The sequence below is a fragment of the Nicotiana sylvestris genome, chromosome 5 (genome assembly GCF_000393655.2).
Source record: "Nicotiana sylvestris chromosome 5, ASM39365v2, whole genome shotgun sequence".
NCBI lineage: Eukaryota > Viridiplantae > Streptophyta > Magnoliopsida > Solanales > Solanaceae > Nicotiana > Nicotiana sylvestris.
In genome coordinates this window covers 144,152,082-144,213,029 of record NC_091061.1, presented here as the reverse complement: position 1 = coordinate 144,213,029, position 60,948 = coordinate 144,152,082, and the positions used below count along the sequence as shown (strand labels likewise).

The 60,948-nt window shown below is 39.1% G+C and overlaps 2 protein-coding genes and 1 long non-coding RNA gene across 3 annotated transcripts; 2 read left to right on the top strand and 1 right to left on the bottom strand.

The window, feature by feature from the left end:
- The first annotated feature begins 444 nt into the window (after positions 1-444).
- LOC104218030 (uncharacterized) lies at positions 445-2,582 on the top strand. The gene is made up of 2 exons (XM_009768424.1): positions 445-781; positions 2,203-2,582. The coding sequence occupies exons 1-2, from the start codon at positions 445-447 to the stop codon at positions 2,580-2,582; spliced, it is 717 nt and encodes a 238-aa protein (XP_009766726.1).
- A 26,437-nt stretch (positions 2,583-29,019) lies between these two features.
- Positions 29,020-30,142, bottom strand: LOC104237434 (uncharacterized). The gene is made up of 2 exons (XR_011407441.1): positions 29,819-30,142; positions 29,020-29,435 (listed from the first exon to the last, which is right to left on the bottom strand). It is a non-coding gene; the product is annotated as an uncharacterized lncRNA (long non-coding RNA).
- Positions 30,143-57,608: 27,466 nt separating this feature from the next.
- Positions 57,609-60,042, top strand: LOC138869432 (serine/threonine-protein phosphatase 7 long form homolog). Its single transcript, XM_070147050.1, has 3 exons — positions 57,609-58,169; positions 58,259-58,444; positions 59,911-60,042. Exons 1-3 carry the CDS (start codon positions 57,609-57,611, stop codon positions 60,040-60,042), a joined length of 879 nt encoding a protein of 292 aa, XP_070003151.1.
- Positions 60,043-60,948: the final 906 nt, after the last annotated feature.

The window sequence follows — 60,948 nt, the reverse complement described above, 5'->3', positions numbered from 1 at the left end:
TTTTTAGTCATAAATGTTTCCGTTACAGTTGAACTTGGTAACAGACAATCAATGCAATTAATACCATTAGTGAGCCCAAATTAAGTAAGGGAACCGTTATAATTGTATGCTCATATTCCTATATAAGGACTGAAATCTCATTTGTAATGGCAAGTAACAATTATTATTGAAATCCATACAGTTATTCTTCGCTTTACTCTCAAAGCTCTAAGTCGTAATTTTGGGAGTGATTATTAGTTCATTTCTTATTCTCTTTGTCAATTATTTTCATTCCTTGATCTATTCTTCCAAATTATTGTGAAAATAAAGTAAATCTTATTTATCAGTAATCTGATTTTTTCTAGATATTAACTTTGACCAAAAAATCTATTTTTAGATTAAACAAATGGTTCTGTTACCGGGAATCTGATAGTCTGTTCACTTTCCAATCTTTAGCGATCAAATATGTCAACCGTTAACGATAACAACCAGCTGAACCAACAAGGTCCAACTCCACCACACCACACACCTACAGGATCCCCTCATCAGTCCCGTGGAAGTTCGCCTGAAAGTTCCACTTCACGCGTTGATGATCTAAACGACCAAACCGTGGAGCAAGACGCTCTAAAGCAATTGATTGCGGAACGCGTGAATAGTGCGCTACAAGCTTTTGTTAGAGGATTAATCAATACGGCGCAAACTCCTCCACCAGTTAATACAACGACTTTGGAGAACCCACATTCGGTGCTTGATAATTCTAGAAGTGGAGAAAATCCTAATGAATCTCGTGATGGAGGGTCGGGTACTCTAAATAATTCTAATTTACAAAGTTTAGTGCTAACTTTACAGAAATAGTTGAAGGAACAGAATGATCGTATAGAGTAGATACCAGGCGTACCACCCATAATCAAAGGGGTGGATATTGACAAGTATTCACAATATCCCTAGAAGCCAAGTGTGATGCCTTTACCAATTCCTAAAAAGTTTAAAATGCCTGATATTCCCAAATATAATGGAACAACTAACCCTCGAGATCACGTAACTGTGTTCACTACTGGCGTGAAAGGCAATGACTTAACCAAACAGGAAATCAAATCGATTTTGGTTGAAAAGTTTTGTGAAACACTCACAAAGGGAGCGTTAGCGTGGTATTCTCTTTTACCCAAAAAATATATAGATTCTTTTACTGAGCTTGCAGAGTCATTTATAAAAGTACATTCGGGAGCTCAAAAAGTTGATAAAAGGATGAAAGACATCTTTAAAGTTAAACAAGGGAGTATAGAATTGCTTAGGGAATTCGTAGATAGATTCCAGTAGGAGAGAATGATGTTACCTCGAGCACCTGATAACTGGGCGGCTATGGCATTCGCGAGCAACTTGAACGAGAAAAGTCCAAAAGCCACGAGGAGGCTGAAATATGTACAACACGTACAATATGAAATTGTGAATAGAAGAAGATACGGTCGCACAACCAAGGGCCGGTGAGAGGCCAGGATCGAGACGTTCAAAATTAGAAAAAAGGTCCAATTAAAATAGGTACGAGCTATACATGGGACCCGCAGGGCGAGACTCTCGATCTAAACAGGAAAGTACACGATTTGATTTAAGACCAAGGCAAAAAGACACGAGCTCTTCATCTTGGTTTAAAAAGGAACGAGATGCCCGAATCAATGCTTCCAATACGCAAGCAAGGATATGAGATTATAGCTTTAACATCAGCACCTCCGGGTTAGTGGCAGTTTTAAGAGGTATGAGGGATAAGGTACGGTGGCCTAAAGAAATGAGAGCAGATCCAAGCAAAAGAAATCCAGATTTCTGGTGCAAAATTCATAACGTTCATGGCCATAGAACAACAGATTGTAGGCTTCTACAAGGAGAGGTCGAGCATTTGTTGAAGCAAGGTTATCTTACTGATCTGTTCAGTGAGAAAGGAAGACAATCATATATGAAGAACAGACAAGAGCCCCCAAAACCTCCATCACCAAAAAGAACAGTCAATGTATAACTGGGGAAGATGAGGTCAATGGAGTAACATATACAACCGCAAAAAAGACATCAAAATCATAGTCGCTCACGGAAAGTGAGTTCGCCAAGTCCTGGATGACGATAGTATAACATTCGATGATGAGGATGCGAACGACTTGATAATTCATCACAACGATGCACTGGTAATATCTTTACTTGTACATGATAGTAACGTAAAATGAGTTTTAATTGATCCAGGTAGCTCAGTAAACATCATTTTCCTGAGGGTGGTGAATGAAAGGCAAGCTAATGATAAGGTCATACCAAAAGTCCGGTCCTTGTCTGGCTTTGATAATTCAAGCGTTATTACAAAAGGGGAAGTTCTACTTACCATATTTGCAGAACATGTTGTCAAGGATACAAATTTCCACGTGATAGAGGTGAATATGACCTATAATATATTTTTGGGAAGACTGTGGATTCATGATATGGATGTTGTCCCTTCCACATTGCATCAACTTATCAAATTTCCTTCACAGTGGGGAATCCATCAAATCCGTGGAGATCAACAAGCTTCAAGAAGTATCAACTCAGTGGTGATCGCAAGCACGGTAGCCAATGATGCAGATGCGAAATAGCAATTACAAAATTTGGTTGAGGACACTGTTACGAAAACCTCAACTAAAGACACGCAAGGATGTCAGACTGATGTCGATTCGAGACCCGATGTTATTCAAGAGCCAGAAGAAAATAAAAATATTAAAACAACTACCGAGGAGCTCGAAGCTGTAATATTATTTGTCCACTAGCCAGACAGAAAAGTTTACATCGGAGCAAATTTAAGCCCAGAAATGAAAGGTAAGTTAATTGAATTTTTACGAGCTAACGCAGATTGTTTTGCTTGGTCGCACTTAGATATGACATGTATACCACCAGAGGTGATGACTCATAAGCTGAATGAGGATCCGTCACACCCACCTGTTAAGCAGAAGGAAAGGAAGCATGAGTCCTTCAAAAATCAAGTGATCCAGGATGAGGTACAAAAGCTTTTAAAAATTGGTTTAATATGAGAGGTAAAGTACTTTGACTAATTAGCTAATACAGTTGTGGTTCCAAAAAGGAATGAAAAATGGCGAGTTTGCGTAGACTATACCGATTTAAGTAAGGCTTGTCCTAAAGATTCATTTTCTTTACCACATATAGATCAGTTAATTGACTCTACTGCAGGTCATGAACTGTTAAGTTTTTTAGACGTATATTCAGGTTATAACCAAATAAAAGTGGACCCTCTAGATGAAGAAAAAGCTTCGTTTATCACAGACAGAGGGATTTATTGTTACAAAGTCATGCCATCTGGTTTGAAAAATGCTGGAGGTACATATCAAAGGTTAGTAACTAAAATGTTCCAAGAACAACTAGGAAAAACTACAGAAGTCTACATAGACGACATGTTGGTCAAATCGACATAAGGAGGGGATCATTTTCAACACTTGTCAAACACATTTGAGATTCTCTGCAGTACAACATGAAGTTAAACCCGGAAAAGTGTGCTTTTGGCATGACTTCAGGTAAGTTTTTAGGTTTTCTTGTTTCTAACAGAGGTATTAAAGTGAATCCCGCACAGATCAAAGTTATTGAGGAGATTCCAGATATACACACAAGCAAGAAAGAAGTACAGAGATTAACATACAGGATATCAGCTTTGGGGAGATTTATATCAAAGTCATCAGAAAAAAGTTTTATATTCTTTTCTGTGTTGAAAAAGCAAAATCAGTTTGAATGGACCAACGACTACTAGCAAGCTCTCAAGGAACTTAAATCGTATCTATCAAACCCGCCTTTATTGGTCAAACCAAAAGAAAGTAAAAGATTACTCATTTACCTTGCTATTTCAGAAGTAGCGGTAAGTGCGGTGTTGGTACGAGAAGATCTAAGGTAAATAATCCCCAATTTATTATGTTAGTAAGTCTTTACTAGATGTTAAGACATGGTATCCACACCTAGAAAAGCTTGTGGTAGCATTAATTATGGCATCTAGGAAGTTACGACCTTACTTTCGATGTCATTCTATTTCTGTTATAACTGCTTTCCCCTTAAGAAACATACTGCATAAACAAGAATTATCAAGAAGACTAGCTAAATGGACAATATAACTCAGTGAGTATGATATCATATATCAGCCTAGAATTGCAATAAAATCGCAGGTGTTAGCAGATTTTGTAGCGAATTTTAGCACGAATTTAGTTCCCGAGGCACAGAAAGAACTACAGGTGGTTACCGGAGCTAATCCGGGGCTTGGACCCTGTTTATTAACGGTTCCTCAAATGTTAAAGGAGAGGGTATAGGAATTGTTCTAATTCCACCTTCAGGCAAAGTCATAAAACAAGCAATAAAATATTAGCCAATCACTAACAATGAGGCAGAGTACGAAGCTGCGATTGCAGGCTTGGAATTAGCATGAGAACTTGGTATCAAACAAATTGTGATCAAAAGTACTCGCAACTGGTGGTAAACCAAATGCAAGGGACTTACGTGGCATGAGAGACGCGAACGCAACAATACCTAAAAAAGGTACGAGAATTGATTAGACAATTCCAGACATGGAAAGCCGTGCAAATACCCAGAGAAGAAAATGCAAAAGCAGACGCGTTGGCAAATCTCGTGTCTGTTGCGGATGTAACAAGTGCAGAAAATGCCATTGTGATACATTTGTTTCATTTGGAACTCGATCAAACCAAGAGTGAGGTAAATTTTAATAATTTAACTTGGGATTGGAGAAATAAATTTGTGAACTTTTTGCAGTATGGTATCTTGCCTGAAAATAAGAAGAAGCCACAATTGCTAAGGCATAAAGCTGCTTGGTACTGCTTAATTCGTGAAAATTTGTATCACAAGATGTTTGGTGGACATTTAGCATGGTGCCTCGGTCCATTGTGGTTATCACGCTGGGGGAAGATCGTTGGTGAAAACGTTAATAAGAGCAGGATATTATTGGCCAAAATGGAAGAAGAAGAAGCATAAAATATTGTAGCTAGGTGCGATAAATGTCAATGATATGCCAATAACATGCACCGACCGACAGAGCTGTTGCATTCAGTTATTTCACCATGACCCTTCATGAAATGGGGCATGGACATCGTAGGGTCGTTGCCTCAAGCTAAAGGAATGGTACGATTTCTGTTAGTTTTAACAAATTATTTTTCAAAATGGGTAGAAGCAGATTCTTTCAAACAGGTGTGGGAAAAAGAAGTCAGGGATTTCATTTGGCGAAACATTATATGTTGATTTGGAGTTCTAACAGAAATTGTTTGTGACAATGGCCCACAGTTCATAGGCGCAAAAATTACAGAATTCTTTCAAAGTTGGCGGAGCAAACGAATTACATTCGCACCTTACCACCCTACGGCCAACGGACAAGCTGAATCGACAAATAAAGTTATTATCAATAACTTAAAGAATAGATTAGAAGAATCAAAAGGTAAATGGCAAGTATTACCAGGGGTGCTATAGGCTTATCGAACAACTGCAAAAACTAATACAAGAGAGGCTCTATTTTCACTTATGTACTGTGCAGAGGCTTTAATTCCGGTGGAGATAGGTGAACCAAGTACGAGGTACACGCATGCCACTGAAGAGGCAAATAAGGAAGAATTACGGGTAAATTTAGATTTATTTGAAGGATAGAAGCAGCATTCATTCGAATGGTGGCTCAAAAACAGATGATTGAACGATATTACAATAAGAAAGCTAATTTGAGGTACTTCAAGATTGGGGAGTTCATCCTCAAAAAAGGTGTTCCGGTTAACAAAAATGGCCAATGCAGGAAAAGTGAGTCCAAATTGGGAAGGCCCATATAGGGTTTGAGGCATCGCTGGAAAAGGAGCATACGAGTTAAAAACCATGAATGACAAGGTACTACAGTCGAACTGGAATGCGGTCCATTTGAAGAAGTATTACTTCTAGATGAGGAAAATACCCACGGTCAGGTATCGTGCAAGTTCGATTTTATTTTGTTCTTTTGAATTTTACTAACCATTTTAGATGATAGGCAAAAAGTTGGCCAGTACCAAATGATGATATTAAATCCGAAAGACATGCGGAATACTGAATTATTCTCGGTCTAGGTTACAACTTTTCTAATGGGAAAAGGATTATGCAGTTATCATCTAAGAAATTATCTCCAAGTCCCGTTTGTATTGTCCTTTTCAAGGAATGGACCAAAAGAAAGGAGTGATCCAGTGTTCGAGATTTCATACTTTAAAGCTCCAACACTGGAGGGACTATGCATATAAAAGGAAGGAAAAGGAACCAAGGGCATAGATCAGCCTAAATCAAAATCTTGAAGAAATCTTGAAATTTTTTCAAAGGAGTTCGAACTCGCAAAAAGGATGCAAGATATTCCCATGAGTTTTTAGGTTGAGGCCATAAATTTAGTCACGGGATAATAAATCCGAATTTGTAAACCTGCTACAATGAAAACAGTTATGAATGTGTTGTATTAGCAGTTATGAAAATGATGTACGAAATTTATTTGAAAGTTCAAAGCATAAAACTACCTCAAATTATTTCTATTTTCATGTCTGATAACTAGGGATTCTAGTTCATTTTACACTCCGTTTTACTTGAGTTTTGGTTAAAAATATATACAAATAGTCCCAAAGGCTTACATGTTGTGCTTGTTTGCAGGGTTTGGTCGAAAAGGTGACAAGTAGTCAAAACCAGCTCAAAAAGGAGTGAAACATGCACAAGTACCAAGAACAAGTCAAAGCACAACTGCAATAGACCCACCGCGACCGCAATCCGATTTGTGCGGTCCGCGGTGAGGAGACTCAGAGAGGTGCAAATTTGGAGCTTAAAGCAGTGCGGTCCGCAGAGGTTCTCTCGCGACCGCAATCCATTTTATGCGGTCTGGTTTCAGAGAGTTGGAAATATGGACAATTGAAGCCAGTGCGGTCCGCGGAGCATTTTATGCGAACAGCAATGAGGCCACCGCGGTGCATTTTGTGCGGCCCACGGTGGCTAGATTTAGAGAGTGAATATTCAATCTAAAAAGCCTCACCGCGGCCGCGGTGCATTTTCTGCGGTTCGTGGTACCTCCATAGGGGTATTTTTGTCTAAAAAATTTGGCCTCGTATAAATACTACTTTTTTAGATTTTTAGGGTATCTAACTTTTAGCTGAACACGTGAAGGCCGTTTTGGACCTATTTTGAGTAATTTCATAGCTAGTTCATCATTGAATCTTTGATTCTTAGCTTGTAAACATATTATATAGGTTACTCTTCATCTAATTATCAATTTTCTTCCATTATTATGAGTAACTAGACCCATTAGCAAGGGTTGTGGCTCAACCCTAGTGTGAGTATTTGATGGGTCTTGAGTATTAAGGCTTAAATGTTTATGGGTGTTTGACATTTGGATTAATTTGTGTTTTTCATGTTGAAATAGTGGTTGCAAACACTAATTTGTGCCTTTTTGACTTAGGCTCTTCTTGAGAAAGAGAGTTTGAGTCTAGGAAAATTAGTCCAACAAGGAATTGGAGCATGTTCAAGAGATTGATAGCCCCAATTAAAGGGTTAAACCTAGATATAGGAATACCCGACTTGAACCTACATTGCTTGCACAATTTCGATACCCAATTGGTTTTGAGAAAGTCAATTAGTGCAAAATCACTCAAACTACCGAGAGGTACAGAGTGAGTAGTTTCGTGCATTGGTTATATCATAATCCCCTACATAACAATTTTGCCTTAGGCTTGAGAATCCATCGAGTATTCACCTAGGAGAGAGTCACTTCCCTAGTGCCTCTTTAACCATTTAGAAAACCTTACAAGCATTTCACTCTTAGTTTAATTTAGCATACTATTAGTTTAAAAATTAGAAGTAACAAATAACTAAAGATGATTGGAAGTGTAAGAGCACTATGCACTACTAGTTTAGATAGGAATCCAATTCCCAATTCTAGCTCCATGTGGATTCGATCCTGACCATCTCGGTTAAAAGCTGCTTCGACCGCTCTCGCCACTTTGTAGTGGTGTAGGGTTGGCACCGATCACTTTTTGGCGCTGTTGCTGGGGAGCTAACGGTTTTGGCTATCTATCTAAATAGTTTTGTGTATTGTTTTTCTTTCCTTCCGTGTTACTAATTTGTGTGTGTCGCAAATTCAGGTACAAAATGGCAGCAAACAATGCACCTCTTTGAGATCTTCCGCTAGGGGAGGAGGTAGATGACAATATTGATGATGAGGTACCTATTGTACCTCAAGGACAAAGGAGATACCACCAGGCCAATGATAATGTTCCAGACCCTCCCCACCACCTCCAAGAGTGGCTCCTCGAGTGCTTCCTAACAAAGGATATGCTAATGCAATTGTGCCACCCCGGATTCGGGTGGCAATTTTCAAATTACAAATGTGATGCTGACATTGTTGGAGCAGTGAGGGTATTTCACGGGTGTTCCCCATCAGAATGCTTACAAACATCTTAAGGGTTTCGTGGATACCTGTTGGGGGAGCAAGCAAACTAATATGTTAGAGGATGAACTTCGGTCGAGATTATTCCCTTTCTCACTTAGAGAGGAAGGCATTGGATTGGCTTGAATGGCTCCCCAACCACTCCATCACTACTTGGGATGAGTTGGCGGATAAATTCATTGCTAAGTTTTTCTCGCCGGGACATATGACATCATTGAGGGATGAGATCTTAGCTTTCAAGCAGGAGCCCAATGAATCATTGCATGAGATATGGGAGAGATACCGAACCATGGTAAAGGAATGTCCCAATAATGATATGACTGAGGCAATGATACAACAAACATTCTACCGGGGCATTAACACAACAAATCAGTGTATAGTAAACTAACTTTCCGGGGGTAATTTCATGAAGCTGTTTTATGATGAGGCCTGTGACATTCTTGATGAGATGGCTGACACGTCCTCCTCTTGGCAAAGTAGAGCCAATGTGCCACAGGGAGACCCCACGGTCATCCACTTGCACAAAGAGCTCCATGATCATGGGCAGGCAATAGCAGAAATGATAACAATAATGAACCAGCTAGCAAAGGCACAATTACAACATGTTCAAAATCCAAGACAGGTAAATACTATGAAGGGTGTCAACATGTTAGTGAACAAAAGAAGATAAAGAGGTTAACAGAATCAAGAGAGTTCGGATCAATATGACAATGATAGTGGTGGATTCCAAGATGATGGTTATGATGGGTAGAATGAAGAAGTGCAATATGTGAACAATTATCAGGGCCAAAGGGGCAATTCTACCAACCAACAACAATGGAGACCCCAAGGCAATTAGGGCAATCAACAACAACAAGGGAATAGTAATTGGGGGAACAACAACCAAAATTCCAATTCGGGCAATCAGAACAATCAGAGTAATTGGAGTGGCAACAACAACAACTGGGGTGGAAACAACAATCAGGGTGGTTAGAACCATGGCAACCAAGGAAATCGGGGGCAAGGCTTTCAAAGACCCCCAATGTATCAACAATCGAACAATCCACCCTAAGTTACTAGTTCTTCTAACAATAAAATGGGGAGAATTGAAATGATGTTTGAACAGATGATGAAAAAGAATGCGGACTCTGATGCTCAGTTGGTATCCCACAATACTTTAATTAGAAACTTAGAGGTTCAATTAGGCCAAATCTCACAATCCTTGAATACTCACCCTAAAGGGGCTCTACCAAGTGATACGATAGTAAACCTGAAGGGTGGAAACAATCACGGCATGTAATGGCAGTAACTACAAGAAGTGGACGAGGCGGTGATGTGAATGCCTCCAAACAAAAAGAAATTTTGAGTGGTGAAGTTGAGTTGCAAGAGGACGAGATCCCTTTGGTGGTTGAAAATGTGATTGATGAGAACATGAATGAGGAAGTGAGTATTGATATCCAAGATGCCGAGGTGGAAACTCAGAATGACGTGAACCCGTCTAGAGAACATGTAATAGACATGCCGGAAACGGTGGTGCCTAAAGCCAAGGCTCTTTTACCAAGGTCACCTCCACCTTATCCTCAAAGGCTAGCAAAGCAGAGAAATGAGAACCAGTTTAAGAAGTTCATTGATATGATGAAGAACTTATCCATTAATGTGCCTTTGGTGGAAGCTCTAGAGCAAATGTCGGGTTATGCTAAATTTATGAAAGATTTGATGACAAAGAAAAGATCCATAGATTGTGAAACTATCAAGATGACCCATCAAGTTAGTGCAATAGTGCACTCAATGGCTTCGAAACTAGAATATCCCAGTGCTTTCACCATTCCTTGCACCATTGGGAGTGCAGAAACTCTCTTTGAGTGCACTATTGCACTAACTTGATGAAACCACTGGGATCTTCTAGCTCTCTTTGGCCTCTTATGAGCCTCAGAAACTCTCTTTGGATCTTGAGAATAGGAAAACTCCACCAACAAAGCCTTCAATTGAGGAGCCTCCGGTGTTGGAGTTGAAGCCGTTACCTCTACACCTCAGGTATGAATTCTTAGGCCCTAGTTTAACTTTGCCAGTTATTCTTTCCTCTTGTCTTACTAACATGCAGGTTGATGCCACATTGGCGGTGCTCCAAAAGTGGAAGAAGGCAATTGGATGGACCTTAGCTGATATTCGAGGGATAAGTCCCACATTCTGTATGCATAAGATTATTCTGGAAGATGATGAAAAGCCCTCCTTGGAACATCAAAGGAGGTTGAACGAGGCAATGTAGGAAGTTGTGAAAAAGGAGGTGATCAAGTGGTTAGATGCCGGGGTTGTGTACCCCATCTTTGATAGGTCTTGGACTTTGTCGATGCAATGTGTGCCGAAGAAGGGTGGCATGACCGTGGTTACCAATGCACAAAATGAGTTGATTCCTACCAGGATTGTCACCGGGTGGAGGGTGTGCATGGACTACCGCAAGTTGAATAAAGTGACCCGCAATGATCACTTTCTATTGCCTTTTCTTGATTAGATGCTAGACAGACTTGCTGGGCATGCCTTCTACTGTTTCTTGGATGGGTATCTGGGTAAAACCAAATCTTGATTGCTCCGAAAGATTAGGAGAAAACCACCTTCACCTATCCATATGGTACCTTTGCCTTTTCTAGGATGCCGTTTGGATTGTGAAATGCACCGGCTAAATTTCAGCGGTGTATGATGGCCATATTTACTGACATGGTGGAGGACATTTTGAAGGTGTTCATGGATGACTTTAGTGTTGTGGGTGACTCGTTTGATGAATGTTTGAAAAATCTTGATAGAGTGTTGGCCCGTTGTGAAGAAACCGATCTTGTTCTTAATTGGGAGAAATGCCACTTCATGGTTGAGGAGGGCATAGTTCTTGGGCATAAAATTTCAAAGCATGGTATAGAGGTGGACAAAACAAAAATTGATGTGATTTCAAGACTCCCTCTCCCTACTTCTATCAAGGGAGTTAGAAGTTTTCTTGGGCATGCGGGGTTCTACCAGAGATTTATCAAAGACTTTTCGAAGGTAGTGAATCCCTTGTGCAAGTTATTGGAAAAAAATGCCAAGTTCGTGTTCAATGAGGGATGTATGCAAGCCTTTGAACTTCTCAAACACAAGTTGACCTCCACTCCTAATATAACCACACCCAATTGGAGCTTACCTTTTGAGCTCATGTGTGATGCGAGTGATGTTGCGGTTGGGGCGGTCTTGGGTCAAAGAGTGAACAAAATGTTTCATCCGGTGTACTACGCAAGCAAGACAATGAATGATTCTCAAGTGAACTACACAGTGACTGAGAAATAGCTTTTGGCTATTGTGTTCGCAATGGAGAAATTTCGGCTGTATCTCATGGGTGCTAAGGTCATAGTTCATACTGATCATGCTGCACTCCGGTACTTGATAACGAAGAAGGATTCCAAAGCTAGGCTGATGCGATGGGTCTTGTTACTTCAAGAGTTTGATTTGGATATTGTGGAACGGAAGGGTAGTGAAAACCAAGTGGCGGACCACTTGGAGGAGGAGGGGAGGCCTCGTGATGGCCTAGAGATCAATGATTCATTTCCCGATGAGCAACTCCTTTCTGTGTCGGTTAATACTATGCCATGGTTTATGGACGTTGCTAATTTTTTTGTGACTGGTATAATCCCGTGCGAGCTCTCTTCTAACCAAAGGAAGAAGCTCAAACAGGATAGTTTGGACTTCTATTGGGATGAGTCATACTTGTTCAAAATCTGCACGGATGGTGTGATCCGAAAGTGTATCCCGGAGGAAGAGCAATTGAGTATGTTAGAGGCTTGTCATTCCTCTCCCTATGGTGGCCATCATGGCGGGGCGATGATGGATACGAAGGTTCTTAGATGTGGGTTTTATTGGCCAACTTTGTACAAAGATGCTAGTGAACTTGTGAAGAGATGTGACGAATGTCAAAGAGCGGGTGGAATTTAGAAGAAAGATGAGATGCCTCTCAATACCATTCTTGAAGTTGATATTTTTGATGTGTGGGGCATTGATTTCATGGGTCCATTTGTTACCTCGTGTGGGAACACATACATTCTAGTGGCAGCTGACTATGTTTCAAAGTGGGTTGAAGCCGTGGCTTTGCCCAACAATAAGGCTCGGAGTGTTGTTGCATTTCTCAAGAAGAGCATTTTTACTAGGTTTGGCACTCCTCGAGCAATCATAATTGATAGGGGGTCTTATATTTATAATCGAGCTTTTGACACTTTGCTTGCAAAGTATGGTGTCAATCACAAAGTTTCTACTCCTTATCATCCTCAGGCGAGTGGCCAAGTTGAAGTCTCAAAGAGGGAAATCAAGAGTATATTGTCAAAAACGGTCAATGCAAATAGGACTGATTAGTCAAAGAAGTTGGATGATGCTCTATGGCCTTATAGGACTTCTTACAAGACCCCGATTGGTATGTCTCCATACCGATTGGTGTTTTGGAAAGCCTGTCATGTACCGGTTGAGTTAGAGCACAAGGCTATGCGTGCTTTGAGAAAGCTGAATCTTGAATAAGATGTGGCAGCAAATCTTCGTGTGGAGAAGCTTAATGAACTTGATGAATTCTAATTTAATGCCTACTCCAGTTCGTCCTTGTACAAGGACAAGATGAAGTACCTTCATGATAAATATGCTCGGGGCAAGGAGTTCAAAGTGGGTGATTTGGTTCTCTTGTTCAATTCTCGGTTACGTCTGTTTCCGGGAAAGCTTAAGTCGAAATGGAGTGGACCTTTTAAAGTGGTGTTTGTGACTCCGTTTGGTGCACTTGACTTGAAAAATAAAAATGGAGAGGTCTTCAGAGTTAATGGGCACAGAGTCAAGCACTACCTTGGGAAGATTGATGACAACCACGTGGTGGCCCTGATCCATCTAAAGTGATTTGATGGTAACCTGCATCGTGCTACGATGTTAAATTAGGCGCTTCTTGGGAGGCAACCCATGTGTCTTTCTTTTTTTTTTCATTGATTTTCTTTTTAATATATGATTTGCTTTTGGACTAACTGGTTGTGAGATGTGTGTAGGATTGTTTTGATGCAGTGCAGGACCAAGTTGGAAAAATGTCACTCTCTGAAGTTTGCACTGCGGCCGCATTGCATTTCTTGCGGCCGCAAAGGCCTTAGTGCGGGGGAAAAATTTCAATGTGGTTCGCAGTAGTGAATGATTAAAAATAGGGTTTTCTGAAGTTGTCACCGCAGCCGCATTGCATTTTGTACGGTCCGCGGTGCCCATATGCCCAATGCTTCATATGTTCAAGCATCGCAGACTGCGGTGCACTTCTTGCGGTCCGCGGTGGGTAGGTACAGTGGGTCCTAGGGTCCTTTTCTATAAATAGGACCTTAGGCCTTCATTTAAAACTTTTCGCTCATTCTCACTCTCAATAGTAATAAGTACTGTTCATCCAAGTCCTAGCTGCACAAATTCAAAACCTGTTTTTAAATCATCTATGTTGCATCTCACTACTGGTAATTTTAATCTTTTCTTAGTTTTTTAACCTTGTTTTATTTTCTTTTAATTAGTTAGTTGTACTTCTTTTTCTTCCCTTTTCTTTAAATTGTAGCGTAGGTTTACATAATGATGTTAAATTAGGGTTAATTGGTTAAGAATAATGATTGAGCACCTAGTGGGTTAATGATATAAGATTTTAGGCTAAAAATGAGACAAAAATTGAAACCATAGATTGGTACTGCTGCTTATGGCTTACCGCGGTCCGCGGTGGATTTTATGTGGTCTGCGGTGCCTCTCTGTGGTCCGTGATGCCATTTTGTGCGGACCGCGGTGGTGAAACTTCAGAAAGTTGAATGTTGAGGAACGTGAACGCGGTCGATTTTTTACGGTCCGCAGTGCATTACTGCGGCCACAGACCATTTCTTGCGGTCCGTGGTGCCTGGAATCAGAGAGTGGGTATTCTGACTCCCACCTCAATGCGGACCGCGGTGCCATTTTGTGCGGTCCGCGATGGTCTCTTTGCGGCCGCACTGCATTTTATGTGGTCCGTAGTCTGCTGTTCGCAACTATTTTCTTCATTGTCTGCAATCATAATTTTCACTGCTTCTTTTGGTTTGATACTAACAAGCTTTAACTGAATTTCACTTGCAGATAATGGTTCAATCACGATGCGGTGGTAGAAAACAACAGGGAAAAGGAGAGTCCTCCCGGGGTAGGGGAAAAGGTATGATCAAATTGACCCCCCAAGTCCAGCAGGCAATCAAGGACACTAGAAAGTCAATAACGGCTACAAATAGAGCTGCTTCCCATTCGAGAAGTGAGTATTTACCCTCCCGGGAGGCATCCAACTCCGAGTCAGTGCCGGAGTATGTTCCTGACTGGCCGGAAAGGCGAAGATTGAGAGATACACCTCCGGCACTCCTACTGCTCAAGCTTCAGTGGCAATTTCTTCTGAGTCATTTGAGGGGTCAGCCGAGAGCGGTGATGATGTTTCTTCTACCTCCCTACAGCTTCAACACCCGGTGGGATACCATAAAAAAAAGGAGGGGGTGTGCCTCAAGTAGGGGGTGGAGAGAACTAGAAAGCTAGAGGCTTGGCATGATAGATTTGTCAGTGAGCTTGCTTACCATAAATTCCGAGAATGGTGGCCCAAGAGGAAGTTGATACTTGAACGGAGATTCATTGACAAGGATCTTCTACTTCACAACCCAAATGTGCAAATGCAATTCAGAGAGAGGCCAGGCTGGGATTATTTCATAGGCAACGTTGAGGATGCAAATGAGCACTTGGTGAAGGAGTTTTACACTAATGTTGCCCACATCAAAAAGGGCGCTACAGTGACTAAGGTGTGAAATCTGAAAGTAAAGTTTGATGGGAAAATAATCAATGACTACCTGGGCTTTCCGGAGGAGGATGAAACTTTATACTTAGAAAAGGTAGCATTGGGGGAGGATGCCCGTCCGTGGTTGACAACAGGGGTTCAAATTTTGAGGAGAACCCTGAATTTCGAGGCGAAAGGTTGGGAGACCTTTGTGTGCAGCAGGCTAGACCCCACCACTCACGAAAACTCTCTTCCTATCTCCCGGGCTATATTGGTGGCGTCTATCACGGCGGGGTACCCGATCAACATCGGGAATGTTATGTCCAAGGTGATTACACGGGTAGTGAATGAAGGTGATAGATTCTACGCCTTCCCACATTTTCTGACCATGTATTTTGAGGATCAAAATGTGGAGAAAATAAAGTTTGATGTAAAGGTGAAGCCAAAAGCATCCTTCTCCTGGTACAGCCTTAAGGGTGATGACAACCCTAAAGATATGAAAGGTAAAGCCACTGCTTCTACTGGCCAGTCTGAAGAGCCAGTAGTAGCAGGAGCCTCTTCTCAGCCTCCCTCAGCTACACCAGACATTTCCCCAGGACCCTCTACTTCCACAGTTCCAGATATCCCCTCATCCTTAGCTTACCCGTTGACTGCCCACCGTTTGAGCTAAACCCTTGCCAGCATCAACAACTAGATGCAGACAGCTACTTCTAAGCTGTCTGTGCTTTCTAGCTCGGTGGCAGCCCAGTCTGTACCCCCTCAGCCACAGGTTCCACAGTCAGTGGAGGATACTCTCAAGGAGCTTCTGGAAAACCAAAAGAAGCTCCTGGAGAACCATCAATTAATTTTGGAGGCTGTAGGTTCTCATGGCAAAACATTAAAGGAGCTGACAAAGGAAACAAAGAAGTTGAGAAAGACTCAGGCATCAAAGGAGTCAGTGAAAGAGTTGAGGGTAAAAGTAGAGAAATTGAAGGCTGATCACTTGCCCTTGGAGCTATTATTGCATGACCCGACTCTAGCAGCCCAGCCTGAGTCGGAGCAGGAGGTGGAGAGGCCAGCAAAGAGGAAGAGGGTGATTCCCCGTGCTGATGATGCTGTGATAAAGTTGGAGGACCCGCAGGAGGGTCCTCTAGCCAGCCTCAGGCCCCAGTGCAGGCCCAGGACCTAGTACAGGCCCAGGTCCCAGTGCAGACACAAGTTACAGGGATCCAGTCACAGGTTCCCGAGCAGTCCGAGGACCTAGGGACCCAGACTCATGATCCTATGCAGACGGAGGGCCAATAGGGAGTTTTCTTTACTCTCTATTTTATTTTGAGCTATTTTTGGTTAGTTAGCATTAAGGACAATGCTAGCTTTCATTTGAGGGGGTAGCCCTATTTGGATAATTTGGTGTTGTAAATATGATACTATTTTCTTTTTATTATGCTTTAATTTTCACTTTTGGTATGTACATAATTTTACCATTTTATTTCACTTTTCGTACTTTGCAACTTTGGTCTGTATATAAAGTTACTTTCTGATATATATATTTATTCCCCCTTATGTATATCGTCTAAATCCCCTATTGTAAATATTCATTCTACTTTCCGCATTTTTCTTTCATAGCTTCTTATTTCATTTTGGTAGCTTCTTATTTTGAGTTTTTGCGTTCAATAAGCCTTTGGTTTTCTTAATGCCACGGTTCTTTCCAAAGGTGGAATTTGTGTGAACCGGGTGGCTCTTCCCGATGATGGATGGCATGACAACATTCTTAAGGGGTTGAGTCTGTTTTCTTTTTGCTTTTTGTGTAAATAGTAGCTAGTGAGTAATGGTGCCTCAAGCAAAGCTTCACTTGGTCCTAACACATTTGCCTTTGATCTTATGGTCAAAAACAAATTGTTGTGTATAGGATGGTGAAAGTTATGACCTTGAGACTCTTGTGTTGGCTGATAATCATCAAGTGGTCTTTCGGGACCATTGTGTTGCTCAGATCTTAGCTAAGGTTGTTGTGGGCCCCCGACTCTGTCTCTTTAGCAATCCTACAGCTTGTGTGGTGAGAATTTGAATTGCAAGTCCAAGTCCCGTGCCATTAGTCTAGAACTTGTCCTGAATATTTGTCTAGGAGAAATTCTAAGTGTAGTTTGACTTGAGAAGTGATTATAGGCTCTCCTTAATCCGAATGTCATTTTGAAAACATCCATAGCCTACCAATGATAATATCCATAGTCAACCCTTTTGAGCCATAGACCTTTTTCTTTCAAAGACCATGATACAAGCCTTTACCTATTCTAAAAAGACCCTCTCTTGGTACCCGATTTTTTCTTAGCACAAGGCAAAAGCATAAGTTTGAGGGGAGAGACGAGGAATGCACCAAAGTGGTAAAAGATACAAAATGAAGAAAAGGAAAGGCAATGAAAAAGAAAGAAAATCAAAAAGTCAAAAAGAATGAACAATGTAAAATAAATGAAGGGATTCAATAAAAGAAAAGATATGGAAGGTGTGAAAAGTTTAGAAAGGAGAAAAAGGTTTGAAAAGAATAAGAAAGAGTGACAGTGTGTCTCTCTAACCTCTAATAAAGGAGTAAATGACTCAAATAGTCAAGAGAATGCGTGCCAAAATGAAGAAATGAAGTGCTTAAGGGAAGATGGAACCTACTTAGACCAAATATTTCCTACCCTGAACCAAAACCTTCACTACATCTCCACAAAAAGCCCTATATGATCTTGAGTTGAATGAAGCTTACATTAGTGGTGACTCACATAAGGGACAAGCTTATGGTACTTACCGCCGGACTTGTGACCTTTCTTTGAGAGAGATGAGTGTATTCCCACTATCCTAGTTATGAGTGATTCAATCTAAAAGTGAGGTTTGCTTAGGGAGAGTTGAGGACGTATGAGTTTGGGTTCCACAATGACCAAAGTAGTAGAAAGAGTTTCCCTGATGAGTTGAATCAACTCTTGATGCTCTTGTGTCGCACTCAAACCATGGTGCTTAAAAGGTTGGATGTTGTTAATGATTCATTTGAATCGAGGGCAATTGTTAGTCCCAATTGATGCTAGATGAGGTCACTTTAGGTCACATGAATTTTCTTGGTTTTGTTCTTAAAGAGGTGGGACTTATTTTGTTTGCTTGAGGACAAGCAAAAGCTTAAGTTTGGGGGAGTTGATAACTAGGGATTTTAGTTCATTTTACACTCCGTTTTACTTGAGTTTTGGTTAAAATTGTATACAAATAGTCCCAAAGGCTTACATGTTGTGCTTGTTTGTAAGGTTTGGTAAAAAAGGTGACAAGTAGTCAAAACCAGCTCAAAAAGGAGTGAAACATGCACAAGTACCAAGAATAAGTCAAAGCACAGTTGCAACAGACCCACCGGGGCCGCAATCCATTTTGTGCGGTCCGCGGTGAGGAGATTCAGAGAGGTGCAAATTTGGAGCTTAAAGCAATGCGGTATGCAAAGGTTCTCTCGCGGCTGCAGAAGCCTCTTCGCGGCCTTCTGCGGCCGCAATCCATTTTATGCGGTCCGCAAAGAGGGGTTTTTAGAGAGTTGGAAATTTGGACAATTGAAGCCAGTGCGGTCCACTGAGCATTTTATGCGAACCACAATGAAGCCACCGCGGCCGCGGTGCATTTTGTGTGGCCCGCGATGGCCAGATTTAGAGAGTGACAATTCAAGCCAAAAAGCCTCACCACGGCCACAGTGCATTTTCCGTGGTCCGCGGTACCTCCGCAGGGGTATTTTTGTCCAGAAAATTCGGCTTTGTATAAATACTACTTTTTCAGATTTTTAGGGAATCTAACTTTTAGCTGAACACGTGAAGGCCGTTTTGGACCTATTTTGAGTAATTTCATAGCTAGTTCATCATTGAATCTTTGATTCTTAGCTTGTAAACATATTATATGGGTTACTCTTCATCTAATTATCAATTTTCTTCCATTATTATGAGTAGCTAGACCCATTAGCAAGGGTTGTGGCTCAACCCTAGTATGGGTATTTGATGGGTCTTGAGTTTTAAGGCTTAAATGTTTATGGATGTTTGATATTTGGACTAATTTGTGTTTTTTCATGTTGAATTAGTGGTTGCAAACACTAATTTGTGCCTTTTTGACTTAGGCTCTTCTTGAGAAAGAGAGTTTGAGTCTAGGAAAATTAGTCTAAAATGGAATTGGGTCATGTTCAAGAGATTGATAGCCCCAATTAAAGGGTTAAACCTAGATATAGGAATACCCGACTTGAACCTACATTGCTTGCACAATTTCGATACCCAATTGGTTTTGAGAAAGTCAATTAGTGCAAAATCACTCAAACTATCGAGAGGTACAGAGTGAGTAGTTTCGTGCATTGGTTATATCATAATCCCCTACATAACAATTTTGCCTTAGGCTTGAGAATCCGTCGAGTATTCACCTAGGAGAGAGTCACTTCCCTAGTGCCTCTTTAACCATTTAGAAAACCTTACAAGCATTTCACTCTTAGTTTAATTTAGCATACTATTAGTTTAAAAATTAGAAGTAACAAATAACTAAAGATGATTGGAAGTGTAAGAGCACTATGCACTACTAGTTTATATAGGAATCCAATTCCCAATTTTAGCTCCATGTGGATTTGATCCTGACCATCTCGGTTAAAAGCTGCTTCGACCGCTCTCGCCACTTTGTAGTGGTGTAGGGTTGGCACCGATCAATGTCTACTTTATGTTTCATATATTTGCATAAATATGAAGATGAGACGTCATCTTCATCAGTGTCGTTAATATAAAAGGATCCTCTTTTATAAAAATCCATGTATATCAAAGTCACGGTCTATTAAAGAATTTTTAAGTGCAAGAGAAAGCTCAAATATTAAAAGGGAAAAAAGATTAAAGAATTTTTAAGTGCAAGAGAAAGCTCAAATATTAAAAGGAAAAAAGCATAATATGCGGCAAAAGAAATAAAGACATTTATATATCATAACCCTAAAGAATAAGGGCGGTATTTCTGTCATCCAATCCCAAAAAGACAGAGGCAGCAAAAACAAACCTTCTAAAAAGTTGTCAAAATAAGAAAAAAGCAACATAAGGGAGTTCCAAGCAAAAATCAACAAACAAATACTTTCAATAAAAAGTATGGAAAAGAGGAAAAGCTAAGGAGCATCATCAACGGAAGAAGAGGGATCAACTTGGGGAGAAGAGGCTTGAACATCACCTCCGCCAGGAACAAGTCCATCTCCATCACCCTTAGAACCTTCGTCTTTAGGTGTGGAATATCTTTAACGTTGTTGAGTTTGTTCAATTGCTTTTCTAACCTTAGCAATCTCAGCGTTAAGGTCAAAACCTTCCTGGCTGTCTTCAGTTAAAGTCTCGAGGTGAGTGTTCAGAAAAGTCCAGCTAACACTCAGCGATAACTTATCCTCGAGGTCATCATATTCCTTCTCCCACTGATCAATTTAGGCTCTCAGTTCTTCTATTTCTATTTCTGAGGCTTCATAAGATGTCTTCAAAGGAGAAAGAGAACTTTTCAAGAACTGAATTTTATCTGTAGAGGTGTGGAGATCTTTCTGAGCTTGGGTAGGCGTTTGAACCAATTCACCCGCGTAAACCTCTTTTTGATTAAGGAGTTGTTTCAAACCCCTTATATCTTCAATAGCCTTGAAAAGTTGTTCAACAAAAGAGGATTCCAGTCTATCCTTATCCTTATCAACATGACTAGAGGAAGCATTTAGAACCGTTAACTCAGCGAATACCATTCTCATCTGTTGTGCCAAAGCTTCTTTCTCTTCTACAAGAGCATCCTTTTCCAACTGAAGACCTTCAAATTGTTCTCACCAGTTATCAACCTCAGTACACAAGTCGATTGGTTGCTGATCAGTCTGAGAGATCCTTTTTATAAACTCTGTGCCTATCAAATTAATATAAAAAAAGAAAGTGAGTTACGAATGAGGAAAAAGAAGGAAGGAAATGTAAGTAAATTTATACCTTAAGAGAAGAATGAACAATGTCATTCATTAAGGTCAAGGAGCGGTGACCCTTTAACTTCTTCTTCTCCACGGGTCCTAGCAATGGCTTCAACCACACGTCAGCTTGTCCAGACTTCCTCAATAAATTTTCACCCCGGGGGACTTTAATCACAACCTTTTTCATTTTTCACCTGCTACTAGAAGGCTCAGCTTCTATATGAGAAGCAACAGCGGGAGCAACCATTGGAGTAACACCAGAAAAAGACATAGGGGGTTAACAGTAGATAAAACTTGAAGGGAAGCAAGTGGAAATTCTTCAAAAACAGGCCCGAGGCCTTCTTCACCCTCAAAGCCATGGGTGAATCACCTTTCAATAGGACTTGACGGGGGATTAGTTGTGTTATCAGCGTCTTCATCAGAAATTTCTAAAGGAGTATTCTCTAGCTCATCAATGAGTCTGAAAGGAATTGAACTCGATGGGGGATTATGAGAGACAGGGGTTCATCATCAGAAATCATGCGTCTCTTGACACACGATTTTCTCACCAAAGAATCTTCTTCTACCTCCTCTTCATCATCAGACCCACGAGCTTCGGCAGTTTTCCTCTTGGAGGAATAAACTCTCAGAATCCATTCTTGAGCAAGACTTATAGAAAGCCTGGTTGGAATAGATGCAGGGCTAATACCACGAATAGCAAACCCTAATAAAAAGGGGAATGATGAAAAACTTATGAATTAACAAGTAAAGGAGGATAGGAACTGCAAAGATAAAGAGTATCATGAGTCTTCACTTTCTAACCGAATTTCTGTGAAAGAAATTTTCAACATCTTTTGCTACCCAAGAACGGAAGCTAGGAATTTCTTCGAAGACTTCCATGGTTGCTAAAAAAGTGGATATGTGGCTATATGAAGGAATTCAAGGCATCAAAGAAAAAAAAACTTACGTGCAAAGTTTTCATTTTTTTGGAAAAGACATATTTTCTTCACCCGCTAACCCACTAGCGGGGGCATCAACAAAGTGGGTATACCAGCCGCGATCACGGTTATCCTCGGAGCTAACTAAAACCCTTTTACTTCTAGCCACGAGGGAAAAGACCTCTTCACGAAACAACTTGGGGGAGGAGTAAAGGTGAAGTAAGTGACGGAAGGTAAAAGGAGAGGAAACCAAATCCGACTAATAGCGAAGGCATGCCACAACCCTCCACACGATGGGACCGATCTGGACAAGGCAAACAATAAAATAGACACAAAACTCGATGATTACTGGATCAATGGGAGGCTTAAACCCTAAAGTGAAAGGGTAGGTATACACGAAAGAAAAGCCAACATGGTAAGAAGTGATTCTTTGATTGGTACCAGGGATTAAAACTTGGAAATCCGGTCTCCAATGACATTCTTGTCGAACTAAAGAAAAAAGGCCAGGAGTGATTAACCTTGGGTAAAGTTCAGCAGGGTTAAGGGAAGCTATAGAAGAAACTTGATTCTTCATGGTCTCACGATCTGACACAAAATAAAATTCTTGAGGAATAATCTCAGAAACTGTAGGCTCACGTATAGGTTCATTCAGGTTCCTATTTCTAGAAGAAGATCTAGAGGTCAAAGGAGCCCTAGGTCTAGAAGAAAACCACGAGAAGTAGAACCACGAGTAGATAGAAAACCAAGCTACCAAGTCTACCACCTCTCCTACTCCTAGTAGAGGCAATACAAGGAGCAAGCTTGTCGACGATTACAACTTTGTGAGGGTCTGGTGTTGACGAAGACATGTTTAACAAAGGAAATACAGAGAAAAGGTACAGAAACACGAAGAATCGTTAAGATGATGGATACAGAAGGAAGAAGGTTTCAAGAAATCAAAAAGAATGAAGTATTTATAAAGAGATACATCCGTCATTAAAATCGGTCATTATAGAGTTTCATAATGGAACCGTCACTTCGTGATTGACGCAGCCGCAGAAAAAAACCTAAAAAAGCGCTGAGAAACTGCAAAACCAATCATAAGAAGTCACGTGGCATGGGAATTAAATGAATGTGACGTACATCGCATCGATTCTGAAGAAGACATAATGATACTCGAGAAATAGTGACAAAGAATTCCCGTCATAAAAACTTACCACTTTCCGAATATTCACTTGAGAATATTTAGAAAGTGGGGGACTATCTGTATTGGTGGAATAAGACATGACACGTAGGCTATCAACAAGCTGAGGGGGCATGATACGTGGAACATCGACGTAAGGACAAGCGTCGTTCTTAATTAGACGAGTTAAAGAATGCGAAAAAGGCACGGGAGAAACACTCACGGGGTTATACTGAGGAAAAAATCGGACCTGACAACTGTAAAAGGAGAAACAGGAACGAAATAAATAAAGGCTGTAAAGAAGGGGAGATACATGACCTGTCATACATAAGGAAGGGAAATCAGTGCAGTTACAAGGAATCTTTAGTCATAAATATTTCCGTTACGATTGAACATGGTAACGGGGAATCAATGCAATTAATATATATCATCAGTGAGCCCTAATTAAGTAAGGAACCGTATGCTCCTATATAAGGACTGAAATCTCATTTGTAATGCCAAGTAACAATTATTATTGAAATTCATATAGTTATTCTTTGCTTTACTTTCAATGCTCTAAGCCGTAATTTTGGGAGTGATTATTAGTTCATTTCTTATTCTCTTTGTCAATTATTTTCATTCCTTGATCTATTCTTTCAAATTGTTGTGAAAGTGAAGTAAATCTTGGTTATTAGTAACCCGATTTCTTCTAGATATTGACTTTGACCGAGAAATCTATTTTTGGGTTAAACACATAGCCCAAATTCCATGTGCCTCATTGACTAGATTCACAGTTCAAAGAGTACGAATGAAAACTCAAATTAAACGGATTTCAGCAATGTATGCAGGTACTTATGTTTGATCTTTTGTTTATCTCAAATAGTTAACCTAAGAATAGTGAAAATTCAATTAAGCAGTAGTAATCAAAAAATTAATGAGATTTGAACTCTTAAGAATGTAAGAGAAGGTTCCATCAGTACATGAAGCTATGAACTATATATCCACATCCTCCCTCTGTTGATTAATGCTATATGTATTAGTCAATAAGAATTCAAAGTTTCGAACTGGTTTGTTATGAGTAAGTGTTATTTAGAATAAGGTAGTTACAAGTTAATTTCTATTATAAACATTAATTAATCTGTTATCACAGGTTAAGCTACACTGATAATATAAGTAAAATATCTTTACACAATTAGTATACATATAATTAGCTTAAATCCATTTTCTATTACTACATTAAAGGTGAAAGAAAACATGCAAAATCAGAGTTTATTTTCTTTTCTAACTTATTCAAGTCAACCTCATGATAAAGTTAAGAGGATGATTCATTTCCTTAATACATCATATTGTAGTTGAACATAAAAGCTTAAGAAAAAGTTTTATGCTATTTTCTGAAAAGCTTAATCCCTCTCCAACGAGACTCCATACGATCAGACTCCAACCCTTCTTTTCCCACCGATGTGGGACAAAAGGTTTTGCCAAATTCAACAAATCTCCACCTTGGCAAAATTCCACATATTCAATTTTCTCTCAATAACAAATTTTGATTGTGTCTTCATCTTCAATCTTCAGTTTTCAACAATGTTGATCAAATCCAAACAATGTTGAAATTTGACCGCAGTCACCACCTTTGTCAGCATATCAGCAGGATTCTCCGTAGTATGAATTTTCTTCACTGTGACTCCACCTTCTTCTATGATTTCTCGTATGAAATGATACCGAACATCAATGTGCTTCGTCCTTGCATGGTAAACTTGATTCTTCGCTAATTGAATAGCACTTTGACTATCACAAAAAATTGTGATACCTTTTTGTTCAACACCAAGCTCCTTTAGCAATCCTTGAAGCCAAATTGCCTCTTTCACAGCCTCTATAATAGCTATGTACTCTGCCTCTGTTGTAGACAAAGCAATTGTTGACTGCAAAGTAGACTTCCAACTAACTGGTGCCTTTGCAAAAGTAAACACATAACCAGTAGTTGATCTTCGTTTGTCCAGATCACCCGCAAAATCTGAGTCACAATATCCAACTACAGACTGATTGTCTTCCTGCTCAAAAACTAACCCGACATCTACAGTATTATGAATATACCGTAGAATCCACTTCACAGCTTGCCAATGCTCCTTCCCTGGATTGTGCATATATCTGCTAATAACTCCAACAGCTTGTGAAATGTCAGGCCTTGTGCAAACCATTGCATACATCAAGCTACCAACAGCATTTGCGTATGGTACCTTTGACATATACTCTCGTTCAGCTTCATCCATTGGCGACATAATAGTACTTAGCTTAAAATGGGAAGCAAGTGGAGTACTAACTGGCTTAGTCTTGTCATCTATGCCAAAACGTTGAAGTACTCTCTTCAAATATTCCTTTTGAGATAAACAGAGTTTCTTTGAACGTCTATCTCTAATTATCTCCATGCCAAGAATTTTCTTTGCCTCACCCAAATCCTTCATCTCGAACTCCTTCTTCAGTTGAATCTTCAACTTATCAATTTCTTCCGAATTCTTGGAAGCTATCAACATATCATCAACATATAGGAGAAGATATACAAAGGAACCATCTTTAAGCTTGTGCAAATACACACAATGATCGTATTTGCTTCTCTTGTACCCTTGCCGCAACATAAACTCGTCAAATCGCTTGTACCATTGTCTAGAAGATTGTTTCAATCCGTACAACGATTTTTCAAGTTTGCACACCATATTTTCTTTTCCAACAACTTTGAATCCTTCTGGCTGAGTCATGTAGATTTCCTCCTCCAAGTTTCCATGTAAAAACACAGTTTTTACATCCATCTGAACTAGTTCCAAATCCAATTGTGCTACCAAAGCCAACATAATTCTAATGGAGGAATGTTTTACAACTGGAGAAAACACTTCATTGTAATCAATTCCCTCCTTTTGAGCATATCCTTTGGCCACCAATCTTGCTTTGTAGCGAACATCTAATTGGTTAGGAAATCCTTCTTTCTTTGCAAATACCCATTTGCACCCAATTGCTTTCTTTCCCTTCGGGAGATTGGCCAATCTCCATGTATGATTCTGATGAAGGGACTGTATTTCATCATTCATGGCAATCCTCCACTTATCTTCTTCTGAACTTTGGACAGCGTCTTTATAAGTGGTAGGAACATCATCAGCTACAATTGAGGTTGCACAAGCAACCGTCTCTATGAGACGAACAGGTTTCGTTATTGTTCTTTTTGGCCTGCTGGTTGCTATTGATTCAAGTTGTTGTTGAGGTTCCTGAGTTGGAATCTCCTCTACTGGCTCTCCTTCCAGAGGGTAATCTTCATTTGTTTCCTCCTCTGCTTCTTGTGTAGGAAAAATAAATTTTCCCTCAAACTCCACCTGCTTAGAAGCACCTTTATTTTGTTTGGTATCTTCTGTTACCTTATTTACCATAGCAGATTCATCAAAGGTAACATCCCTGCTGAATATTACTTTCTTTGTCATAGGACACCATAAGCGATATCCTTTGACTCCAGAAGTAATTCCCATAAAAATAGCCTTCTTTGCCCTTGGATCCAATTTTGACTCTGTCACATGATAATATGCAGTTGAGCCAAACACGTGCAAAGAGTCATAATCTATAGCAGGCTTTCCATACCATTTTTCAAATGGTGTCTTGCCATCAATAGCAGCAGATGGTAAGCGATTAATGAGGTGGCATGCATATGTAACTGCCTCAGCCCAAAATTCTTTGCCCAAGCCAGCATTGGACAACATACACCGTACCTTCTCCAGCAAGGTCCGGTTCATACGTTCTGCCACTCCATTCTGTTGTGGTGTATGTCTAACAGTGAAGTGTCGGACGATGCCATCATTTTCACAGACCTTATTGAAATGATCATTTTTGTATTCACCTCCATTGTCTGTGCGAATACACTTGATCCTCTTGCCTGTTTGATTCTCCACCATCGTCTTCCATTTGAGAAAAATTCCCAACACTTCATCTTTGCTCTTCATTGTATACACCCATACTCTTCGGGAAAAATCATCAACAAAGGTTACAAAATAGTGCTTCCCACCCAATGAAGGTGTTTTGGAAGGACCCCAAACATCAGAGTGTACATAATCCAAAATGCCTTTAGTATTATGGATCGATGTACCAAATTTAACCCTTGTCTGTTTCCCTTTAACACAATGCTCACAAAACTCCAAGTTGCAAGCCTTTACTCCTTTTAACAATCCTTGATCTGATAGAGTTTTCAAGGATTTTCCTCCAGCATGTCCCAAGCGCATGTGCCATAGCTTGGTTGCTTCTGCCTCTTTGTCGTCACTGGATGTTACTGTCGCTGTCCCAATAACTGTACTGCCACGATAGCGGTACATATTATTATTCTTCCGATTAGCCTTCATTACCACTAGTGCACCGGAGCATACTCTCATCACTCCATTTTCTGCAATGATTTTGAACCCTTTTGATTCTAGGGCTCCCACAGAGATGAGATTCTTCTTCAAATCCGGTACATATCGAACATCTGTTAATGTTCTGATCATTCCATCGTGGTTCCTTAATCGTATTGAACCAATTTCATATGAGGTAAGAGGGCTGTTATCCGCTGTGTGGATGACTCCATATTCTCCTTCTTGAAATTCCACGAACCAGTCCCTATTGGGACACATATGATAGCTACAAGCCGAGTCCATCAACCATATGTCTGATGATGTTGATGACTCTGTTGTAACTAATGAGAAGTCTGAATCATCACAATCAGCTACATTTGAATCCATAATGGCCTTTCCATTATTATATTTGGCCTTATTCTTCAACTTCGGACAGTCTTTCTTCCAGTGCCCTTTTTCTCGACAAAAGGCACATTCATCTTTGCTGGGTCTGGATCTTGACTTGGATCTTCCCTTCTTTGTCCTCGTTTGATTTTGAGGACGACCCCTCACAAATAGTGCTTCTCCTTCTCCGCCCTTCTGTTTTTCTCGCTTTCTTTGTTCATAGCTGTACAAAGCCGAACAAACTTCTCTGAGAGAAACTTCGTCATTTCCATGGAGTAGAGTAGTTTCAAGGTGCTCGTACTCATCAGGAAGTGACGCCAACAACATCAAGGCCAAGTCACCATCATCATAAGTTGTATCCATATTTTGCAAATCTGTGACCAACTTATTGAAACTGGTGATATGTTCATTCATCGTGGTACCAGGAACATAGGTGAAGTGAAACAGTCTCTTCTTCATGTACAATTTATTTTGACTGTTTTTCTTCAAAAATTTATCCTCCAGTGCTTTCCATAATTTACTTGCAGAAGTTTCCTTTGTGTATGGATATTTCTGCTCTCTAGCAAGGTAGGATCGAATGGTACCACAAGCAACACGGTTGATAATTCTCCAATCTTCTTCTCCAATAACATCTGGTTTCTTTTCTTCAATGGCCAAATCTAGCCCTTGTTGAAAAAGGACATCTAGAACCTCGCCTTGCCACATCCCAAAATGCCCGGACCCGTCAAAAATTTCTACCGCAAATTTCGCATTTGACACAATTCTTGTCATAAGCGAAGATGCCAATGATGACGTATTGTTGACACTTGATGTAGATTCTTCTTGTTTATTGTCTCCCATATTTGACACAAATATTATTTAATAGCTGACGACACAAATCAAGATTATTTCCTTTCTGATGTAGAAGATCAGACTAAGCTGCAACCACAGAGCATACTCAGACAGAACCTTGACTCAGTTACCAAGATAAATCTTTTCTGATGTGGAAGATCAGACTATGCTGCAACCACAGAGCATACTTAGACAGTACCTTGGCTCTGATACCAATTGTTGCGGAAGCCAAATGTATATAGTGTGAATAAGTCACAACTACTATACCAAAAATTATGACAGCCACCAAATAATAAATAAGACAATAAAGCAACAATAAAGGGAACACCAGAATTTACGAGGTTCGACTAATTTTGCCTACTCCTCGGACACAACCAATATTTTATTTCACTCCAAAAATACAAGTGAAATAATACTAAAGAGAGAAGATACAAATGCCTTAAACAGATGAGAAGGCAAATGAGAGGTACGTTTAAATCCTAAATATTAAGCCTTCTTTTATAGGGGGAAAATCCCCCCAACCCTTCTTTTCCCACCGATGTGGGACAAAAGGTTTTGCCAAATTCAACAAGGTTCAATTGCATTAGTGAGGTCCCCGTTGTAAACTCTTAGCATTAAGGTTGTGGCTGAAGTTGATGCTCCAAATATTTGCATTATTGACACACCAGTTGTACCACTTGGAACATATCCATATGCCTCAAATTGCCATACACCCGATGAATAATCATGTCCCTAAAATGTAATAAATTAATAAACGTTAATAATCGATCATTAAAAGTTTAGATAATGGGACTTTTTTTAACACCCCTATATCGGAAAATTACACTGTATATTAATTAGGTTAAAAAATTTAATATATATTATATGTTGAATCCCCTTACTTATTTATGTATTTACTTTTTATATTTTGATTTCCCTCGTTGAAAATTCTGACTCCGAGACAGTAACATTTTGTGATAGTAACTCACGAGAAAAAAGCAAACATCAACTCGAACCAATGGAGCTTTCTTCGAATACATGTTTTTAGCTTAGGCATAGAGCAAAAGCCATATATATATATAGTATAAAACAATATAACGGATCACAGCTAATGTAAAATATTAATTGATACATACCGTTATACGAATTTCAGTACGAGGTTTTGTTTGGCTAGTGGGAGTATGAGGCTTGTCTGTCTTGAAAACCCACATCTTATGGACTCCATTGATGAAGGAATACCTTTGATTTATAGACACATCGTAAGGCTTTTGAATTTGGAAGTTGCTTTGGCTAAGAGTTATTGGAGTGAAACCATCAGTAGGATCAGCTTTGCAAAACAGATGGTTTTGGATTACAATTAGTTGGAGAAGAGTGAATAATATCAATCGGAGATGAAGAGAAGATAAGACCAAATCCATGTTTTCTTGATGAAATACACAATAGATTTTGGGGTTGGATTATGGCTGGAACTTGAGTATATAGGATGTGTATTAATAGGGAAATTTTTTGAGAAATTTGTAGAAGTCACTCAACATGTGATGGTGATACTTAGAATTAGCATCATTGAGACATAATCTTTTTTCCTCTCACCTAGTGTCATGTATTCACATTGGGACTCGATTAAATCGGATTTGTGCTGGAAAGTCTCACAAGGTTCACATTGGAGGTAAAATGATCCCTAACAAAGGTGACTCCATACCCAGGCCAACTCGAACTCAAGACCTCTGATTAAGAATGAAGGAGTAATTACCACTCCACCGCAACCCTTGTTGGTGAAACATGAATATGATTTGAAAGGACTAAGATTGAATATGCTGATTAGTCTTTGCCACTGTGAGATGAACGGCTTCGTACGATTCTTCACATTGAATGACTCTTAAATGGACAGACGACTTATATCGAATACTAGTAAATTAATCCGCGTTTCGTGCAGTTTTCTGGAAGAACACAAATGACATTACAAAAATAATTTTTTTGGGTGAATTTTGTTGAAAAATATGAAGAATCATGAGAAATGGTGAATTACATTCTTATTTATATAAATCAGGCTACTAATACCATATCAATAAAAATTTAGTCAAGTAGAACAATGAAAGAAAAGGCACAAATATATTTGCTTCTAAATCTTTTTGAATGAGAATTTACAATATAATTCGAATAAAACTATTTCATGTCACACCATATCACCATTCAGTACTTCAAACTTACCATCAAATGCGCTTGAAAGTGACGCTCTTCGGAAGTCTTAATTTTACATTGAGTTCTTGAATATAACAACAACGAAAAAAGTAAAAAATCTATTGATTGAAAAGAAAATAAAGAAAAAGGGTTAGTTACCCCCAAAAGGGTTATCACGTATAAGGGAAAAATCAAAAGTTTAGTGAGCGAAAAAAAAGTAGAGTTTCTATTAATATTACATCTCATTTAATAGTGAATTTATTTTGAATATTTTCCTCATAATTTGTTCTAAAACATTTTCTCAAATAAAAGGGATTAGGTTTCGATTAATATTTTACTTTAGTTCTTCTAGGACAATAGAAGGCAAAGTTAATTATTTTCTACTAATTTTAGAACTGCATTAACCGTTTCTAGTAACTTTATAAATAGTATAGTAATGTTTTTATTATATAACACTGTAGCAGATATATTTGGTTAAATTTTCTCAAATAGTAATTCCGATGTATAAATTAATTTATATGCTTTTGAGTAAATGATTTTTTAATGGACGTCTTGTTATTTGATTTTCTTCTTTTTATTTGAAATCCAATTCTTACACATACAATATATGATGTATAAAAGAAAAACGAAACTAATCGAAGTAGAAAAATGAATTAATTAAAGTAGGAAAAAAATATAAGAACAAACAATGCCAACTTTTCGTGTTTAAAGACAAAATTGAACTAAAAAATTCATGTTGTATGTTCGAATTTCTTCCCATTTATTTGAAATCTAATTTTTATACACATGATATAAGATGTGATTTCGTTATCTCAAGTTTTCTTTTTTTAAGGAAAACAAAATTCAAAGTAAAAAAGATAAAAAGAACAAACAATGCCAAGTTTCCATGTTAAGATTGAATCAAATTAAAAAAAAGTTCATGTTATAGCTTTTAGTTTCACTCTTGTGCTGTTCTTTATTTCCATTTTTTCACCTCCCCACTCCCATAGTTGTTATTACACTCCAAAAAGTTAAAATTTTACCATAATATTATGATGACAATTAAACTTTTTCTGCCATGTAGCTAGTACTAATAGAAATGTATGATAAATATATTTTAAATTCTTCACATTCCATTCATCGTATTATTACTGCATGAACCCGCCAAGGTTTTACTATAAATTATGCATTACTCGAATTTATTTTGTAGAGACAAAAACTTCACTTATTAACTGAAAAATCAAGCAAGAAAAGAGATGGGAAAGGGAGGAAAATAATAAACCATTTAATATTCTTTTCTATTTCTTATGGAAGTAGACTTGTATGTGAAGCATGTTTTTATTTTATCACAAGCAAATTCAGCATAACCAAAACTCTGCTCAAAATCCTAATTTCAAAACAGCTCTAACAACATCTTCAAAATCAAAATAATCCAAATGCAACAAAATTAACCTTCAAAGACAACCAAACCTAAAATGTTAAACAATGAAATTACAATAAATATAATACCAGAGAATAACATGCTAAGCACAATAGATATTTCAATTTCCAACAATTCAAGGAGAAAAAGGCCTCAAACACAAAGCGCAATACTTCCAACTAACATCAATGAGAATAGAAAAAGTAAATGTTAAAAGCAAAAAAAAAAAAAGTCAAATAAGGGGAGAAGGCAAAAAGCTGATGGCAGCACAAAAAAATAATCTTTGAGATGCATTTTCACAACCTTCGGCTTCTTCCCTGCTATAGTTTTATCATCGGAGAGTTTCTCCAACACTGGCTTCTTCTCAGTCTTATGCCTGCCTTTAGGGCTTTGGATTTTATAGAGAGAAATAAAAATATATTCTAAGAAAATGGATATAGAGGGATTTGAGAAAAAAAATAAATGGAATAATCATGAGGGAGAAAAAACGGAAGAGAAGTAAGGAAGAAAGATAAATTTGAAAAAAGGGAGTAAAGAGAATAATGAGCATAAAGAAAACTGAAGAAAGGGAGATGAAATGGATTTGATGAATAGCAATAAAAGGAGTAATAATGACAAAGAGATTTTTTGCATTTTTTTGATAGAAAATAAGAAAAAGGATAAAAAATCTGAGGAAAAAGCTAAACTATCATACTGTTTAAAGAAGCATGTCACATCATCTTTTCTATTCCCAACTTTATATTTATACTAGTAAATTAATCCGTGCTTTGCGCGATTTTATGGAAGAACACAAATGACATTAGAAAAATAATTGTTTTTGAGTGAATTTTGTTGAAAAAATGAAGAATCGTGAGAAATGGTGAATTGCATTCTTATTTATATAAATCGGGCTACTAATATAATACCAATAATAATTTAGCCAAGTAGAACAATTAAAGAAAAAGGCACAAATATATTTGCTTCTAAATCTTTTTGAATGAGAATTTACAATAGAATTTGAATAAAATTATTTCATGTCACACTATATCACCCTTCAATACTTCAAAGTTACCATCAAATGCACTTGAAAGTGACTGCACTTCGGAAGTCTTAATTTTACATTGAGTCCTTGAATATAACAACAACGAAAAAAGTAAAAAATCTATTGATTGAAAAGAAAATAAAGAAAAAGGGCTAGTTATCCCAAAAAGGGTTATCATGTATAAGGAAAAAATCAAAAGTTTAAAGTGGAAAGAAAAGTAGAGTTTCTATTAATATTACATCTCATTTAATAATGAATTTATTTTGAATATTTTCCTCATAATTTGTTCTAAAACAATTTCTCAAGGTAGATGCATGCACCTCAGCCACGTTAAGAGGGAGATATGCTAGACTGTGTGTGCAGTTGCCTCTCGACCAAACAGTACAAAACTACCTTCTAATTGGCCAACGTAAACAACCTATTTTATACGAAGGTGATGATATCATATGTAAAACATGTGGCAAGCTGGGACACATAAGTCTGCGTTGTACGCAAGTCACCTTACCAACTGAAGCAAAGGGAGGCCAATCAGACATTGAGACACCACTATCCAAAACTGAGCAAATAGAGGAATGGATGACAGTCTTTTTCCATAGGAAAGGTAAAGCTAAGATAGCCAATCAACACATGGACAAGGTTAGTTGTCACGACCCAATCCTCGAACCCGGTCGTGATGGCGCCTCTCGTGAAGATAAGGCCAGTCAGATCAAAACGGAACACTTCTTTTAAACAGTTAATCATCATAAATAGTAATAACATATAATATAATATTCATAAATTGCGAAACCTTTAACGATAACAACAGTGGAAACCATCCCGACACAGCCCAAACCGGGGTGTCACAAGTCATGAGCTACAACAGAATCTGCTATAGGTCTAACAAAGTACGGAATCCGATACAACAATCTGAAGAAAACATAAATGATAGAGTATAAGAGGGACAAGGGGCTGCGGACGTCAACAGCTACCTCGTAACCCCAAATCACTGCTTATCCTGAAAGGAATCAGCGCTCAGGTGCGGACTCTGCTATGCCTGAATCTGCACACACGGTGCAGGGAGTATTGTGAGTACTCCGACTCAGTGAGTAATAATAATAAATAAAGACTGAAGGCAAGAAATTACGTAAAAATACAAGGCATTCCATACTGAAGCAGTAAAATCACTTTAAACAGTAAAGCAGTGAGAAATAAAGTAAAAATCCCTTCTTCCAACCAGTAAAGCAAGTAGTTTACAAGTGAGTAACAAAAATGATAGAAATGTAAACAGCCCCTCGGGAAAAACATGTACAACAAACCGCCCTTCGGGCATAATATCAACAGAACCAGCCCCTCGGGCTCAATATCAGAACAGTGCCAGCCCCTCGGGCTCAATATCAGAACAGTAACATCCCCTCGGGCTCACTCTCAGAATAGTATCAGCCCCTCGGGCTACCTCACAATCACTCATATCAGCCCCTCGGACATAGTATCAATCACTCAGAACAATGAGTACCCGCGCTCACTATGGGTGTGCAGACTCCAGAGGGGCCCCTTACAGCCCAAGCGCTATATCAAGCCACCTCGTGGCATCATCACTTGGCACTCGGCCTCACATCACTCGGCACTCGGCCTCACATCACTCGGCACTCGGCCTCACATCACTCAAGCCACCTCGTGGCATATAAAGTATCTTAGGCCCTCGACCTCATATCATTCAACATATCCTCACATATGGCCCTCGGCCTCACTCAGTCCAAAAATCATCACAAGCCCCTTGGGCATTAGTAAAACAGTAGTTCTCAGCCCAAAACATGATGTAGAAATATCATTTAAGTTTCAAATCTGAGTAAAAGTGGCTGAGTTTGTAAAATAGTAGATATCAACAGGACTGAGTTCAAATAATAAGTCAAGTAGTGAGGAAACAGTGATAAAAATCCCCGAAGGGTTCAAATAGTTGGCACGAAGCCCAAATATGGCAATCAACCCAAATCATGATGATAACAAATGAATTTAAGCCAAATACGCGGTAAAATCATTAATTGGGACGGACCAAGTCACAATTCCCAGTAGTAAAAGACCCTACGATCATCATCCAGCGCGTGTCTCACCTCAATATAGCACTACGATGTGCAAATCCGGGGTTTCAAACCCTCAAGACATCATTTACAATCATTACTCACCTCGAACCGGCTAATTCTCTAGCTCGCGATGCTTTTTCCCTTGAATTGGCCTCCATGCACGTCGAATCTATCCAAAATCTAAACGAATACGTCACAATATGCCAAGGGAACAAAGCCCAAGCGAAAACATTCGAAAAATATCAAAAATCCCAAAATTAGCAAAAGCCGAGCCCCGGGCCCACGTCTCGGAATCGGTTAAAATTTATATTTTTAGAATCCTCATACCCTCACGAGTCTAACCATACCAAAATTATCCAATTTCGATACCATTTGGTCCTTCAAATGATCATTTTTACATTTTTGAAAGGTTTCACAATTTTCTTCCCAAATTCCATCCCAAATCACAAATTAAATGATGAATTCAGTGATAGATTCATGTATTCGAAAAATCGCTGAAATCCGAGCTCTCTAGGTCAAAATATCAAATAAAACTCAAAACCTCGTATTTATAGAGTACCCCTCAGATTTCACCCTCCGCGGGCCGCACAAAACCGACCGAGGTCTGCACAAAAACGATCGCGGCCGCACAACTTTCCTTTGCAGTGATAGGATTTAGTATTTTGGACATAACTTTTGCTATAGGTGTCCAAATTACAATATCTTTACTTTTCTGGAAACTAGACACAGAGGGCTACAACTCTTGTTTTTGAATTATCTCAAAATTCCTTGTAAATCAAAAGATATGAGCTTCCGAAGTTGGACCGACGACCTGCGGATCTTCATGACCGCGGACCGCTGACCATTTTCCGCGCCCAGTACTAAAACTTCTGCCCCCATCCATTTTCTAAGTTTAGGAATGTCCGGACTCGCTCAAAACTCACCCGAAACACACCCAAGGCACTCAAACCTCAACCTAAACATACCAACACCTCCCATAACATCATTAACACCTTGTCGAGCTTTCGAATCACTCAAAATAACATCAAAACACTAAATCAACTTCGGATTCAAGCTTAAGAACTCTAAGAACTCTTAAATTATGCTTTCGATTAGAAAGTCTATCAAGCCTCATCCGAATGTCCTGAAATTTTGCACACACATCCCAAATGACACAATGAAGCTACTGCAACTCTCGGAATTTCATTCCGACCTTTATATCAAAATATCACCTATCAACCGGAAAACGCCGAAATTTCAATTTCGCCAATTCAAGCCTAAACCTTCCATGGACTTCCAAAATGCATTCCGATCACGCTCCTATGTCCCAAATCACCTAACGGAGCTAACCAAATCATAAAAATTCCAATCCCAAGATCATATTGTCAAATATTGGCCAAACCTTTTAAATTCTAAGCTTTCAACTGAGACTGTTCTTCCAAATTAAATTCTGATTAACCTGAAACCCAACACCAACGATTTACATAAGTCATATTGCATTACACGGGCAAGTCATGCCCGAGAACTGGAGAGCGAAATGCAAAAGCTCAAAACGACCGGTCGGGTCGTTACATCCTTCCCACTTAAACATACGTTCGTCCTCGAACGTGCCCAGAGTTGTTCCAAAAGCCAACCAATCGCTGAATAACCTTACCATGCATATACCCGGGGGTGATCCCACGTCACCCTATCTCACATAGGTTCGATAACACAATATAACTGAATTTTCACAATTCATCCTAGTCCATAAACCATAGAACCACATTTCCTCTTCTGAAATCATTCACAAGATCAGAACCTCACATCTATTTTCCGAATAAGCTCGAACAAGCTGTAATCACCCATATATGCTATCTCCGATGCAATCACATGATTTACCACATAACTCAACACTTGTAGTGATATCTTCTAATGACAGCAGCTGCACACAACATCCGCATACCGATAGAAAAACTCTTATCAACTAAAGTCTCATCCCAACACTTTCATATATTGCCAATGATCACTAAGACACGCGGTAAGCCATAACCATTTCCCAGATCAACCATTCAAGAAGCCACTCCTCCTTTGGCAAATACCGCAGCAAATTTCCGAGCCGAATCTCGATGTTATCCTTCCAACATGCTGAAATCGAATCTGTTCGTATTCATTAATGATCCCAACGATCTACTCTACTCCAACACACTACTCTGGTGGCATGACACATCAATACAGGCCTAAGCCACAACTTGCATAATACGCGCACCAATAAGCAACGGTCCGAACATACTCAAATCATGAAAATGACTCAAATGAAAGAGATGTACCTCAAGCTCACTAGTACCACCACAACACAAGACTGAGAACCCGTCTCGCATCACAGGAACAAAACACATGAATCTAACCCGCGAGGTCATACCTCCACATAACTTTGCTGCGATGCGCGATCCTATCCAACACTGCTCTACATGAACCACCTCAAATCATTATGCTCGAAATCGACAACCACGCACAACTTGATGTTTGGAACCAAAGCAATCATTACACCCACGGTGAAACAAATAACATACACCACGCACACCCTATAGGACATAACCGATACGCCGTTCACCGAGCAACACCCAATCACTCTTCCCGCTCGACTTCCACTATGAAACCCCAATAGAACCGCACCATATGTGCCTATAACCAACAAATCATAACATCTCGCAACACAGAAAGGTAACTCATGGATCTCCCCAGATTACTAATAAGCTCAATAACAATCAAATCAACACACCCCTCAACAGTACAATTCAGAGCCAACCCAGCCGGCTCAAATTAGAATACGCATCCACATTGGCCTGCCAATGAACTCCTTATCACAAAAATCCTGGAGCTGCTCTTCAACTCCTTTAACTCTGTCGGTGCCATACGATACGGTGCCCGACATCAAATCAATATCGAATCAACAACCTTGCCCGACGATATGCCCGGCCACAAGAAACATATCCGAAAAGTCCCTCACCACCAGAACTGAATTAATGGTAGAAGCCTCTACACTGACATCCATCACGAAAACCCAAATAAGAAAGACAATCCTTCCCAGCCGTCCGCTGGGTCTTCAAAATATAAAACCACTCCACTAGGGCATAATCCTACGGACCTCGCCACTCAATCCGTGGCATTTTCGGCATAGCCAACAGTGCTGCCTTAGCGCAATAGTCCAGAATGACACAACACGGAGACAACCAGTCTGAACCTAGTATCCCATCCAGAATCTAACATGCCAAGCACAAAAGATCCGCTCGGGTCTCCAAACCCCGATAGTCACTAAACAGTGCCGATACACACGACTTACAACCACAACATAGCTTGAATGTCAGCAGTCGACCTAACAAGAAAGCGTCGCAATTCTACCGAAGCACCATCAACTTAATCACATTGCCTCTTCTGAAATATATACCCTAGTCAAATCACTCCCATTTAGCAATACCATTTCCTTAATCATCTGGAGATCATCCCCCTAATCATCTGAAGCTCCTTTCTCTAATCATCTGAAACTGCCTGTGCTGCCTAAGAATTTTATGACTTTCCGTTCAAGACTGAACTGTAACCTTACACACGCAAATCTCAATCCTCCACAACACACCGCATATACCATACCATCCTAGGATAACATGAGAACTTTATCTCCCTTCTGAGCCACAAACATCTGCGTACTCCACTAGTCAAGAACTTTCCATTGATCCCATCTAGAAGGAAATCACTATGCATCCCATGCTCCTCATGCCAATAGGAAAAATATACCTCTCTAATTGTGGTGGAAACCATCTAGAACTCCCCGAATTCCTTTTGCACAACACTAACTCAACTGAGCTACGCAGGTCACTAAAACCCAAAAGAATTGCCGCGAAACACCTGCAGAGACTCGTTACCTCGAAGACACCCAAGGAACTAATCATATCCTTACCATACCGATCTGGCCTACTACCACGCTATCCCATCTATTCGAGTTTCCTTCTGATCTATCGTTAGCTTGACACTTCTTCTTGCTACAACGCCATAATTCCTCAACCTAGACTCACCACGCGAGACCCAAGCATGAAACCACACTGTCTAAGGCTTATAAGCCGCTGAATACTCTCTTAAATGTTTTCAAAAGCACCATGTTCAAAATACCTACCCCGAAGGGGCTTCCTGCAAATCTAGAACCATTACCTTCCTAATACTGATATATAGAATCCCATAGTTAATGTAGAAAGTACCATAAGTCTTGACATCTTCCAAATGAAAACTCAGTTCCTAACCACATATACAACTTTAAAATACCCAATTGCTACATGTAGAATCTTTAAGACATTAGAACCATTCTCGAGAGTCATTCACTCTATTCAAACTACAATTAGTCTGATCAAATGAACCGAACAACCCGTGCCTCATTGGCACTCCGACACTGCAGAATGTAACCTCATCCCAATACAACCAAGCAACTTCCTGCTTTATGCACCGAGCCTTCTTACCAATAACAACTCAAGACATCTCGTTATTCTCACACACCTATGAAGCATAATATAATCTTCGTCAAAATTTTCCTTTACTCGAGCCATCATCGGTCTCAATTTCCGCAAGCCATAACTGATTCACCAGCATGCCTCAAACTGGAACTAACATAGCACCTAACCGTGTAATCACCTAATCAATAGCAGACTCCCCCACTTGGCTCGAAGCCATAGATCAGCACACACTCAATAAATCATAACGATTATACTCTATTGATGCCATGATACCATAGTGAGATTAAACTCAAATCTTTTATAAGCCTATGAAAACACAGATCATCTAGAATTTTAACTCTTCTGCAAATCTCGCATTCCACTCTCGCAACGGTTACACCCACTCTCTAATCGACCTAATTTAAATTGAAACACATATCCTTCACTCGCAAATGAGATCTTCTAATAGACACATAAGGATCGTACAACCTCAGAACATTTCGTAAGAGACAACCCACCTGCTTTGCCTCTAACTAACATTTCTGTATACCTTCCACCGTCATAAACTGTACGCAGTCACTTAGTCTTCCTAAGTCTGAACTCATACCGCAACATGAAATTTACTTCACTCATAATTGGGAACATGAAAAGATCCTTCACACGCCCATAACTCGGGGCTATATCTCGAATCAAGATGGAATTCAAGCACCTAATAGTTCTTCTATCCTTTAGCAGACCTTCGTCGTCACTTCCAAATCATACGAATACACCTCACAACACTAACATTCTCATTACATAGCCATCCAGCCGTCACTTCCACTAATAGGAAAAAATACCGAACATATAAATTCAAAATCACTTGCTCACACAATCAGTACCTCGGTGCTTAAGCTATAGGCAAAGATCCGGCCTCAAGTCCTCCAGACTGGCCCAACATCAACTCACCGAGATCATATCTCACCCCTCGATCAGGGAATCACAAGCCATTGATGCACATCTGATACTGAGCGCTCATGAGCGCATACAAACGCGTGGAAGGAATTCAAAGAGTTATATTTCAAGCTGAATCAAGGACGCACGATAAGAATTCAAGAATATGAAGTTTTCCTAAAGGTTTTGCAGCCTCTCGAGGATAAATACAGACGTCTCCGTACCGATCCGCAAGACTCTACTAAACCTGCTCATGACTTGTGAGACCTATGTAACCTAGGCTCTGATACCAACTTGTCACGACCCAATCCTCGAACCCGGCCGTGATGGCGCCTCTCGTGAAGACAAGGCCAGCTATATCAAAATGGAACACCTCTTTTAAATAGTTAATCATCATAAACAGTAATAACATATAATATAATATTCATAAATTGCGAAACCTTTAATGATAACAACAGTGGAAACCATCCCGACACAGCCCAAACCGGGGTGTCACAAGTCATGAGCTACTACAGAATCTTCTATAGATCTACAAAGTACGGAATCCGATACAACAGTTTGAAAAAAAAACATAAATGATAGAGGATAAGAGGGACAAGGGGCTACAAACGTCAACAACTACCTCGTAACTCCAAATCACTGCCTAGCCTGAAAGGAATCAGCGCTCAGGTGTGGACTCTGCTATGCCTGAATCTGCACAAACGGTGCAGGGAGTATTGTGAGTACTCCGACTCAGTGAGTAATAATAATAAATAAAGACTGAAGGCAAGAAATCACGTAAAAACACAAGGCATTCCATACTAAAGCAGTAAAATCACTTTAAACAGTAAAGCAGTGAGAAATCAAGTAAAAATCCATTTTTCCAACCAGTAAAACAAGTAGTTTACAAGTGAGTAACAAAAATGATAGAAATGTAAACAGCCCCTCGGGCAAAACATGTACAACAAACCGCCCCTCGGGCTCAATCTCAACAGTAACAGCCCCTCGGGCTCACTATCAGAATATTATCAGCCCCTTGGGCTACCTCACAATCACTCATATCAGCCCCTCGGGCATAGTATCAATCACTCAGAACAATGGGTACCCACGCTCACTGTGGTTGTGCAGACTCCGGAGGGGCCCCTTACGGCCCAAGCGCTATATCAAGCCACCTCATGGCATCATCACTCAGCACTCGGCCTCACATCACTCGGCCTCACATCACTCAAGCCACCTCGTGGCATATAAAGTATCTTTGCCCTCGGTCTCATATCACTCAACATATCCTCACATATGGCCCCCGACCTTACTCAGTCCAAAAATCATCACAAGCCCCTTGGGCATTAGTAAAACAGTAATTCTCAGCCCAAAACATGATGTAAAAATATCATTTAAGTTTCAAATCTGAGTAAAAGTGGCTAAGTTTGTAAAACAGTAGATATCAATAGGACTGAGTTCAAATAATAAGTCAAGCAGTGAGGAAACAGTGATAAAAATCCCCGAAGGGTTCAAATAGTTGGCACGAAGCCCAAATATGGCAATCAACCCAAATCATGATGATAACAAATGAATTTCAGTCAAATACGCGATAAAATCATCAATCGGGACGGACCAAGTCACAATCCCCAGTAGTAAAAGACCCCACGCTCATCATCCAGTGCGTGTCTCACCTCAATATAGCACTACGATATGCAAATGCGGGTTTCAAACCCTCAGGACATCATTTACAATCATTACTCACCTCGGACCGGCTAATTCTCTAGCTCGCGATGCCTTTGCCCCTCGAATTGGCCTCCACGCGCGTCGAATCTATCCAAAATCAAAACGAATACGTCACAATATGCCAAGGGAACGAAGCCCAAGCGAAAACATTTGAAAAATATCAAAAATCCCGAAATTATCAAAACCCGAGCCCCGGGCCCACGTCTTGGAATCGGTTAAAATTTACATTTTCAGAATCCTCATACCCTCACGAGTCTAACCATACCAAAATTATCCAATTCCGATATCATTTGGTCCTTCAAATCATCATTTACATTTTTGAAAGATTTGACAATTTTCTTCCCAAATTCCATCCCAAATCACGAATTAAATAATGAATTCAGTGATAGATTCATGTATTCTAGCCAAATCTGAGTTAAAATCACTTACCCCAATGAATTTCTTGAAAAACTTTCGAAAAATCGCCAAAATCCGAGCTCTCTTGGTCAAAATATCAAATAAAACCCAAAACCTCGTATTTATAGAGTACCCCTCAGATTTCACCCTCCGCGGGCCGCACAAAACCGACCGCAGTCCGCACAAACCAGTGCGGTCCGCACAAAAACGACCGCGGCCGCACAGCTTTCCTCTGCAGTGACAGGCTTTAGTATTTTGGCCATATCTTTTGCTACAGATGTCCAAATTGTAATATCTTTAATTTTTTGGAAACTTGACACGGAGGGCTACAACTTTCGTTTTTGAATCATCTCAAAATTCCTTGTAGATCAAACGATATATGCTTTCAAAGTTGGACCAACAACCTGTGGATCTTCATGACCCGCGGACCATTTTCCGCGCCCAACACTAAACCACCGCGCCCAGCACTAAATCCACCACGCCCAACACTAAAACTTCTGCCCCTATCCATTTTCTAAGTTCAGGAATGTCCGGACTCGCTCAAAACTCACCCGAGGCCCTCAAACCTCAACCCAAACATACCAACACCTCCCATAACATCATTAACACCTTGTCGAGCTTTCGAATCACACAAAACAACATCAAAACACTAAATCAACTTCGGATTCAAGCTTAAGAACTCTTAAATTATGCTTTCGATCAGAAAGTCTATCAAGCCTCGTCCGAATGACCTGAAATTTTGCACACACATCCCAAATGACACAACGAAGCTACTGCAACTCTCGGAATTTCATTCCGACCTTTATATCAAAATATCACCTATCAACCGGAAAACGCCGAAATCTCAATTTCGCCAATTCAAGCCTAAACCTTCCACGGACTTCCAAAATGCATTCCGATCACGCTCCTAAGTCCCAAATCACCTAACGGAGCTAACCAAATCATAAAAATTCCAATCCGAGTTCATATACAAACAAGTTAAATATTGGTCAAACCTTTTAAATTCTAAGCTTTCAACTGAGACTGTTCTTCCAAATTAAATTCTGATTAACCTGAAACCCAATACCAACGATTTACATAAGTCATATTGCATTACACGGGGCAAGTCATGCTCGAGAACTGGTTAGCGAAATGCAAAAGCTCAAAACTACCGGTCGGGTCGTTACATTAGTGCAAACATATCCCCAAGTATAAATGTTCAAACGTATGATGTTGTGTTAGGTAAGTATCTAAATACTCAGCCTTTAAGTTATATTAACAAACAGATATTAACTAATATTCCAAATAACTTACCTAGCACACTACAATCTGATCTTAATAATGAACAAATATTTACTAACAAAAATCAAGTTGCTAAACAGAATGATGAAGGTGAAAGCAGTTTAGCTAAACCAGTGAAACAACACAAGGTTTTTGGAAAACAGGAAAACAAAAAACAAACATTTTTCATGAGGAACAAGCTGTCATCCTTACAAATGTCACAGACGTGGCACCAATTTCAGGCTTGATTAGGGAAGAAAATCTTTTGCTTAATGCTATGGAATTGGATATCACCCCTATAACCACCAATCCGGCAAGCAAAAAAGTAATCAATTACTCTACTAATAATAATTACATAACTATTAATAATAACACTCCTACTCAGCATGCATGTCCCAACCCTCACGACCAATCATCTCTAAAACACTTGGAACACAAAAGCAGACAAATGGCGGAAGGTATATCCATGCAAGATTTTGATAAATACCCCACGCAACAGTCTGCCCACGCTATACGAATAGAATCAATAATTAACGACCCCCCCAATCACCTTCCTATCACTCCTCCTATAAACACACAAGCTTACCAAAATGGAAAGATCTCCACTAACACTAAGGAGAAGATATCGTTTGATACAACTGATTCATCTCTCTCGAAATCCAATCGTGAACAACCTACCAAATTTTCCACCTCAATTCTCCTCAAATCCGGTGATCTATGCTCAGCCATCAAGCCCACCCAACCACATACCACAATCGTGGGTGGAACTAGGGCTACAGGGGCATGTAGTATCCTTCAATATAGAGATCAATGAGCAGGAATCCATTCTCATCATCCAGAATACTCACTTCCTAGCCCAGTTGATCTTCGAGGGGATGAGCTTAGCCATTAACAATTACGTAAATCAAATGTGGATGAACAACATTCTCCAACCACCAACCCCATCAATGAATCAAAACCTAGTCAACAACATGCAACAAATGTGGAACATTCCACAGAACCCCAACCAACAAATACTCTAAAACCCACAACTGAATCTTCCATTTTTTGCTCCAGAAGATCTAATGCTCCTGAATCCAGTGTTCACACAATGGTTTGCCCAGGCAATGCACAACCAACAACACGACCCACAACCAGATCCAATTGACGAGCAAGTACCAGTACAAAACATGCCAAACCAAGAAGGGATACAGGAGGAAGGAGAGGAGATGGAAAACTTGCCACACTTGGGGAGCCAGCAGTGGCTTTTTCAAGCCTAAGGGAGGTAAAAATATTCATATTCAGGGAGATGCTAGACAAGAAGTCTATCTTCAGTTGCCCAGTAACACTGTACAAATGCTCATTGGATATTCGACCTCCACAGGACCTAACTGTGAGGAAGAATGTAGTGATCTTAGTTCCCTCACTCAGGATGATTCCAAACAACAACTCACCCAATAACATCCCCATGCTCGGCCTAACAACATTATAATTTGGAACATTAGAGGTGCAAATAATGCAAACTTCAGTAGGAATTTTAGAGAACTCATGGACACCCACAGACCTTGTTTTGTTGCACTCTTGGAAACAAAAATGGAGAGCCACTTATCTATCCTTGTGGCATTTAGCTTTACTGAGATGATAGAGGTTCCATCAGTAGGCCAGAGTGGAGGGTTTGTAATTCTGTGGAATAATGAAGTAGTAACAGTCAACAACTTCACTAAAAATGGGCAAGCCATCCATGCAATGATCGAGGTAAAACCTAAAAACTTGTCGTGGTTATTTACTGCAATTTATGCTAGTACTGATGTTCATTATAGGTGTATGTTATGGGATAATCTAAAAAGCATCTATGACCACTACAAAGGCCCTTGGTTAGTGGGAAGTGATTTCAATGAAGTTATTAATACTAGTGATAAATATGGGGGTAGGAATGTAAACCAGAAAAGAGCAAATTCCTTAATAGATTGCCTAAACTATTGTAACCTAGTTGATTTGGGGTTTAAAGGGTGTAAGTACACCTGGTCAAACCATCGTAGGAAAAAAAGGGTCTGATAATGGAAAGGCTAGATAGGATTTACTCAAATGATGAATGGTTACAAGCTTATGTCAACGTAACCATAACTCACCTCCCAAAAATCCATTCAGATCATAATCCTATACTTGTTAACCTTAATAATAGAATAAATTCCAATAAGGACAGACCTTTTAGAATAGAGACATATTGGTGCACACATCCAGATTTTAGCCGGCTTGTTACTACTAGCTGGAAAAATAAAGACCTAATGGGAAGGACTGAATCATTTCAAAAAAATGTGTTAGATTGGAAAAATATGACCTTTGGAAATATTTTTTCAAGGAAAAGAAAGCTCCTAAAAAGAATTGATGGGATTCAAAAATCTCCTAACTACCAGACCAGTTATTTTCTTAAAGACCTAGAAACTAGTCTAATTGAGGAATATAATACAATTCTAAATCTGGAAGAAGATTAATGGAAAATTCGGTCTAGAGTTAACTGGTTAAACGAAGGGGATGCTAATATTAGGTTTTTTTTATATAAAAGCTATTAATAGGAGGAGAAGAAACAATATTGTGTTCTTTAAAGACGACTCAGGAAATTGGATCGAAGACCAATCCTCCATAATAAACCATGTAACACAGTACTTCTCTAAGATTTTTACAACATCTCATGATAGGTCTGACTGAAAATTCAATAAAAATGATGTTGCTAATTTCATTTCAACCGATCTCTCGTTCCTAGACAGGCCTTTAACAAATCAAGAAATTAGAAAAATCGTTTTTTCTTTCAAGCCATATAAGGCACCAGGTCCTGATGGATTACACCCATTCTTTTTCCAAAGATTTTGGCACATATTGGGAAGCAAGGTAATCAATCTTTGCCAAAACATTTTTAAAACTTCAACGATGCCCCAGGAGGTCAACAAGACCTATATTTGCCTAATTCTGAAAATTAAAAATGCTAATACCCCGAGGAACTTTAGACCAATAAGTCTTTGCAACATGATCTATAAGGTGATCACTAAGGTGATCGCCAACGAAATCAAGCCTTTTCTTAACCAATTGATCAATATCGAACAAGCTAGCTTTATAAAGGGTAGGAGAGCTAGTGACAATGCTATCATCATCCAAGAAGTTCTAAAAAAATTTAACTTAGCCAAAGGAAAGGAAAATTTTATACTAAAGCTTGACTTGAAAAAAGCGTTCGATAAATTGGAATGGTCCTATCAGACACTTAGATTTTTCAAATTTCCAAGAAAAATTGGTGACCTTATCCTTAGTTGCATTACTACAAGTACAATTTCGATTTTAGTCAATAGTAACAAAACTAAGGAGTTCACTTCGACACGGGGGATTAGACAAGGGGACCCCATGTCACCCTACATATTCATATTTTGTATGGATATGCTCTCCAAAAATATCAACCACCAAGTATATATAAGGAAATGGGTGCCTATAAAACTTAATCATAGGACGCCACCCCTATCTCATTTGTTTTTTTGCAGATGATTTAACTCTTATGGGTGAAGCTAAGCAGAAAACTTTTAATACTATTAACAGATGCATCAAGGATTTTAGTAATGTATCCGGCCTAAACATCAATAAACACAAATCTAAATTGGTCATGTCTAGGAGTTGCAATAAACACACAAAGGACATGGCTACCAACATGCTTGGGATTACCATCAGTAATACTTTTGGTAATTACCTAGGGTTTCCAATATTAAACAACTACCCTAGGCATAAGGATTGCCAACCATTACTTGATAAAATGCGTGCTAGATTAAACACCTGAAACGCTAAGTGACTCAGTATGGCGGGGAGATGCACCTTAATAACCTCTACTCTAAATACACTGCCAAACCACCTTATGCAAATAAGCCTCCTACCCATAAAAACACTTCAAGAAATAGACAAGATACAGAGAGACTTCCTATGGAGACTACGAGGGATAAGAAGAAACTACATCTAATTGGCTGGAATACAGTCATAAACACTAAGCTTAATAGAGGTTTGGGCATCAAGAAAGCTAAATAAAAAAACCTAGCCCTCCTAACAGGCTTGGCATGGAGAATTCTTACTAATACAAACTCCTTATGGGCTAAAATACTCATTAGCGTTTATGGAAAAAGCAAGAGAATAAATGGCTCCTCAATCACTTGGAAAAGCTTCCTAACAGGTTGGACCATATGCCATAAGGGCATTAGGTGGCTAGTAAATAGACATTCACATATGAATATTTGAGACGCAAATTGGATTCCAAATATTAAAAGTCTTCGTAATGTTATTTCAGGGCCTTTGAATAAAAATGAGGACAAGTTAACTATTAGTGATATCTGGGATAACCAAGGTTGGGACTTAGAAAAAATTTCTTTTAATCTCCCTCAACTAGTCATAAACAGTATACATGCACTCGATCGAGATTGCCAAAGTAATCACTCAAACGATCTCATTTGGAGTCTTAACCCTAGTGGTATATTCACAACATCTTCTTCCTATAAGCTAATAGATGACCAAAAACCCCATACACACACCTTTAAGTGGATTTGGGAGCTACATTGCCCTAACAAGATTAAGTTTTTCATTTGAAAACTCTACCATAAGAGACTCCCAACAAGAGGCTACCTTGCTAACATTGGTATTAGTATTGATCCAACATACCCTATATGTAAGGCCAACAATGAATTCATATACCACATCTTCTGGGAATGCCACATAGCTCGGACTTTATGGCAAACTCTAGGAGTGTCCACTAACAATAATGGGACGACTAATGACTGGCTGGAATTACTACTAAACACAACTCCAAAACTTTCTTTGGCACATGTAGGATGGAAAGATGTGCTACCATTTGTTCTTTGGGGCATTTGGAACAACAGAAACCATAATAACATCAACAACCAAATATCTCACATCTTTGTTAAAAAAATTATTGAACAAACAATTGAATACACATTGCTTACAAGCAACAACACTACTTACAACAATGTGAAACAGATTGATGTCAAATGGGAGTGGCCACTGAAAGTTTGGTTCAAGATAAATATAGATGGTGCATTCAAAAGTAACTATCTGGAAAGGGGCATCAGTGGAGTAGTTCGTGACTACAAGGGGACATGGAAGACAAGATTTTTAAAGAAAATCCAAGCAACCTTACCAATACAAACGGAATTCCAAGCTCTTCGGCATGCATTCCCAGTAGAAGTTGAAACTGACGCCACAGAGGTCATACGCGTCATTAGTGAAGATTACCCTACTAACAATAATTTAATTTACGAATGCAGGTTGTTAATGGAGGAGGCATCCAGGCAGGGGACAATATCATTGAAGCATAGCTTCCGCGAAGGGAATATGGTGACACATCTTTTGCCAAATGCAGCATTAACGCAAACTAGCTACAATAAATTATGTACCCTTATTTTGCCATCTGAATTTGCTGTAGATGTATATGACAAGGATCAGATTGGATATATATATATGCTAGGAACTGTTCTAGTGACCAATGTGGTCGTATGAATGCTCTTGGGAATGATAGTGCCTTACGAGGCATAATGTTAGGTTATGAAGGCATATGTACTAGTGACAATGTTAACGGGCTCTAGCCCTACCTATGTTATGATATAATATAAGTATCTTTTCCAGTTCAAAAAAAGACAATAGAAGGCAAAGTTAATTATTTTCTATTAATTTTAGAACTGTATTAACCGTTTCTAGTAATTTTATAAATAGCATAGTAATATTTTTATTATATTACATTGTAGCAGATATATTTGGTTAACTTTTCTCAAATAGTAATTCCGATGTATAAATTAATTTATATGCTTTTGAGTAAATAATTTTTTAATGGACATCTTGTTATTTGATTTCCTTCTTTTTATTTGAAATCCAATTTTTACACATACAATATAAGATGTATAAAAGAAAAACGAAACTAATCAAAGTAGAAAAATGAATTAATAAAAGTAGGAAAAAAATATAAGAACAAACAATACCAAATTTTCGTGTTTAAAGACAGAATTGAACTAAAAAAATTCATGTTGTACTTTTGAATTTCTTTCTTTTTATTTGAAATCTGATTTTTATACGCGTGATATAAGATGTGATTCGTTATCTCAAGTTTTCAATTTTTTAAGGAAAACAAAATTCAAAGTAAAAAAGAATAAAAGAACAAACAATGCCAAGTTTCCATGTTTAGACAGAATCAAATTAAAAAAAAAAAAAGTTCATGCCATAGTTTTTAGTTTCACTCTTGTGCTGTTCTTTATTTCCATTTTTTCACCTTCCCACCCCATAGTTGTTATTACACTCCAAAAAGTTAAATTTTTATCACAATACTATGATAACAATTAAACTTTTTTTTTTGCCTTGTAGCTAATACTAGTAGAAGTGTATGATAAATATATTTTAAATTCTTCACATTCCATTCATCATAATATTACTACATGAACCCACCAAAGCTACGCATTAGTCGAATTTATTTTATAGAGACAAAAAACTCACTTACTAACTGAAAAATCAAGCAAGAAAAGAGATGGGAAAGGGAGGAAAATAATAAACTATTTGTAGTAATTGCTTGCACAGTAAAGTGATGATCCCTTATTTGTACCCCATATACAACTATTCCTCTTTGTATATACCCTTTTAGTGGAGTGCTACTTACATGGCCCCTTTTGTTTTTTTAAAAAAATTTGGTAATAACATGGACCAAGAAGGAATCTGAATTTATTTTGATAAGCATCTAGGTTATTTTAAACTTGTCCACCTCAACAAAATATTTGTCTATATTAACAGAAAATACAATTAGTTTCATCGGGTTTCCTCTTGATTCCCAAATAAGAGAATTCCCATCAAAACGAGACAAAAGATAAATCGAACAAAGAGCAACGTCTGTTAATAGTGGGTTATTTCATAGAAAGTACATAACAGAAAAAATATTCTAATATCTTCGTTACTCGATTCTCGTTCTAACAATATACACAAGAAAAAATGATCATCTAATACTGTAACCTTTTTTATGCAGATTTAGTTCTTCAATCTTTCAGTCACAAACTAGGAATCAATTAAACCGAGGGGAGAGAACAACGAATTGTGTACCTTATTGATGCAGCGGAAACCGTTTAACTTACCACCAAAAGAATTGCCCCAAATCGTATTCTGAATCTCCAGGAAATAAAGTTTTTGTTCACAAACTAAATGCCTAAAGTTCATTGTGTTCTTCCTTTTCAGTGTTTTGCACTACCGAATCTCTGTAATGAAGAGAACTATATAGAGAAGAGGAGGTGGGGAGAACTACCGATGAAAACCACCACTCCACGTTCTCACGTCTCTCAAAAGAAAACGTGCTGTAGTTTTAGGAGTTATAAAACCTACGTGTAACCTCCTTAGGTTTTATCTCTTTTTAAAATGGGTCGGGTCAGTCCACATGGGTGACCCATGACCCAAACCTTATATCTAACATATCCCACTTCGCACAGGTGGACTAGATCCAAACTAGTAACTACCGTGAAAGCAACACACATAATTCATACCGGCAAATAGTTCGTGCGACCTGCGAGCGTTAAGAGCCATAATATTCTTAATCCTTTTAAGGTTGTTTAATAGCTTTATGTAGAAATCCAATCACATGTGAACATGATTTACTACTACCATGAGGATCTTATTGTTACTCGCAATACGCCAGACATTGTTGGCTATTCTAGTAGCTAGTTATCCGATCCCTCATCCTCGAAAAAGAGGCGAACTCGAGTTCATGTTTAACTTTGTATCCACGATTATACCCAATACCTTCATGGTAAGTGTAATGGTCAACCTATTAATACATGTTAAATCTAAATTTTAGTCGTCTTCCCTTTCTACTCGAAACTTTCCATTCCAAATCAACTACTTTCCTAGACATGCACTGCATTGCCGAATCACTCATGGCTATTAGTGACTTGCTAAAGTAGTAACACTGATTGGCACTTCAAGAGACAGTAAAAGGTCAAAGGGTATTCTAATAAAAGTTGATATAACTTCTTTGGGATCTCACACAATGAAGAAACAGGGATTCATTATTCCATTATCCCATGGTCGATAGCACATGTGGTATAAAACACATGTTACAGTGTTCTCACCTTATCGCGCGTGTGCTTAATTATTTTAATCGTTCAACACCGTACAGATCTTGGTCTATACTCCTCCAAATGTCTACCCAAGTTTCTCACTTCAATAATCCTCAAACCATCTTCTTAGAGAAACATCCATCTGGCTTACAAAACAAGTCATAATCGAATAGCGAAATTTGTAAGTATGATTAGTTGTCAAGACCGACCTCTACAAGTAAATATAACCTCACATTATCCAAGGTTCCATAAGGTCTCATCTCTTCACGATTCCTAACGTAAGAGGCAATTGCTTGTGTGAGAGAACCAATCTCGCGACTTGTTCGACACACTTTATCAATAAAATATTCATCTCATGCATACGAGATATAAGCACAAATTCAGGAGTCAAATATTGATGAGTATATTATAATATTAAAGTCATTTTACAATACATAAAAATATTCATGTCCTTCGCAAACCTAGATCCATAACATGTTTCTCAAATAGGTCTCTAGATGTCGCCTTTCTAAAAGGATCAGCTATCATGCTTCGCGTAGGAATGTACTGTAAATTTATCTCTCCACTTGCTACCATATCTCTTACAAAGTTATACTTGATGTCAATATGTTTGGTCTTGCTATGATACTTTGGATCTTTTGTACATGCAATATCCGTTTGACTATCACAATATAGAGTCATGGCACCCTGAGAGTTCTTTGCAATATCCAAATGCTCAAAGAACCTCTTCAACCAAACAACTTCTTATACTGCAGACGCACAAGCTACGAATTCAACTTCCATTGTTGAAAGGGCTGTACAGGTTTGTTTCTTACTTTTCCATGATATAGCACCACCATTAAGTAAGAAGGCATAACTGGATGTTGATTTTCTATCATTCCGATCACCAGCCCAATCAGCATCTGTATATCCTCTCAAGTATAATTCATTTCCACTATAACATAGTGAATAATTTGCAGTTCCATTCAGGTATCTGAAAATTCTCTTTATAGCTTTCCAATGATCTCTTCCAGGATTGGATTGATACCTGCTAACCAGACCTACGACATAACAAATGTCTGGGCGAGTACACATCATAACGTACATCAAGCTCCCGACAACACTTGAATATGGAACTCGAGACGTGTCTTCCTTTTTATTTTCAGTCGTGGGACACATTTCAAGGCTTAAAGTTTCACCTCTTGCTATAGGAGTATCCATGGATTTGCAACCATTCATGCGAAAACGTTCCAAAATTTTCTTTATATAAGTTTCTTGAGATAGATTCAATAACTTTTTGGGACGGTCTCTTTGGATCTTAACTCCAAGGATATAGTCTGCCTCGCCTATATCTTTCATGTCAAATGACTTTGAAAGCCATGACTTGATAGTTTTCAAATACTCCAAATTATTTTCGGCCAATAAAATATCATCCACATAAAGAAAAAGAATTACAAACATCCCATTAGACTTCTTCACATAAATGCAATGGACTTCATCGATCATGGTGAAATCATATGAGATCATTTCCTTATGAAATATCAAATAACATTGCCTTAAAGATTGCTTCAGATCATAAATAGATCTTTTCAATTTACAGACCTTCTTTTCTTGGCCTTTAACGATGAAGCCTACATGCTGTTCCATGTAGATTTCTTCGTTCAGTTCTCCATTGAGAAAAGCTATCTTCACGTCCATTTGATGTAATTCCAAATCCAAACGTGCAACAATAGCCAAAAGTAAACGACTTGAGGTAAACTTCACAACTGGTGAAAATGTTTCCTCATAATCTATTCCAGCTTCTTAAGTAAAGCCTTTTGCCACCAATCGTGCCTTGTATCTTTCTATTGACCCATCTACTTTGTGTTTAACTTTGAGAACCCATTTGTTCCCAATGGCTCTACGCCCAGGCAGAAGATCAACTAGATCCCAGACTTTGTTGGTTTTCATGGACTCTAATTCTTCTTTCATTGCTTTTATCCACTCATCTTTTCCAGGGCTCGATAAAGCCTCAGTCACAGACTTTGGCTCATCCATTTCTATGGGAGATACCAAGAAAATATAATCTTCAATTTCATAAGTACGTTTGGGTATATTATTCCTGGCACTCTTTCGTAGTTGAAATTCAGGTTTGTCAGAAGAATTTCGGGATTGAGAGTTCCCACTCCCACTCCCACTCGGATCAAGAATAAGATCTTGATCAATTTGATTATCAACTGTGTCAGAAGACACTTGCTGACTATCTGAGTTCAACATTTCATAAAGAGGCTCTCCATTCTTTACCTCGCCCTTCTTTGGAAAAATCGTTTTCCAAAAACGTGACATCTCGCGATTCAATCTCAGTAACACTTCCATCCTCTAATTCACCAATGAACACATACCCTTTGGAGTGTTCTGAATATCTTATAAAGATATATTTCTTTCCTTTTGGATCTAATTTACCAATCTTACTAAAAGAATCTTTTACATATGCAGCACAACCCCAAGGTCGTAAATCCTTTAAGTTTGGTTTATGACCAGTCCGTAGCTCATAAGGAGTGGAAGAAACTGATTTAGAAGGCACTTTGTTCAATATATAAGTTGCAGTCAATAACGCATCTCCCCAAAAGGAGATAGGTAAATTTGCCTCCGCCATCATGGACCTTATCATGTCTAGAAGTGTTATGTTCCTCTTTTTTGTTACACCATTTTGTTGAGGTGTGTATGGAATAGTTAACTGTCTGGTGATTCCCTTTTCATTGCACAATCCTTCAAATTCTTTTGAAAGATATTCACGCCCTCTATCGATTCTTAAAGTCTTAATCCTTTTGTCTAATTGATTCTCAACTTCATTCACATATTTCTTAAAGCATTCAAGTGCTTCAGATTTATGAGAGATCAAATAGACATAACCAAAGCGTGTGAAATCATCAATGGACGTAATGAAATATAAAGCACCAGACCTAGCCCTCACATTCATTGGACCACAGATATTAGAATGGATTAATTGCAATGGAAAATGAGCTCTCTTAGCCTTTCCAAATGGTTTACGTGTAATCTTTCCCGCAAGATAATTTTCACAAGTTGGCATTTCAATTTTAGAGAAAGGACCTAGATGTCCTTCCTTAGCCAATCTATTCATTCGATCCTGCCCTATGTGATCTAATCTTGCATGCCATGTAATAACATCAACATCATTGTTACTAGAATAACATGCCATCACACAACGACCAATATAATAGTTATACGTAGAAGGATTACAATCTAACACAATAAAACCATCATAACGATGTCCAAAACCATAAAAAACATTGTCCTGAGTAATTCTAAGACCACTGCGACAAAAGTTCAAATTAAAATCTAAATCTAGAAGAACAGACATAGATACTAAGTTTCGTCGAATCTCTGGAACAAATAAGACGGAGTCCGAAACTTTCCTAATGCCTTTTTGGGCAAAAAATACATTTCTACTACTAAATTTTTTTTATATAAATAACTAAAACGCAGTATTATACTCTGATACTAACTTTAATGGAAAGTTAGCCGTTAAAAAAACGCAGTACAATACTACGCTTCCCTATTAATATTGGTCCCACCTATATTTAATTAAAGGGAAACGCAGTACAATACTGCATTTAAGAAAAACGCAGTATTATACCGCGTTTAAGGAAAATGCAGTATTATACTGCGTTTTCCTTTAATAAAATAAAGCCCTTCTTCTTCCCCAAGACAACGACAGAACGATCTCCATTAAAAAACACCCTTGCTCCACTGCTCGGTCCCCACCCCCTCAAATTTAAAAAAAAATTTGGGCCCCACCCGTCACCCAAAAAGCAAATAGTGTAGGTCCTACACACAAGACAAGCTTTGGATTCCTTCATTCGGGTGCAAAAATTCGATTTGAATCAATTTCAAAAAACTTAAATCGAGGTATTTCGATTTTGTTTATGTCGAAACTCGTATAGTGCATGCATATTTGAATTGTTGAATATGTTTCCATGTTAATTTGTGTTATGTTTGTGTTTAAATTTGTATCTTATTTATACCCGGATTTATTAGCTTTGGGACAAAAAATTATTAAAATTTGATAAATAATTTTTATTGTTAATGTTATGTTTTAATTTGCTTAAATAATAAATAAATATTATTTATTTAGTTTGTTGTTCATATTTGTATGTTATGTTTGTTGTTTTATATGTAATAGTGACCTTTTAGCGTAGTAAAATATAGAGCATTTTTAACGTAGTAAAACATATAGCATTTTAGCGTAGTAAAATATAGAGCCTTTTAGCGTAGTAAAATATATAGCCTTTTAGCATAGAGTCTCTATAGTTTAAGTATGTAGTAACTGCAAACTCTATCCAATTACACTTTACAAAATTAATTATTTAATTTATAAAAATAATCTTACAAAAGTAAAAAATTAATATATGTTGTCAAATTAACTCAAATATCGAGTCTGGAACTAATAGATAATTACTCAGTCCAATTCAACAATTAATTATTTAATTTATTACATTAACAAAATTGTAAAAATGCTGAAATTGACATGCATAATAATTAAGGATAACTTGGTGCTACGGGGCGTCAAATATCGATCCTGGAACCCATACATAATTATTCAGTCCAATTCAATAATTTTTAATTTAATTCCGTAAACTAACAAAATTCCATTGGTAACTGAAATTGACACGCATAATAATTAAGGATAACTTGGTGCTACCGGGCCTCAAATATCGAGCCTAGAACCCATACATAATTATTCAGTCCAATATTAAAAATAATTAATTATTTAATTTATTAAGCTAACAAAATTCTTAAAAAGTTGAAATTGACACACATAATAATTAAGGATAGCTTGGTACTACCGGGCCTCAAATATCGAGTTTGGAACCCATAGATAATTACTCAGTCCAATTTTAAAAATAATTATTTAATTTATTAAACTAACAAAATTCTAAAAATGCTGAAATTGACACGCATAATAATTAAGGATAACTTGGTGCTACCGGACCTCAGATATCGAGCCTGGAACCCATACATAATTACTCAGTCCAATTTTAAAAATAATTATTTAATTCCTTAAACTAACAAAATTCTAAAAATATTGAAATTGACATGCATAATAATTAAGGATAACTTGGTGCTACTGGGCCTCAAATATCGAGCCCGGAACCCATACATAATTACTCAGTTCAATTTTAAAAATAATTATTTAATTTATTAAACTAACACACACAATTAATTTTCTTTAAATTATAGTAGACGACATGGACTTTCCGCCTGCGCATCCTGGACCAACCGAGGATCAGCTATTAGTGTTGCAGGGCGACCATAGGTCCTCATTTGTATGGGAGGGACATCTATCGGATCAGTCTCTCCGCGCCAGGAGATTTGACGATTTGTGGGACTTCATGGCGAACACCATTTCCATGCCCGCGTAGTCGCGTGCCTACAGGCTACGAGCTTCTATACGATTTTTCAAATTGGGCGGATGCAGCTTGATTGGTCTCTCATCACGGCCTTGGTAGAGCGGTGGCGACCGGAGACACACACTTTTCACTTGCCCACTGGAGAGGCCACCATAACGCTGGAGGATGTTCAGGTTTTGTACGGGCAGCGCGTAGATAGACGGGCCGTTGCACTGCCCCAGTACATTAGATCCATGATGCGTGGACAATATTTGGATATGATGGGGCAGTATACTGGTTACACACCTCAGGGTGGCGCTGTACAGAGAGGGGGCAGTCGCGTTGCTTTGTCAGCCATCAGAGATCATATGGCATTTTTGCACCCAGACATTACCGACAAGATGGAGGATCTCCATGTTGAGCGGTACACGAGGTTGGCGCTGCTCCTGCTTTTCAGGGGTATCTTGTTCCCGAACACTTCGGGAAGTCTAGTGAGTATGCGCTTTCTCCATCATCTGCAGCAGCTAGATGATTTACCCCTGTACAACTGGGGTGCTGCTGTTCTCGCATACCCGTATAGGAGCATGTGCCGGGCGAGCATGCTTTTCCAGGTGGACATACATGGTTTTCTGCCCCTTCTACAGGTGACAACATTTTTAAATACTCTATTCATTACTCCGAATTCTATATGGTCGAAATGACTCATAAATTTTACGTCAACCTTTTATCTTAGGTTTTGGCCTGGCAGCGGATCATGCCATTGCAGCCACCTCTACCACCACTTGCGTCGGGTGAGGCTTATTCGTTTCTCCCTCTAGCTTCTAGGTGGGTTCTCCGGCGTGGGAACTACCGAGAGACCGATGCTCATCATAATCTCCCCCTTGTCAGGGATGTGTTAGATATGCTGGTGGCCGGACAAGTAAATATGTACCTACTCTTACTTGTTATAAATTGAGTTGTGTTGTGCATACTCACTTTTATGTTATTATTTGGTAGTTCATCTGGATGCCATACAACGACGAGTTGCTAGATCAGCTGCCCGATTATTGCTCAGTCGACCGACTGTTTTGGAGCACCTCCGTCCCGATGATCTTCTTTGATATGGTTGAGTATCATGCCACAGAGCGTGTGCTTCGCCAGTTTCACCATCCCCAGCCTATATCGGGGGAGCCTGCATGGGTCCCTACACACTATCAGCGGGATGACCGTGTCATGGTGGACGATATATTTATGGGATGGATAGAGCAGTAGGTCCATATTTGGGAGCAGCGAGGTGACCGTATTCCGCCACCACCTTCATTTACCCAGGAGGCCACTATTCATCTGTATACGTCATGGTACCGCCGTCACACCCAACTGATGATCGGGAACCCCATTCATGTACTTGGCGAGCGCTACAGACCATACTCCGGGAGGCACGAGTCACTGGTATGTTTTTGTGGCTTATTAATATCTTATATTTGTGATATAGCGTTATTTTTTTAATATCTTAAGTGTTTCATAGGCTATTGGGTATCACCTGGTCTACCAGTTGGGACAGGAGATGTAGCAGCATGCCGACAGTGCTGCACTCGTTGAGTATGGCCGACGGGTGGCAGATCTGGCTCGTCGGACCCTGTTTCAAGCGAGAGATGGCGCGAGGTTGGATCACGACGCTCAGTATGCGGCACCAGAGGACTACCATCGGGGTAGGGCTGTCCCACGAGGCAGGGGTAGGGCACGAGGGAGGGGCGCCCCTGAGGCAGGGGCGCCCCACGGGGTCGCAAGGGTCACGGGGGACGGAGAGGAGGTGGTCCCCAGCAAGGGGGCGTTGAGGCACCTGTCGACCCACCTGTTGAGGGACATGATGAGGATTTTGGAGATGAGGATCTTGGAGATGATCAGCCGGGTTATATACCTCAGGTAGATGAGCCTTCCAGCAGCATACCGTCGTACAGCCTTCAGCTATCTCTGCCAGCATCGCAGGTCACCCCGTCAGGAGCATTGTCGATCACGGGTACATTCGACGGGGATGTAGACCAGTACTTTGCATGCCCATCTACCGCAGCTGAGGATCGGCCGACCCGGGACGTTGATGGCGGGCGCAGGTTGAGTTATGCCTCATCCCTGGCGGTTGATGCGGATCTACCACAGGCGTATGTTTGTATTACTTTAAATTTCAATTTGTTTTCTTTTCCTTAATGAGCTGCCATTAATTAATTTTTAACTTTCTTATGAAGGCTTCGTCCCGACCCATATTTGAGGCCACTACATGCTTTGATGTGGACACCACGGATGCATATACTCAGGAGGCCGACCAGACCACAGTGAGAAAATATTTTTTGACTTAACACGTACAATACAAATATACTTTTTCACATTCTAAGATTAGTACTTGTTTTGTAGGTTGCTGACGGTCCGACAACCTATTCTTCCGATCCTGCCAAATGTAGTGTCGATGCTGCTGCACATCCTCACATAAAGAGGCAGCTTGATAATGATGATCCAGATAGTGTACCCGAGCGACAGGGGATGTGACTCAGGCCAGCAGCAGCACTGAAGCACACATGCTGCGGGATTCATTGATTTACTTATGTTTTTACTTTGTGTAAATAGTGCATTATGTAAATAATGGTAACAAACACAAACCTTGCAAACCTAACACAAAAACAAACAGTAGAACTAATGAAAACACTGGACAAAGGAAACATAAAGATACACTACAACGCTCAACACGTACATGCCATTGTTTAGTCACTACCGCCTAGTATTCTCTGCTTCATCCAAACGAGCTTGTTTTCCAATTTTTTTTTCTTTTCTTCCGCCACCTTGAGTTTCGCCTTCAACTCTGCAATTTCTTGCTTGGATTGGCGCTCTCTGTCCCACTGCCCCGTACACACATCATGAAGATGATACAACTTGTCTTTGTAATATTCCTGCTCACATGGTTCATCAATCCATACCTTAAAATTGCATGTAGGTATGCCGGGTTGCCTATAAAACATGTTCATACACGCCCAATAGCGGCATCCAGCTTCTTCCCAACAATCGTACATCATGCTTTTGATTCCACAGTCGCACTTTGGGCAATAAAGGGGTTGTCGAGACATTTCTTAAAGAGAAACTTTAGTTTTATGGAAATATTTGCTATAGGTTGTTGTTAAGCGCAGAAAATAACTAGAATGCGCTCGTTATTTATAGGCAAGATTTCACATATAACGTAGTATTATACCACGCTTTACATACACGTAAAACGTAGTATTCTACCATGCTTTGCATATTAAATTTCTCTGAAATGACATTGTTTTATCACATGGTTTTCAGCTTTTTCAAAACGACATGACAACTCAACAAAGCGTAGTATTATACTGCACTTTACATATTATATTTTTCTGCAAGGAAACAACTTTTTCACATGCATTTCTAGCTTTTTCCGAATGACAA

What these genes read in the sequence shown, in the direction of transcription:
- LOC104218030 (XM_009768424.1), top strand. Translation starts at nt 445, where the DNA reads ATGTCAACCGTTAACGATAACAACCAGCTGAACCAACAAGGTCCAACT. An exon ending in ATCTCGTGATGGAGGGTCGG is followed by an intron (nt 782 to 2,202) that starts GTACTCTAAATA and finishes TAATTGATCCAG; the next exon opens with GTAGCTCAGTAAACATCATT.
- LOC138869432 (XM_070147050.1), top strand. Translation starts at nt 57,609, where the DNA reads ATGCAGCTTGATTGGTCTCTCATCACGGCCTTGGTAGAGCGGTGGCGA. An exon ending in GTTTTCTGCCCCTTCTACAG is followed by an intron (nt 58,170 to 58,258) that starts GTGACAACATTT and finishes CTTTTATCTTAG; the next exon opens with GTTTTGGCCTGGCAGCGGAT. An exon ending in ATATGCTGGTGGCCGGACAA is followed by an intron (nt 58,445 to 59,910) that starts GTAAATATGTAC and finishes CTTGTTTTGTAG; the next exon opens with GTTGCTGACGGTCCGACAAC.